General features: G+C 39.1%; 1 protein-coding gene and 1 long non-coding RNA gene across 2 annotated transcripts; one reads left to right on the forward strand and one right to left on the reverse strand.

Annotated features, from left to right (window-relative positions):
- Positions 1-16,664: 16,664 nt before the first annotated feature.
- On the reverse strand, positions 16,665-58,828 carry FAM241A (family with sequence similarity 241 member A). The gene is made up of 2 exons (XM_055435106.2): positions 58,525-58,828; positions 16,665-19,037 (listed from the first exon to the last, which is right to left on the reverse strand). Exons 1-2 carry the CDS (start codon positions 58,684-58,686, stop codon positions 18,792-18,794), a joined length of 408 nt encoding a protein of 135 aa, XP_055291081.1. The 5' UTR covers positions 58,687-58,828; the 3' UTR covers positions 16,665-18,791.
- On the forward strand, positions 20,412-47,581 carry LOC148777795 (uncharacterized). The gene is made up of 3 exons (XR_016037408.1): positions 20,412-20,538; positions 27,919-27,989; positions 47,471-47,581. It is a non-coding gene; the product is annotated as an uncharacterized LOC148777795 (long non-coding RNA).
- Positions 58,829-72,089: the final 13,261 nt, after the last annotated feature.

The raw sequence follows: 72,089 nt of genomic DNA on the forward strand, positions 1-72,089 counted from the left end.
CATGATGTACTCTGCATATAAGTTAAATAAGCAAGGTGACAATATACAGCCTTGATGCACTCCTTTTCCTATTTAGAACCAGTCTGTTGTTCCATGTCCAGTTCTGACTGTTGCTTCCTGACCTGCATACAGGTTTCTCAAGAGGCAGGTCAGGTGGTCTGGGATTCCCATCTCTTTCAGAATTTTCCACAGTTTATTGTGATCCACACAGTCAAAGGCTTTGGCATAGTCAATGAAGCAGAAATAGATGCTCTTCTGGAACTCTCTTGCTTTCTCCATGATCCAGCGGATGTTGGCAATTTGATCTCTGGTGCCTCTGCCTTTTCTAAAATCATTTAGTCTGTACATAACTGCAAGTCTTGCCATGTGTAAAACATTATTTATCTCAGATTTTAGCCTCCAAAGATTAGGAGTGTGCTTATTTAACTGAATTTTTTCTTCTTTCTTCCATGAATTATTTTTTAAGTTATGGATTTAACTTTAGGAAATATCAATTTGATAATGAATTTCACATAAAATCATGAACTTACTTTATCATTTCTCTTAATATCTGGATTTTTCTGAGCTTGAATTGCATTCATTAATTTTTCCTCAAAGCTTTTTTGCACTTCAAGCTATTTTTCTTTAAGTCTTACCCATTAGATCACAACTAAGTGAGGTTCAGTATGATGTTACATTGACTAGATTTAAATATTCCAGTATCATTTGTTTTTATTTGTTCTTGAAAGGTAATAGCTTACTTTCTAATAAGGATAAAAATAATTTACTTAGGACATAAAAATTGTACTTTAAAATATTTAACTCACATATTGGCAGTATGAATTAGTCACTTTATGCTTTGCTATGCTTAATTAATAGATTAATCCTCAGACTTTAGTGACAACACAATAAATATTTACTTTGCATTTACAACATAGTTCAATAACGACTGAGATATCTTCTTATAGATTTGGAACATGTACAATTCAAAGTTGCTTTGGGAGAGAAAAGAGGGCTTGAAAAGGCAACTCAACTTTTAACAATCTCATCTTAGCATGACTATTACATTCATCACTTCTACTCACGATGTATTGACTAGAACTTGATATATGGCCCCAACCTGACTGTAGGAAACGCTGTGACATGAGCAGAACTGCATGCATATTTGATGATGATGAATAGTCTCTGTCACATTGCTTTTGCCTTGAATTTCTTTTGATTCATGAAATAGAGAAAAAAAATTCAAAGAAAAGAATTAGAATCCTTATATAGAACTTCCAAAATTAGTCAAGTGAAATTTGGAGCCAAATTAATATAGCATGAGCTTTATTTATAATGCATTAACTACATACTCTCTTTGTGCAAAGATGAGCACAATAAAGGACAGAAATGGCAAGGACCCAACAGAGGCAAAGGAGATTAAGAAGAGGTAGCAAGAAAACACAGAAGAACTATACAAAAAAAGGTCTTAATGACCTGGATTACCATGGTGGTGTGATCGCTCACTTAGAGCCAGACATCCTGGAGTGTGAAGGCCTTAGGAAGCATTACTATGAACAAAGCTAGTGGAGGTAATGGAATTTCAGCTTAGCTTTTGAAAAATCCTAAAAGATGATGCTGTTAAAGTCAATATGCCAGCATATTGGAAAACTCAGCAGTGGCAACAGGACTGGAAAATGCCAGTTTTCTTTCCAATCCCAAAGAAAAGCAATGTTCAAACTACTGTACAATTGAACTCATTTCACATGCCAGCAAGGTAATGCTCAAAATCCTTCAAGCTAGGCTTCAACAGTGCATGAACCAACAACTTCCAGATGTACAAGCTGGGTTTAGAAAAGCAGAGGAACCAGAGGTCAAATTGCCAACATTCGTTGGACCATAGAAAAAACATGGGGATTCCAAGAAACTTCTGCTTCATTAATTATGCTGAAACCTTCGACTGTGTGGATCAAAACAATCTGTGGAAAATTCTTAAAGTGATGGGAATAGCAGATCACCTTACCTGTCTCCTGAGAAACCTGTATGTCAGTCAAGAAGCAACAGTTAGAACTGGACATGGAATAATGGACTGGTTCCAAATTGGGAAAGGGGTATGTCAAGACTGTATATTGTTACCCTTATTTAACTTATTTAACTTATATGCAGAGTACATCATGTGAAATGGTGGGCTGGATGAAGCACAAGCTGGAATCAAGGTTGTCGGGAGGAATATCAATAACCTCAGATATGCAGATGACACCACTTTAATGGCAGAAAGTGAAGAGGAACTAAAGAGCCTCTTGAAGGTGAAAGAGAAGAGTGAAAAAACTGGCTTAAAAGTCAACATTCAAAAAACTAAGATAATGACATCTGGTCCCATCACTTCATGGCGGATAGAAGGGGAAAAAGTGGAAACAGATATGGATTTCTTTTTCTTGGGCTCCAAAATCACTGCAGATGGTGACTGCAGCCATGAAATTAGAAGACCCTTGCTTTTTGAAAGAAGAACTATGACAAATCTGGACAGCATGTTATATTTTGCTGATAAAGGTCCATATAGTCAAAGCTATGGTTTTTCCAGTAGTCATGTATGGATGTGAGAGTTGGACCATAAAGAAAGCTGAGTGCCAAAGAATTGATGCTTTTGAACTGTGGTGCTGGAGAAGACTCTTGAGAGTCCCTTGCACTGCAAGGAGAGCAAACCAGCCAATCCTAAAGGAAATCAACCCTGAATGTTCATTGAAGGACTGATGCTGAAGCTGAAACTCCAAAATTTGGACACCTGATGAGAAAAGCTGACTCACTGGAAAAGACCCTGGGAAAGATTAAGGGCAAGAGGAGAATGGTGCAACAGAGGATGAGATGGTTGGAAGGCATCACTGACTCAACGGACATAAGTTTGAGCAAACTTCTGGAGATACTGAAGGACAGGAAGCCTGGTGTGTTGCAGTTGATGGGGCTGCAAAGAGTCGGACATGTCTTAGTGACTAAACAAAAACAATGCAAACAGTTGAACAAAATAACTGTATAAACATTATGTTCAAAGTACAGTGCTAAGAAGTTCTCAGTTCAGATGGTTTTCAGTGTTACAACTGACCTTTCTGGGACATTAAGCTCATTTCCCAACAACCAATTATGACGTTGGCTTTGGAGCACTTTGGGGCTGCTTGGACCAGGGCAGTGTAAAGCAAACAGCTCAGCCTATGGGTCTTATTATCCTTTTTGTTGTCTAAGCATCGCCAAATTTCCCCATTTGTGTTCAGGCCTGATCACTCATGCAATTTTTATAGTAGCAAGTGAAAACAGTTTGGAAATTTCCATCCTGAAGGCCAGTACCTCATGGAAAACTTTGAGAAGCATTTTTTTTAATGAGTAAAAACTCAGTTTATTAGCACTCTTGGTATGTATTTTTGCAGTTTTTCTGTTTCATTAAATAGATTATCCTTTAAAGAAATCACTTTTCTGTCAGCCAGGGAGCAGATAGAAGGTAGAAAAATTTAATGCAAGAAATGGATAAATTAGCACAGATTAAAAACAATAGCCTTTTGCTTTCCGTGGACATGGACTGCATTGTAGAAAATAAACTAAGCAAAAATGATTAAATAAAAACACATCTACCACTCAGAGGTCATCACTGTTAACACCTTACAATGTCTTCTGGAAAATGTATATAAAAATTAAATAAATATAATAAATATTCATAATAAATTATATATAGAATATATAACTATAACCCAATTAATTTAAATTTAATATTTAATTAGGGTCAAGATGTTTTTTAAACCTTATCTGATAATGTTTATCCCTTTGAGTGCTTAAACTGACAGTGACAAACAAGAAAATCCAGGCACAGCTGGCTTCCTTGAGGGCAGGAGTGAAGAACAGATTGCAAGCAAAATTCTTTTTTTCATCTGTTCAATGTACAGATCGTCTCCATAATCGCCAATGGATAGTTAGAGTTGCTGAGTCTATACTTCTCAAAGATTTTTCAGAAGCTGGTAGAAAGTATACTGAAGATATTCAGGCAGAAACAATTTCAAATTCTCATAAAGCACAGATAGCTTAATGAGAAGAACAGGTGTTGCTGTCACAAGCAGTTATCAAACCTGGTAAAGCCTTACACTACAGAGAGTACCCAGCACCTGTTATCCTCCCCTGGGAGGGCTTCTCGGTGCAGATATGTTGAGGATGCCCCCATGGGTAGGCATGAGTGCGAGAGGAGGTTGCCAGGCTGCAGGACCCATCCCTGCATCCTTCCTCTCCAGGTTCCTTCAGGCCACGGAGTCATATCAATATGAACCTGGGAGGTCTCTCTGGAAAGACTTTTAAAGATATTTCTAGTCTAGGAACTCTCTTCCGGGTACGCTCTGAGATTCAGGCTGTTCTTTGGGGGTTGGTGGGGGAAGGAGATGATGTTCCAGTTGGCTGTGTCCTGAACAGGTCAGAATTCTCAACAGGGGTGAGGCTCTTCAGGACCTCTGAGCCAGCAGACTCTGACACAGTCGCAATGTATCCACTTTCAGGGCCTTCTCGGGGTATATCCCACACCCAGCAGGAACCTCTCGAAGTACAGGAGTATATGTTAAACCCAAAGGCTCTCTTGGGCATGAGCTCATTGCTTTGTATTAGGACATTTAGATTCCTATTCCCTTCCCCTGGAAACTTATTAAACATTAATCAGATACATGGAAAGTAATGAATCAATAAATTTTCCAAGAAGAGTGAATTATTGTGAATTTTGTATTGCTGCTATAAAATAATACATAGAAGAGGATGAAAGAAGTCATTAGGAACTCATGTTGTCCAATAACACAGATTACGTTTATAGTAAAGAGGATAATACACAGTTACTGACATGACGAAGGATTTAGTAGAATGTGTTACATTGCTTTTTTTAAAACAAACTTTTAAAAAAAGCTTATTTTTAATTGGAGGATAATTGCTTTACAATGTTGGGTCAGTTTCTGCCATACAACAACATGAATCAGCCATAAGCGTACATATACACCCTCCCTCTTGAGCTTCCCTCCCAGCTTCCTGCATCCCACCCGAAAACAAACTTTTAATTTTAGAATAGTTTGAAATTTATGGAAAAGTTTCAAAGAGTATACATAGGGTTCCTATATATCCAGTATCCAGTCTCTCCTGTTAAAATCTTATATTTATAGTATAGTACATTTATCACAACTTAGCTTGAAGCTCAACATTCAGAAAACAAAGATCATGGCTTCTGGTCCCATCACTTCATGGGAAATGAAACAGTGGAAACAGTGTCAGACTTTATTTTTTTGGGCTCCAAAATCACTGCAGATGCTGATTGTAGCCATGAAATTAAAAGACGCTTACTCCTTGGAAGGAAAGTTATGACCAACTTGGATAGCATATTAAAAAGCAGAGACATTACTTTGCCAACCAAGGTCCGTCTAATCAAGGCTATGGTTTTTCCCGTGGTCATGTATGGATGTGAGAGTTGGACTGTGAAGAAAGCTGATTGCCGAAGAATTGATGCTTTTGAACTGTGGTGCTGCAGAAGACTTGAGAGGCCGTTGGACTGCAAGGAGATCCAACCAGTCCATTCTAGAGGAGATCAATCCTGGGTGTTCATTTGAAGGGCTGATGTTAAAGCTGAAACTCCAATACTTTGGTCACCTCATGCGAAGAGTTGACTCACTGGAAAAGACTCTGATGCTGGGAAGGATTGTGGGCGGGAGGAGAAGGGGACGACAGAGAATGAGATGGCTGGATGGCATCACTGACTCGATGGACATGAATTTGAGTGAACTCCGGGAGTTGGTGATGGATAGGGAGCCTGACGTGCTGTGATTCATGGGGTCGCAAAGAGTCGGACACGACTGAGCGACTGAACTGAACTGAATGAGCCAGTATTGATACTTATTATTAATTGAAGTACATATATTATTCAGAATTCCTTGGTTTTATTTACCCAATGTTCTTTTTCTTTCACAGTCCTTTCCAGGAAACCACATTATATTCAATAATCATGTCTCCTTAGCCTCCACTTGTCTGGAAGAGTTACTCAGAATTTCCTTGTTCTTGATGACCTTGACAGGTGTGAGGAGTACCAGTCAGATATGTTCTAGGTCGATCCTCAATCTGAATTTGTCAAATATTTTCCCCATGATTAGCACGGTTTCTTGAGAGGAAGACCTCAGAAACAAAGGTGTACTAGCGTCCTGGTTACCACCGGAGTGGTGTTGCTTCTGGGTGCTCTCAGTTTGGAAATGTGTGATTCTATGAAATAAACTGACAATAGGCAGACTAACAGGATAAAGGTATATAAATTCATTAAACTTTAATATTTCACACACAGAAAATAAAATTGAATACCCTTGCCCCCAAATCAGTGAGATTTGAGAACTTACATGCCATCTTAATTGGGGTTCCCTGATGGTTCAGCAGGTAAAGAATCCGCCTGCAAGGCAGGAGACACAGGAGATGTGGGCTTGATCTCTGGGTTGGGAAGATCCCCTGGAGGAGGAAATGGCAACCCACCCCAGTATTCTTGACTGAAAAATCCCATGGACAGAGGAGCCTGGCGGGCCACAATCCAGAGTCACAAAGAGTTGGACACGGCTGAATAGGACTGAGCAACGAAGCACGAACATGATGCATCTTAATAGGGGAAGGGGATGTAGGCAGTTTAGGAAATGATTTTCAGGGAAGGTGAATGGGCTTTTAGAAGAATAGATGGGACATATTGTATGGTAGTTTGTGAGAAAGTTCGTCTGGCTCTCGGGTCTACTAGTCTGATAGGAGTCAGTATTCCCTGGTTGATCAAACTCCTGTCAAGGGAATTTATGACAATTGAATTCCTTTTAGAGGATCTGTCTTTAGGCAGATAAGGGGAGTTCAGAGAAAACCTCCATAGCATTGGCTGCTTTTTAAGTGCTTTCAGCTCAAAATAATCAATGTACACAAGTGATATATTTTAGGGGTGGCATGACCTGAACTGTTTCAACAGTAACCCCTTGTATATATTAATATCTATACTTATTTCTTTATCTGTATTTATATTAGGCTAAACATGAGTTCATGCTGATGATGTTCCTTTTTCCAGAAAGAAAAGGTTGGCAGCAGATGGTGCCTCACAGAAAGTTTCCTTTTAGTCTTGCTCTGATGATATGTGCCAAATCTACTAAAAAAAATCATTGTCCATTCTCTAGGCCTCCTCTGAAGATTAATCTAATCTTGCAGTGCAGTCTGCATTGAAAAACATGGTTACAGGAGGCACAGAGCTCTGCATAGAACTGGAAGCACGGTCAGCATTAGAAGAAATAAAGTCGGGCAGGTGGAGCAACAAGCCTGCTCTTTGACCGGGTGGTAGTGAAGAGATTAAATATGAAGTTTAGATATACTTACAGAAGTTACTAGAATCACGTTTTTCCTGGTATGACCATTTCCGACAGGCCTTGATGAAGAGAAGTGACTCATGTGGTAAAGAGGTCATGTTAATAGCAGTTTGTCTTACTCTGGCAGAGACGAGACAGCAGCACCTGGCACTAGTAAATGGTATCAGTAAAGCATCTGAAATTTAAAACAAGGATTAATGTTCAGGTCTTTTTATGTCTAACTCTTTCTGTATTACAAAAATAATGTTTTCTTTGTTAGCATAGGTGTTTTGTCAAGTTGGTAGGAAAGAACCTGTGTCATTGACTTGGGTGTCAGTGATACGGCAGGAGAGGAAAAGCTCAGTATCTTTCCATTACAGAGGGAGAAGACCGTGGTGGTCAGGTAGCTAGACATGCAGCTCTCAAGAAATGTTTCTTGCAAGTTGAAAAAGGAAGAAATGCCTGAGGAGAGCTGTATTTTGCCAACATAAGCTCTATCTGAGCATCTTATAAAAATATTTGAAAGTATAAACTGACAGTTAAGGAAAATGTGGGAGAACCAGTTTTGAAATACACTAGGAGATGGCACTAAAGATATGCCATAATTTATTATAGAACATTCATAGCCATAAATGTCTGATTTGAGGAATGTTCACTTTTCAGGGAGGGAGGATGACTTAAAAGAAAAGGAAATAGGAAAGAGAAACCCAGGATGGAACAATGCAGTTGAAGATCTACTACAATAAAACAATTAAGATCATAATAAGCCTTTAGTGTGTTTTTACAGACTAAGAAGAGAAGACTTTATGAACAAATTAATAATACTCTTTTCAATATTATATAGTAATAATCTTTCCTGGCTTCTACTAGCCTGGGCACAGGATGTATCCATGTATATTGGCATGTACCAGTTTTAAGTGAGAGTGTGTTCAGCTGCCGAGTCATGTCCAGCTCTTTGTGACCCCATGTACTGTAGCCTGCCAAGCTCCTCTGTCCATGGGATTTTCCAGACAAGAATACTGGAACAGGCTTCCATCTCCTCCTCTAGCTGATCCTCTTGACTCAGGGATTGAACCTGCGTCAGCTATGTCTCCTGCATTGACAGGTGGATTCCTTATCACTGAGCCACCCGGGAAGCACGTGAGAGCACTAGGGTTCAGTTCTGTTTATCTTGGTGACAGCATTCCTGGTGCACGCTGAAAACATAATATAACATATAAACCCCAACAGATTAATCTGAAATTTCTTTGTAATCAAAGCAAGATACTGTGTGCGGTTCTATAAACTATAAAAAACTGCCTGCAGTGCGGGAGACCTGGGTTTGATCTCTGGGTTGGGACGATCCCCTGGAGAAGGAAATCGCTTCCCACACCCATATTATTGCCTGGAGAATTTCGTGGACAGGGGAGCATGGCAGGCTACAGTCCGTGGGGTTGCAGAAACGACTGAGGAACCAACACTTTCACTTCAGCTGGTCTATGCAATGGAGTAAAACTTAGAGAAGTATTGTTAGAACTGATTTCGTTTTGTAAACTCTTCAAATCCACAGCAGACCTGTGTCTGCATTGGCGAGTGTGTTTCTGTACCTAAGTTTGCTACGCAAAGGAGCACATAAAATGTATGGTACTGCAGTAAACAGGTGTTCAGAGAAAATGGCATCTCATTAAGGAAGGTGTGGTTGCACAGAGCATATTTTATTTCAAGTCTTTGCATTCTTTACTTTTTGTTTTTTTAAAAATTCCTTATTTTTATGATCATTCTGATTCATGAAGCCCTAATAGTTGACGTTAATGACAATTCGCAAAAGATTGTAATCATGAGGAATTGTGAATCATAGTAGTGTAACAGAATTCCCTTGTATTTAGCTACCTTTTGGCAACAATAAAATACTCATCTTTTATAGCTCCAAGTATATCCATGGATAGTGAAGAATGTCCTCTCTTACGTGTGGATGTTTATATTTAATGACTAGCATTTATTGAAAGCTTGCTATGTGTAAGGTACTAAAATAAGATATGCAATAATTTATTCAGTCTTACATAAAGTTACCCCATTTTACAGAGGAGAATCTTGGAGTTTAAAAAGATGTGGCTATGACTTACACTGATTGTACAGTTAGTAAATGCAGAACGAAGTTTTAAATTCAGGTCTAACATAAAGAGATCATTCTGAAAGTTTGTACATTGTTCTAAAATATTTTTCTATAACCAAAGGGGGAAATCATGCCTAAACAATGTTATAGTTTTAGTATATAACTGGCTTGGGGCCATTGCGTTGCCTGATCTTGCTCACTCCTACCAAAGTACCAGGGATTAAAAATAGTAAGTAAAATTAGTCTTCAGTTCAGTTCAGTTCAGTCGCTCAGTCGTGTCCGACTCTCCGCGACCCCATGAATCACAGCACGCCAGGCCTCCCTGTCCATCACCAACTCCCGGAGTTCACTCAAACTCATGTCCATCGAGTCGGAGATGCCATCCAGCCATCTCATTCTCTGTCGTCCCCTTCTCCTCCCGCCCCCAATCCCTCCTAGCATCAGACTCTTCCCCAAATATTCTGAGCCAAGACTGGAGAAAGTTCACGCCTACTGAATTACCAAATTTGGCTGCTGATACCTTTTGTGCTAAAAATAAATAGAAAAGCCATGATTAGGGCCAAATCTCCAAGTCATAAATCAGTTGCAGCAGTGTGCTGGGGGCAAGGGGAATATGGTTTCTTTATAAGTGAGTTCTGCTCTACCATTGGAAATCTTATTTTCAACTTGCTCCAAAAGTCTGAGGATTACAATTGCTTTAACTTGAGAAAGGGCCTGGAAAGCACAAAGCACTTACCTACATCTAGGCTTAAACTTACCCAGCTCCCAAGACACGCCCTGATGGTTTGTCCTGATGTCTTGTGAGGCACGACCTGAGGGACTTACTAGCATAAATTTTGGTGCAAGCGGTTACGTTTACAAAGTTTCATGGATTTCCTACTCCTGATTTTAAGTAATGAGCTTTTCTGTCAATCATCTGTTCACCTATTCGTAGCAGTCTCAAGCCTTTTCTGAATTCTGGGCATACTGTTTGGTCAACTAAAACTTTGCCAAATCTCATAACAGAAGTAGGCAACACAATAGACTAAAAAGGCTGTTGTTGTTTAGTTCCTATGTTGTGTTCGATTCTTGCAACCCCATGGACTGGAGCCCACCAGGCTCCTCTGTGCATGGGATTTCCCAGGCAAGAATAGTACTAGAATGGATTGCCATTTCTTTCTCCAAGGGATCTTCCTGACCTAGGGATTGAACCCATGTCTCCTGCTTTGGCAGGGAGATTCTTTACACTGAGCCACCTGGGAAGCCCCCTTTAAAAATTTTTAAAAGTATCTTGACCAGTGAGTTTGATTTAAATTAGTCATCTTCATACTGTACTCTGAAGAGTCTGGTTATGGAAGATGAAGTGGGAAAAGAAGGGAGTGCACGTGGATGATGTGTGTGCTGCTCAGACCCTTCCTTTAGAACCAAAGTTCCGAAGAACCAACCTTCTCTGATGACTGCTGGAATGCTGCTAGCTGACAACCCCCAGCTATCTGTCTTCTCTGGCAGTTACTTCTGGCTGAAGAGAGCTCCCCTGTCCCAACTGTAGGTCAATCCCGAAGGATCATTCCTGTTTGAGAACACCCAGTAGAGTCACCGAGGCCTTGCTATGACTGTACTGAACTGCCCCATCCTGCTTCTTTTACTCGCTTTTTAGGATCTTACTCCAGAGCACTCCTGAGTAAATTTCCTGCTTACTAACTTCCCAGGGAACTGGGGCCTACAGCGAAATTAGCTAAAACAGCTCTGTGTTTTTCATTTATGTTTATGTAGATAAAGCTCAGCTTTATCATAATCACTTATTTATAGTCCCCTTAAAGCAAAACAGACTAAAACCTTTGAAAGCCACTGGTCTAACAATGTTACATTAAACCTTATATGAAAAATCATCATCATGGTTTTGTGCAGGGTTAATTTAGGTTAATCTTTACAAACCCACATCTAAGTGTTTTCCTTTCATAAGTGTTTCTTCTTCACCTTTATTTGTATGGTGCATTTACACATATACTGTTGTGCCTTTTAAAGCTGAAAATACATTAAATGGTAGTCATGAATATTTTTGATATATATGTAAAACCAGGAGAATTTATTGACAGGCCAGAGAAGGGCATGCTGTAGATGGCACGTAGTGTCAAATATTGAGTTTTTATATATCTCATCCCCCCCCCACAAAAATAATATTGAAGATTTTGTTTTGAACCAACTATGGTATAAATAAGTATATGGTATATAGGATTTTCATTCATTCCTTAAAAAAAATCTCACATTAAAAAATATACCATTAGCTAGCCTCTTGTAATACAGGGGTAAACCCATAACAAAAAAGGTCGATGGTCTTGTGGTAAAAATCGCTGTATTGTAGCAAAGAAATTTCCAGCTGATGAAGTCAATGAAAGGTTAAGTGATTGAACTTTGCTGAAAAAGTAACAATTCAAATTTAATAAGCATTTGAATGACCAAGTTTTGGATCTTAGCTGGCTTCTGCTGAGTTCATTCAATAATTTTAAAGAAGAAATACAGTTTGGCTCATGTAGATCTGGATTTTCCCGGTACTCTATTGTCTGGGAAGATGTACATCCATCAGGCCTTGGCTTTCTGCTCCAGCAATAAGGATGAGGAAAACATGCTCTTGTGGCAGTAGTTAACTGACAAGCAGAAAACAATATAAGGAGTCAGAAGGGAGACTCAGAATGCAGGGCTGTGAAAGGGTAATAATATTTATTAGAAAGAATAACAAATGTTATTTAACATATATAATCTGGGCAGCTAGGTCACTCTAGTTGTGAGTTTATTCAGGGGCCTAAAATACCAAGCTTAGATACTTGAGAATTTCTGCTCACATTTCTGAGATTTTAAAAAATTACAGTTTAGAAAATAAAGATCTATTGAAAAATACTGGAAAAATATGAAATTTAGGTAGCATGAGTTACCATTTACATTCTGGAGAAATAGTGATTTCATCAAGCACAACATGAAAATACATTTTTCTTCTAAAAATGTAAGCATAGAGTAGCAATGCTGTGTATCTATGCAAAAAACAGCAATATCCTTCCATTGAAAGTGAATAAACTTTATAAGTGATAACATAAATCAATCCATGCTCTTTATGCAAATAGGGTATATTTTTGGAGTCAGAAAACTTTAAAGTACAACAACTCCAGGTCTTCTTTGTGAATACCCTCTAGGGAGAATATGAATACATGAAGCTGGTTTGTTTATTTGGCAAAGGTTTTGAGCACATACTGGATGCCAGTCCTTGTGTTGCTGCTGCTGCTGCTGCTAAGTCGCTTCAGTCGTGTCCGGTCCGACTGTGTGACCCCATAGACGGCAGCCCACCAGGCTTCCCCGTCCCTGGGATTCTCCAGGCAAGAACACTGGAGTGGGCTGCCATTTCCTTCTCCGATGCAAGAAAGTGAAAAGTGAAAGTGAAGTTGCTCAGTCGTGTCCGACCCTCAGAGACCCCACGGACTGCAGCCTACCAGGCTCCTCCGTCCATGGGATTTTCCAGGCAAGAGTACTGGAGTGGGGTGCCATTGCCTTCTCCAAGTCATTGTGTTAGGTGATGCAATTATGAACATGAGAGACATGTCTCTGCCTGTGAAGCTTATTGTTTAATGGAAGAAGCTGACCATAAACTTTTACAATATAACATGACAAACGTGGACAGGGGAAACACAGGGTTCTCTGAAAGCACATGAAATACCAAAGTGAAAAGTGAAAGTGAAAGTCGCTCAGTCTGTCTGACTCTTTGCGACCCCATGGACTATACAGTCTGTCGAATTCTATAGAATACTGGAGTGTGTAGCCATTCCCTTTTCCAGGGGATCTTCCTAAACCAGGTCTCCCACATTGCAGGTGGATTCTTTACCAGCTTAGCCACAAGGGAAGCCCAAAAACACCACAGTGGGTAGCCTGTCCCTTCTCCAGCAGATCTTCCCCAACCAGGAATCGAACAAGGGTCTCCTGCATTGCAGGCAGATTCTTTACCAACTGAGCTATCAGGGAAGCCCTATGAAATACCAAAACTGGATTTAAAAGAGGCAGAGAAATTTTCCTCAGGGGACACAATATCTAAATAAGCCTTAAAGCTGTGGATGTGCTGGTCAGTTTGGTGGGGAGGAGCTAAAGAAAGAAGGTAAAAGAGTTTTTGAAGAAAGAAAGTACAGCTTTCAGCTGAAAACACAATCAATATAGTGAGACCTGGGAAGGGAAGGTGGCTGCATAGAGAGGTAAGGTACGTAAGAACCAGTTCACGAAGGGATCATGAAACCTATACTAAGGACTAAGAATTTTATCATAATGGTAATAGGAGGTCATTGAAAAGATTTAGGCCAAGGGCATCAGTCATATTTTAGAAAAATTATTCTGATTATAACATGGGAAAATGAAGGCAGGAGATCAGTGAGTATTCTAAGATAGCAATTTATGGATGGCAGTATGGACTAGGTTAGTGGTACTGTGAATGGACAGAAGTGGGAAGATTTTTTAGGGGGTAAAAGAACAAGGTGAAAGAGTGATAGGTTACATGTGGGCTGTGTAGGAGGCAGTCGTGTCGTTTGCTAAGACTAGAAACACAGGAAGAAGAAAATATTTGGGAAAAAGGTGCTGAGTTCCTTTTCTGGACATGTTAAATGTTGGGTACTGAGGGAAAGCAAGAACAGATGTTGGGCAAGCAGTTGAATGTATGAATTTGATATTCTGCATAGAACTCTCTGAAATGGAGATGCAGACTGGAGAGCTGTTAGTATGAAATGGTAACTGAAGCCATGGGAGTAGTGGTATTGCCCAAGGTAATGTGTAGACCGATGAAAGAACAGTCTGGAACATCAAAAATTAAGGGTTGGGCAGAGAAACTGTTATTGTTCTGTCACTAAGTCATGTCCAACTCTTTTCATCACCATGGACTGCAGCACACCTGGCTTCCCTGTCCTTCACTATCTCCCTGAGTTTGCTTAAACTCATGTCCATTGTGTCAATGATGCCATCCAGCCATCTGTCACCCCTTTCTCCTCTTGCCTTCCATCTTTCCCAGTATGAGGGTCTTTTCCAATGAGTCAGCTCTTCCCATCAGGTGGCTGATGTATTGGAGTTTCATCTTCAGCATCAGTTCTTCCAATGAATATTCAGGGTTGATTTCCCTTAGGATTGACTGGTTTGATCTCCTTGCAGTCCAAGGGACTCTCAAGAGTCATCTCCAACCACAGTTCAAAAGCATCAATTCTTTGGCACTCAGCCTTCTTTATGGTTCAACTCTCACATCCGTATATGACTACTGGAAAAACCATAGCTTTGACTATACAGACCTTTGCTGGCAAAGTGATGTTTCTGCTTTTTCATACACTGTCTAGGTTTGTCTGCTTTCCTTCCAAGGAGAAAGCATATTCTAATTTCATGGCTGCAGTCACCATCTGCAGTGATTTTTTGGAGCCCAAGAAAATAAAATTAGTCTCTGTTTCCATTTTCCCCCCATCTATTTGCCATGAAATGATGAGACCAGATGTCATAATCTTAGTTTTCTGAATGCTGAGTTTTAAACCAGCCGTTTCACTCTCCTCTTTCACCCTCATCAAGAGGCTCTTTAGTTCCTCTTCACTTTCTGCCCTTAGAGTGGTATCATCTGCATATCTGAGGTTGTTGATATTTCTCCCTGCAATCTTGATTCCAGCTTGTGCTTCATCCAGCCCAGCATTTCACATGATGTACTCTGCATAGAAGTTAAATAAGCAGGGTGACGATATACAGCCTTGACATACTCCTTTCTCAATTTTTAACCAGTTCATTATTCCATGTCTGGTTCTAACTGTTGCTTCTTGAACTGCATACAGGTTTCTCAGGAGACAGCTAAGGTGGTCTGGTATTCAAATCTCTTGAAGAATTTTCCAATTTGTTGTGATCCACATTGTCAAAGGCTTTAGTGTAGTCAATGAAGTAAATGTTTTTCTGGAACTCCCTTGCTTTTTCTGTGATCCAGCGGATATTGGCGATTTGACCTCTGGTTCCTCTGCCTTTTCTAAATCCAGCTTGTACATCTGGAAGTTGTTGGTTCATATACTGCTGAAGCCAAGCTTGAAGGATTTTGAGTGTTAACCTTACTAGCATGTGAACACAACTGTACCGCAGAGAAATAGGACTTAGAAAATATTCAGTCCAGCAATAATCCTGAGGCCACAGTTTGTACATTAGTTTATATTCTCCTTGGCCAATTCTAGTACTAGAAGTACTAACAGGTATGAAAGTCTGATTTTTTAAATTCTTTCACCCTGTCAAGCCATTAATTCACAATGAAAACTTTTAAAATAAACTGAAATCAATAAACATTTGTAAAATAACTAAAATTATTAATAATTAAAATAATAACTAAATAACTAAAATATGTAATTATATTATAGAATCACAAACCAGACAAACAGCCCTTGATTGCTCAATCCCTAGCTTTATTTTGAGCTTGATACTTTACAACAGACCTTAAGCTGTAATTTGCCCTCTCTCAGTTCGTAACTGTTTCTTATTTCCTGATCATTTGGATAGTCTTTAATGGATTGGCAGCTTAGTGATAGCCCAGAAAGATTTTCTCTGATCAAAACATGTGATTAAATAGAGATACACTTTGGTCAGAAGACAACTATGGTCCATAGTTCCCACATGGAAAAGATTCAAATGCAATTTTGGATGGGTCTGTGGGGATTTGCCTTGATATGCTTCCTTTATGTTGTAAGAGTAGAAATGGAAATATGGCCTCTAGAATGGCTAATCAGTGATGCGCTGATGATGCATGTTTAACAACTGGCTTCCCACAAAAAAAGAGCCCTGATTTGCTGTGTTTGCCAGTTTTTATAGTGTAAATACTCCCTTCATATTCAATGTCAGGCTACCAACTTGATGTCACTGAAGGCAAAGAGGGATTAAATGTATACAGTTGGCTTTTGCAAGCCAGTGTAAGCTGGCTCCAGCACACTAGTGAACTAAGAATGATCTGACTGGTGGCCAGGAATGGAAAAATACCTTGTATATGACAGTTCAGTATATAAGACAACTAAATTCTACAAACCTTAGTTTTTCCTTTAGTGAAAATTGATTTATTCATCTACAGTCAGTTTACTTATAGGTCTTGACCTTTTCCTTTTGAATTGAGGTATGAGTGATATATACATACACAAATCTAATAATGTAGCACTATAATTTCTATCTCTTTATTCAAAGCAATAGTAGTTTCTAAAATTGGCTTTTATCTGAGATTGAAATGATTGAGAATGTTTTTGAATCAATTCCTTATACCATGAACCAAAGAAATGACCATTTTCTTTTTATTTTAAGATATCAGTATAATTTACATTCTAATATCTTTCATAGAAGAAAATATTTTATTTCCATCAAATGAGCAGTTTGTTTTTTCCCTATTAAAGCAAATGATTTGTTGGTATGCTCTTCTAATAATATATGCAGAAAGGATAGCAAAATATCTCATTTCTTTATAGAATTTAATATACATCCTATTAACAGCAGTGTACAGATGCATAGTATTTGACAATTAAAAATTACTCTTAAAAATATTTTCAATATTAGGCACTGGTGGAACCAGAGCTATTATTATGCATACTATTTCTTTTTTACATTTCAAAAGGAAATTAAAACTTCTAGTAGTATTACAAAGGAATACACTTTTGAATATTGAATGTAGATATACAAAATCTCATGACTTCTATTAAAAACCTTGCAATGCTACTGGACATGAATAATGACACCTTTTCAAATAACTTGCACTTATGCCAGGTTCATAAAGGTTACTATTAAAAATATTGCAAACCCAGTAAAAACACAATGATATAGTACAAAGTCTTTTTTCAAAGTCAAACTTTAAAATATCTGTATTTACACAAAGGAATAATATTTTTTAGTGCCCTCTGATTGGTACTGTTGTTCAGGATAATCTAATTTTAGAAATCTAAATTGAACATTTTCATCATTTTTCTGCTTCAGGATGGAAGACACTGAGGACATACAGAATAAATTTTAAAAACAGGATTGGGTAAAAACTTTATAAAGTAGAATAGTAAACATTTTACACACTAGTTATTGCCCTGCCAAAGATAAAAATAACCCATTGCTCCATCTTCCTCTATTTAACTGAAATTTCTAGATAATTATCTCAACTACGTATCTTTTGTCTACATAGAAAGTTTTTTTTTAGACCAAAGTATAAAGATTTTAGGTTTTTTTAACAAAATGCAAAATATCAGTAAGCCATTTTTCATTTTCTAAATATGTTTAAAGAAATGCTATTTTTCAATATAAAACCCCAAAGTATTGAATTAAGACACATTAATAACATGCCTGGCCGATTACTGACTTGACTTTAGCATTAGAGGAATGTGATACAATTGGCTGTTGAGTTCCAAATTTAAACATTTGGTTTTATATTGTAATACTGTACTTTCTAATACAGATATTAAAGAAAATGAGCTTTTTCTTTTAAAAAAAGGAATAATAAAGAATTTCAGCCATAATACAAATCAATTTTGGGGGGAAAATCCATATCAAGATAAATAGGTTTCTAAAACCTTAGACTAACTGCTATAAAAGAATTATAAAAATGTAAATTTCTGAAAAAAAAACACACTGAAAATGTTTATCTAGGAAAAAACACAAGAAAATATTCATTACTATGGGGTATAGTCAACTATGGACCTGGCTTATGAGACTTTAAAAATTCACAAAAACTAATTAGCACCAAAATTGTCTAAAACTCCAAATGATATACTGAAGTGATTCCAAGCCCAAGTATTACATTATAAAAAAGTTATATTTAACTTGGGAAGTTTCCCCAGTTATAATAAATATATTTCTTTTCAATCTTTAGAAAATGTGCTAGCTTTACTGATTTTCATCAAAATATTAAGGTAGTGTATAGAAGTTGTCATTTATATTAGTTTTGGCTGAGCAGGGACAATGGAAATTCAAGTTATTTCCCAGAAAATAAGGATTTATTTGGTTGGGTAAGTGAGGAGCAATTCTCCAGTTAAAATTTTTCACTCCTTGTTTCACTCTTTTTCTTCTCAAATGTTTTATTAGAGCTTTTACAAGATCTGTATCATCTGATTTGAATTTTGTATCCTATTTTCCCTGGCTCACTTTTTGGTGTTATTTAAGGTTTGGCATGGGAATAGGAGTATTTAAAAGTGGGCACAGATCACAGTAGTTAAACGAGAGTTATGAATAAGCTACTATATATATTCAACCCTCTTAAAATCGAGTTGAATTTAATTTTAAACATCAACTTACAAATTTAATTGCAAAACAACAACACACAATTTGAAACAAGGCAAACTTTTCAGTCTTTATGTAGTGAAATATATAACTTCACTAATTATATATCTGGCTACCAAATGTCAAACAATAGTTCATTTGGCCATATTTTACTGCTGCACATAAATAATGACAAGGCAAAGAATAGTAACTAGTCCAAAGGCTGATAGGCCAAGGAACCACAGCATAACCCAAAAGAAAATGACTATTACTGGTTCTACAATTTGTTCTCCAAAATACATCCTTGTGAAGCCCATGTTGATGAGGCTTTTGTTCAGTTCACCAAAAAGTGTTCCCATCTTTTTGTAGTCATCTCCCACAGGCTCGCCAGTGTGGTTTTGTGATTCTTCAATATCCTTTGAAAAACAAAAACAAGACAAAATATAAACATAGAATGAGAAACAGGTGAAGGTCTTTTAAGAGTAATGATCATTTCATAGTTCTTTATCTTCCAGAGTATGTACTGGGCATACTTGTGATAACTATTCGATAATATCTGGGAATGTTCCCTTTGATCGTCACCCAGAACAGCTGTGTGATCACCTTTCAAGAATATGGAAAGCACTGATTCATTGATTTGTGTGGCCTTTTACATTGACTGGACACTCAACTACTAGAACACTGATTTACAAGGTGAAGGAAGTAGCTGTTCATTTCCATTCATTTTCTAGCTCCCTGGAATTGCACAAAACAACTTATTAAGTGAAAAATCATGTTCGTATTGTTCTTATCAATGACTCTGATTACAGAACAACCTTTTTATACCAATCTCCTGTTCTGAGGCACGCTCTGGATTGCTCTGTCCTGCTAAGTAAGCTTCTTTTTAGTCCATTCCTTTGACACTAAGACTTCAAGGACCCAGCCTCATCTCTCTGGAGCAGAGCTTGCTGCTGCTGTTGAGCAATTCTCAGCTATTTCTATTTTGGCTGTGATCTTTCGATTTTAGCTGGGAAGCTAAGAAGAATTCCGTGTAGGTCCTTGATGTCCTAAATGCTTATTAATCTCATCAGGGGAAACATATAGTTTCCACATGGGAATAATTTTGTATAATAAGCCTAAAGTTTACCTAGATATCAGTTCTCCAGAAAATGTCCGTGTGTACCCAATTATACATACCAAAAATTCTGTACTATTTCTATTACCTCTCAGTCTTATTACAGTTAGGGTCTTTATACTACTATCTCTAGTAGATAGATATTAAGTTACTATCTCTCAGCTTCAACCCCACTCTGAAATTCTACAAACTGTATCTGGTTCCCTGTCAGGCTCTGCCGGTAGAGGAACTAGAGAGACACTGCGCAGCGAGAGAAGGAGGAAGGGACTTGCTCTTTCTTGTTTGCCTCTCATGGGTTTCTCGATCTTCTCGGACTCACTCCAGTGACAGGTCACTCTGGCAGTAGTAGGTCCTTCTGGTAGCAGCCACTGATTTCAGCTTAGTGACTTCCCAACACCTGCAGAAACTATCTCAATGTGCCTTCCTGAGACAGCAGATCAAACCTGTGGGTTCCTTTCCCTCAGAGCTCTGGTTCCCGGGGTCTTTGAGCTCAGAAACACCAGTCCCAGATGAGCAGCGATTGGTTCTTCGAAGTCTGAGTCTCCGCTGCGTGTGATGGGGCCTTCCCCAGTTTTCTCAGGTTTAGTAATTCTCTCTCTCTTCTCTGCTCCCTCAGGCCCAGGAGTGGTGGCTGCTTCCTGTGTTACTCAGTGGCACTCTAGCCTACTTTAGTGCAGTGGTTTTTAACTTTATACGTTAGACTCCCTTGGAGGGCTTTGAAAGCCCACTGCCAGGGTTTCTGATTCAGTAAGCCACAACTGGGGCTTGGGGTCTGAGAATTTGCACTTCTAACAAGTTTCCAGGTAATGCTCATGATGCTGGTATTTTTTTACATCTTTTGACTATCACTGCCTTCATGTTTTTGCCTTTCCTGTTCTTCAATGCCTGCTTAACAATTCTTTGTATTAACTTATCTATGTTAAAATAATTGGTACAGTTTCTCTCTTTTCACTAGCCCCTAATTTGGTCACAGAAGAAAAACTATGTCACAGTGACACGGTTGTAATTATAATTTATTAAACCTAATCTCTTTTAGGCTTGGTGATTCAAATCAGTAATTATTGAACATATACTTGCTCATAGTAGGTGCAAGATAGAAAATTACTCATGTTTAAAAATATGACTTTTAGTATAGCGTTTCATATAACAAGTAAGTATTAAAAGCTACTAAGTAGGCTGTCTAGGCCAGAAAATAGTTAATTAACTTAACTTCAGACACAGTTCAAATACATGAATCAAACTTAGATTCCTTTAGTAGAAACCAAAACTTAATCATTTCAGTAATCAATAAGTAAATAACTAAAAATAATTTTTCTTTTAAAAATGCATTATTTTTTATTCTACATAATAGTTTACATATATAAGGAAAAAATGCAAAAATATAACTTTTATGTGCAATAGTCAGACAAAATGATTTTCAGTGTTTCACTGAAGTGTTTCACTTTAAGGCAGTGTTTTCCCATATAACAGTAATTTATGTTGAGTACAGAGTATAATTGATGTAATGAAAAAATGAGACTCAATGGGGGCATCATTGTTAAATGTATTTAAGTTTAAGTCAGAATTATTTTTGAGTTAATATATACATATAATTTAATAAATTACTTTTGGATTTTAATTTCTACCAAAAAAAGAATGAGAAAAACAAAATGTTGTTGAGATATTTGGAGAGTTCAAATCTAGGCTCCCAACACTTAAACTGAATGACCTTGATCAAACTACTTCAGTTTCCTGAGCTTCAGTTTTCTAATCCATAAAATGGGATTTATATGAATCCTTTTTGATATTGATAATATACTCATGAATTATAATTTGTTAACCTTTCCTTATTTTTTGTATTTTGACTTCTAAATTATATTTTCCTTCACTGATGTACTGTGATCAATTTTATGTTTCTTAGCTTCTCATACTTTTTAATGTGTTCCATGATAATACACTATATTAAAAAAGAAAAACAAAAATCTTGGTCTTACTTGAGATTAAGGGTTTTCTTTTCTTTAGGACAGAACTCAAAGAGGTCTTGACTTTGTAATTCTGGTCCCTCAACTTTTCTTCTACTTCAGTGTCTATCATTGCTGGTATCATTTTTAGCCTCTTTATTTCTTTTTTTTTAGATTTATTTTTTCTTTTTTACCACCTCTAATTTCTTTTAATCTATGAACTTATTGTACTTTGGGGTTTTCTGCTGTTACTGAAGCTTTTTAAAACTTTTTTAGTATATTTGTGGTTCTAGTACAAAGTAAGTACCCTGATCTAAAACGGTTCTTTCTGAAGATTCACTTTAAATTCTTCTACAAACTGTTTGTGGGTTTTTCATGGGAAGAAGTAGGTGTTGCAATGCTCAGTTAACTCCTCGAGGCCAGGTGGAGAGGCAGCAGTCTGAGATCCGGGGAGCAGCTAGGGGGACGGGGACTAGAGATGGGAGGCCAAAAAGATTGGCCTGGGGGTGCTGTGGCTGCGGCAGCTTTCTTCTTTTTGTTTTTAATATGAAAAATTTCAAACACAAAATTAGAGAAAATAGCACAATGAACCCCTAAGTACCTATCAACCAGATAAAATAATTACTAAAAATCTGCCACCTTACTGAAGCATTTCTTAATCTGGGCAATCTGAAGGAGAAGAAAAAAAGCAAAGTCACTAGAAAAATGCCTAAAAGTGGCATATCTTCATAAATAAAGTTTTGTGGAAACATCAACGATATTCAGCAAAGAACTGGATAAAGGTTCAAATAACCCTAGAGGAAAGACACTTAAAAGACATGGAAAAGAAAACAGGCAGCATTCTTAAATCACTGACATTACAGTCAATCTCACTACAGTGTTTTCTGTATCAGTAAATATTCGTTGAATAAATGGGGAGAATTTATCCTGTGGCTGGCAAGCATTAGAGCAATATCTTGATAGACTTTGTACCTGCTCCACTTCTTGCCAAACAAAAAGATGGCCTATTTTTTCCAAAGTATTATTTATAATTGTAATCTCAAAGCAATGATAGATTTTTATGGAATTATCAGTATGTTTTGTTGTGGATATTATTAAAATCCACTTTCTCTTTCCTTAATCCAGTCCAAGCCTTAACCCAGTCCATATTCTTTACCTGAGGAAAACCCCATCTATAGCTTCAGAGATGACAAGTCTAAGAGTAATCCCCTGCCCTTTTTGAGGTGATCTACTTTGGAATGATGACTTTTGAGTGTCTTCTGAGGAAAATTCTTTCAAGCTCTTCTGATACAACTTTGGAAAGTGATTCTTAACACTTTAGGAGAAATAGAAGAACTATTCCTCCACAGATAGGCCTTAAGTAAAGAGAATTTATTTGAATTAGCTTTCTATTGCTGCCAAATGAAATTAGTACAAACTTAGTGACTTAAAATGACACAAATGTATCACTTTTTTCTAACCGGTTTTGCAGGTGAGAAGTCAAAACTGGCAGGCTTGTTTCTTTCTGGAGGCTCAAGTAGAGAATCCATTTCTCTATTTTTTCTAGCTGCTAGAGGGTGTCCATATTGCTTGGCTCCTAGTCCCCTTCCTCCACCTTCAAATCCAGAAACATTATAACTCTCAGACCATCCTTCTGTAGTTAACTTTTTCCTCTAACCATAATAGGGGAAGGTTTTGTTTTTAAGGACCCGTGTGATTAAGTTTAGTCCACTTAGATAATCTAGGTTCATTTTCCCATCTCAAAGCCCTTAAATTTGATCATATCTACAAAATCTTTTTTGCCATGTAAGATATCATATTCATAGGTACTAAGGATTAAGATGTGGATATCTTTGAGGGGGAAGAAGCCATTATTCTACCCACCTCAATATTTAATTTTAAAATTATTTCTTTATATATCTACTTCCTGTCACTATCTATGATAGGAAGGGTAAGGTCATTGAAGACAAGAACCATATAAGTTCCAACAAGAGTACTTATTATACTGCATTGTTCCTGGCCCTTAGCAGGCTCATAATAAATATTTGTTGAATGAACAATAGAAATATTCTATAATAATGACACATTAGGCAAAAAACTACTCAAAAATAAAAAAAATTTACAAATAACATCAATTATTTCCCCATGAATACATCTGTGAATTTGTTCAAATATGTATAAATATATTCTAGAGAGATTGTAAGATATGGTAGCTGTTAGCTAAAATTTACATGCTTAGTTCAATTCCTAAACAACTGTATTTTAGGAGCAGAGGCTAATATGAACAGATCAGTTCTTAAGTCCCTGACTTACTCAGAGGTCTATAATTTTCAGAGTAATGCAGTAGTGGTAGTATTATTAGTGGCACAGTAGAACAGCTAACGCTCAGTGCCTACTATGTGGCAGGCACTGTGTTGGACGTGCATTTTCTTGTTTCGTCTTTCCAACAGGCTGTGAGGGAGGCACTATTATTTTCCCCATTTGCAGATAAGGAAACTAAGTTTCAGAGGAGTTAAATGTCGGCCATTGACTTGTATTTAGTAATTGAAGGCAGATATGCAGATGACACCACCCTTATGGCAGAAAGTGAAGAGGAACTAAAAAGCCTCTTGATGAAAGTGAAAGAGGAGAGTGAACAGGTTGGCTTGAAGCTCAACATTCAGAAAACAAAGATAACGGCATCTGGTCCTATCACTTCATGGGAAATAGATAGGGAAACAGTGGAAACAGTGTCAGACTTTATTTTTTGGGGCTCCAAAATCACTGCAGATGCTGATTGCAGCCAGGAAATGAAAAGACGCTTACTCCTTGGAAGGAAAGTTATGACCAACCTAGATAGCATATTAAAAAGCAGAGATATTACTTTGCCAACAAAGGTCCGTCTAGTCAAGGCTATGGTTTTTCCCGTGGTCATGTATGGATGTGAGAGTTGGACTGTGAAGAATTGATGCTTTTGAACTGTGGTGCTGGAGAAGACTCTTGAGAGTCCCTTGGACTGCAAGGAGATCCAATCAGTCCATTCTAAAGGAGATCAATCCTGGGTGTTCATTGGAAGGACTGATGCTAAAGCTGAAACTCCAATACTTTGGCCACCTCATGCGACGAGTTGACTCACTGGAAAAGAGTCTGATGCTGGGAGGGATTGGGGGTGGGAGGAGAAGGGACGACAGAGAATGAGATGGCTGGATGGCATCACTGACTCGATAGACATGAGTTTGAGTGAACTCCGGGAGTTGGTGATGGACAGGGAGGCCTCGCGTGCTGTGATTCATCGGGTTGCAAAGAGTCGGACACGACTGAGCCACTGAACTGAACTGATGATATGAACTCAGACATTCTTACTCCAGATACCACACCAGTAATCCCTATGTTATACTCTCTCCAGGTATCATATTATTAATAGCTAACATCTGTGTCGGAGAAGAAAATGGCGCCCCACTCCAATACTCTTGCCTGGAGAATCCCATGGACGGAGGAGCCTGGTGGGCTACAGTCCTTGGGGTCGCTAAGAGTCGGACACGACTGAGCGACTTCACTTTCACTTTTCACTTTCATGCCTTGGAGAAGGAAATGGCAACCCACTCCAATGTTCTTGCCTGGAGAATCCCAGGGACGGAGGAGCCTGTTGGGCTGCCGTCTATGGGGTCGCACAGAGTTGGACACGATTGACGTGACTTAGCAGCAGCAGCAGCAGCAGTAGCAACATCTGTGTAATGCTGCTAAGCTTTCAGAGAAATTTTACATATTTGATTTCTGAAAAAAGAAAAACTATGTAAACACGTTTTCATTTTTTACAGAAAGAGTATATTTAACACAGTGAAATGAACATCAATATCTTTCTGTGCTTTACATCAGTTTATAGCATACCTGAAGGTGAGTTTTATCAAGCATAAAATTGCTCAAATTTTAATTTCTGTCTTATATAAAAATTGAAACAAGGTAAAGCTATTTGCAGCAGTTTAGTAAATCTTTTTATAGTCCATTCAGTATTGACTAGAATTCAGATTCAAATATGAAAAAAAGAGACTCCAAGCAAGAATGAGGAGATATGCTTGGCAGAGTTGCAATAAGGCAAAAACCCAACCCAACCAACCAAATACACACGCACACACACAAAACACTTCACACATAAAACACACCAATACAAAAATGTAGATGGCATTTCCCCCCCGTTCTAACATTAATTACTTTGTGTCTTTGCCAAATTTTATTTTTTGTATGTGAGGTCCCAATGGAAGAACATTTATCAAATGAAAGTTTACTTCATTAAATAATAGTTTAATAATATATAAAACTATATTTTATATGATCTATATTTTATATAGATCATATAATAGTACAAACCATGACATGCACATTAAATAGTGATGTTATTATTTTGTCCATAATTAACGACATAGGAGTGTTATAATTGACTGAAAATCTCTTTAAAATATGTGGAATTAGTGATGAGAAATTAAAGGCAAGCCCTGAAATAATCATAGGATTTTTGAGAGCAAAGGATCTTTAAAGGTAATTAAAGTCTCTTACTTCAGAAACAATAAATAAGAGGTTAAATCACACAGCTTTATTAACCAAAAACACAGACTTTGGAAGTGAGCAGGACGGATTCAAATCTTTCTCTGTCATGTTTACGAGGCAAATTATTTAACCACTGACTCTCAGTTTCCCCAGGTATAAAAGGAGAATATCATTATCCACCTCATACAGTGTGATAATAAAATGAGGAAACAGATAAACTAGAATACACACAATCATCACTCAATGTATGGTAACTAATAGTATTACTACATTTTTGGTAGAAATTATGTCTTATGATTTTTTTTACTTCTCTATCTACTGAAACATGCTACCTAACACCTTAGTGATCATCTTTCTTGTGATAATTAAATCAGCTGTATTTTTCTTCATGTGTTTTGACTATTTAATTACATAGAAGTTGAGGTGGGATGTTTTCTATGGCACATCCTTATCTATGGAACAATCTGTGCACGTTAGAATGGCAGAATCTGCTTATTCACTTTAAGAAGAGTACAAGCTACATTCTGTAAACAGGTTTTCACTGAGTGGGTAACAATTCAAGATTCACTTTCAGCTGTTTCTTTCCGAGTGTAATACTGGAAGTCTGCTGGTTTTGCCTGTCTGGTTTTTATTCTACTTTCTTCTATTGATATCATCTTGATTTAACTTCGGGAAAACCCTCTCCCACCCACTCTTGGTTCCTGAGTTCTGGTGGAGTGTGTGCCCACTCCCAAGTTCCAGGCCTGGTCACTCAGAACATTTCATTTCCTTGAGCACATGATTAGTTAAGGAATGAGCATATAACCCAAGACAGGCCAATGAAAGTTCTACCTAAGACGTTTGCTGCAACTACTGATAAACGCATTCCCCACTCCCCAACTGATAACGGTTAGCTGCTAAGGTGTAGAGCATCTTATTACAATGAGGCGGAAGCTTGCTATGAATGAAATCAATATAAAATAAAGCCAAGAAATGACACAGTGGATATTGTTTGAATACTTGAATCCAGCTAGGGTATCAACATCTGTTTTTTGTTTGTTTTTTAAAAATAACATGAGCCAATAAATTACTATTTTGCAAAATCTAGTAAAAGTTGAATTTTTGTCACTTGGAACTAAGAGTTCTGACTACAGATGATGATGATGATAAAAGTAGCAATAGCTGCCATTAGAGACTTCCCTGGTGATCCTGGGAAAACCTGGATCCTGATTAAACCTCCACCCTTCCAATGCAGGGAGCACGGGTTCAATCCCTGGTTGGGGAACTAAGATCAGGCATGCCTCATGGCATTGCTAAAAAAAAAAAAAGTAGTAATAGCTTCCATTAACTGAATGTTTACTACATGCTAGATATTGTGTTAAGTGCTTTATATTCATTATGCAATTTAATTATTATTTATTATAATAAGTATTATTAGCTAATTTCAAAGCCCTGTGTTCTTAATTATAGTGCTCAAGAACTTCCTCATTAATTTGGTTCTATTGTTACTAGCAATAATTAACATGAAGAATATATTAATAATATTAAAAAATAATAATGGGTTAGGCAAGTAGAAAATTTTAGATATAACTTCCTGAAAGTTTTAAAAAACTACATAAGAAAAAAACCAACAAAACACTGTAAAGCAATTTTCCTCCAATTAAAAAATAAATAAATAAAAATGGGTAAACGGTGACTGTATTCAGATAATACAAAAGAATAAAGAGTAAAGACTAAAATGCTGATTTCTTCTTGCTACTTTAGGTTAAACTTCCTGAGCTGTCAAGCAGAGCCAGCCTCAATAACCCAAGTCCATGGAAATCATAACTGAGAAGGTAAACTTATAAATGCACAGTGAGCAAAAGGGGAATGATTTTTGGATGAAGTGAAGTGAAAGTTGCTCATTCGTGTCCGACTCTTTGCGACCAAGTCAGAATACTGGAGTGGGTAGTTATTCCCTTTTCCAGGGTATCTTCCCAGCCCAGGGATTGAACCCAGGTCTCCCTCACTGCAGGCAGATTCTTTACCAGCTGAGCCAGTAGGGAGACCCAGAAGAAGGTCTTCCCTAATTGGGAATTGAACCCGGGCCACGGTGGTGAGAGCGCCGAAGCCTAACCACTAGACCGAGAGCACATGGTAACCTGTGAACTGAGGCTCATGAAATGAGTGAAGCAGTGAACGAAGGAACGAACAACTTGTGTGTCTCACTGCAGCCTCTTCTCCTTCAACTGCTTTTTCAACTCTAGGTCTCCCTGCTCTCCAAAAGAAGAGTGTTCCTATGAAACCTTTGGTAAACTGAAGCGGTGTAAAGCAAAGAGGCAGTTATCTTAGGGCACATCTTTATATTAATAATAGAAACACAAAGCAAACTGAGAAAAAGCACAGATATTCACAGACACAATTCAAAGCGCTGGTGGCCTGACGCTGAGTGTAGTTCCTGAGGAAGGAGCTTAGTGGGGTCACTCGAGCTACTTGGGATGGGTGCTGCCTCTCTGAGAGTTCGCTACAAACAAAAACTGAATGCTGTTTTTGTTTTACTTTTTTTTCTTATAAGAAAAAATCCTCTTTGGATTTCTTTGCTCATCAAAAACAGGTACCAACTTTCACAAAAGTGAAGTGGTACAAAGCAAATTTTTGAAAAAGTGAAGAGGAACTCAAAAGCCTCTTGATGAAAGTGAAACAGGAGAGTGAAAAGGTTGGCTTGAAGCTCAACATTCAGAAAACAAAGATCATGGCATCTGGTCCCATCACTTCGTGGGAAATAGATGGAAAACCAGTGGAAACAGTGTCAGACTTTATTTTTTTGGGCTCCAAAATCACTGCAGATGCTGATTGCAGCCATGAAATTAAAAGACGCTTGCTCCTTGGAAGGAAAGTTATGACCAACCTTGATAGTATATTAAAAAGCAGAGACATTACTTTGCCAACCAAGGTCCGTCTAGTCAAGGCAATGGTTTTTCCCGTGGTCATGTATGGATGTGAGAGTTGGACTGTGAAGAAAGCTGATCGCAGAAGAATCGATGCTTTTGAACTGTGGTGTTGGAGAAGACTCTTGAGAGTCCCTTATACTGCAAGGAGATCCAACCACTCCATTCAAAAGGAGATCAATCCTGGGTGTTCATTGGAGGGACTGATGCTAAAGCTGAAACTGCAATACTTTGGCCACCTCATGCGACGAGTTGACTCACTGGAAAAGACTTTGATGCTGGGAAAGGTTGGGGGCGGAAGGAGAAGGGGACAACGGAGAATGAGATGGCTGGATGGCATCACCGACTCTGTGGACATGAGTTTGAGTGTACTCTGGGAGTTGGTGATGGACAGGGAGGCCTGGCGTGCTGTGATTCATGGGGTCACTGAGAGTCGGACACGACTGAGCGACTGAACTGAACTGAAACTGATCTTCAAGTACATTCCTATTTCTTTTCTCTGCTCAATATTTTTTTTTTCTGTCTACACAGAGCTATTTCAGATCTCTCTTAAAAATCTTCAACTGCCTCCTACTCCTCTTTTTCCCTCTCCTCCAGCAAATTACTTGACCTCCTATTTCTCAGGAAAAAGAGAAGTCAGAAGGATTTCCTTAACTTTGTGATACTAAATGTATCAGCTACCAAAGTTTATGTCCATCTTTTCTTCTCTTTAATTACAAATAAATAAGGAAGTATGGGCTTCCCTGGTGGCTCAGAGGTTAAAGCGTCTGCCTCCAATGCGGGAGACCCGGGTTCGATCCCTGGGTCGGGAAGATCCCCTGGAGAAGGAAATGGTAACCCACTCCAGTACTCTTGCCTGGAGAATCCCATGGGCAGAGAAGCCTGGTAGGCTACAGTTCACGGGGTCGCAAAGAGTTGGACACGACTGAGCGACTGAACGGAACGGAACGGATTCCTTCTCCATTACCCCTGTCTCATATATATTCAGTCTTTCCCTCTGTTGGCTCCTTCTCATCAGTATTTATACATGCTTAGAGTTTCCTCCATTAATGCCACTAGCTCTGGCTTGCCTTTTCTTCTTCATAACCAAACTGTTTGAAACAATTCACTCTTGGTTCCATTTTGTTTATCTTTGTCAGGAACTGTGAAGGGACTGATGTTTTTTCCCAGCAGTGCCCAACCTTTTTGGCACCAGGGACTGGTTTCATGGAAGACAGTTTTTCCATGGACCAGGGCTGGGGTGGGGGAAGGGATGGTCCAGGATGATTCACGCACACTGTGTTATTGTGTGCTTTATTTCTAGTTTGTGGCAATCTCAGGATATTCTGCCTTGACTTTAGGGTTAGGGTTCAAGCTCCTATGGAATCTAATGCCACTGCTGATCTGATAGGGGGCAGTGCTCAGGTGATAATGCAGGAGATGGGGAGCAGCTGTAAACACAGATGAAGCTTCACTCACTTGGCCACCGCTCACCTCCTGTTTTGAGGCCTGGGACTGTGGACTCCTGTTTTATCTTACAAGTTAGGGGCCCTGTCTTGGTGTCAGGGATACTGGTACCAGACACAAGTCTCCTGGGTCAGAGACAAATGACTTCACTACTCATGCCACAAGCAGCAGCCTGAGTTTCATGTTGACGTTGGTTCTCTTTAAGCCCCACAGGGTGACAAGAGTGGCCAAGCAGATGCTGCATGCAGTGTGTTTCTGTCACAGAGGGACTTTGAGCTTAGGGAACTCTCATCTTTTATAATGGGCTGTAAGCGAATCTGCCTGACGTTTGTCCCAGAGGAGACATCATCTTTATTACACTGGGTGGCAAACAATCTGTCCTCTACTCTGAAAGGAGACACTATTCCTATCTTCCAAGTCTGTTCATTTAGCAAACATCTTTGAAAAACAGTCCATAACAAAAGTTCTCAATGCAAGAGACCCATGGAGAATTGTTCCTAACAATCTTCCAATCAGACCTCAACTTCTGTGGCTTCTGTTCTTTTACATGACCAAAACAGCTCTTGTAAAGATTACCAATAAACTCCCATATCAATAAATCAAGAGATTTTTTAGGGGGCATTCCCTGACTGTCCAGTGGTTAGGATTGTGTGCTTTCACTGCTGGGGGCTCAGGTTCAGTCCCTGGTCAGGCAACTAGGATCTGACAAGTTGTGCAGCATGGCCAAAAAAAAAAGTTTTTCAGTTCTCATTTGATTCAACTTCTAAGCAGAATTACATCTACTTCTGCTTCAAAGACTATGCTAAAGCCTTTGACTCTGTGCATCACAACAAACTGGAAAATTCTTCAAGACAAGGGAATACCAGACCACCTTACCTGTCTCCTGAGAAATCTGTATGCAGGTCAAGAAACAACAGTTAGAACTGGACATGGAACAACAGACTGGTTCAAAATTGGGAAAGGAGTTATGTTAAGGCTGTGTATTGTCACCCTGCTTATTTAATTTATATGCAGAGTACATTATGCAAAATGCTGGACTGGATGAAGCATAAGCTGTAATCAAGATTGCTGGGAGAAATATCAATAACCTCAGATATGCAGATGACACCACCCTTATGGCAGAAAAAGAAGAGGAACTAAAGAGCCTCTTGGTGAAGGTGAAAGAGGAGAGTGAAAAAGCTGGCTCAAAACTCAACATTTACAAACCTAAGATCATGGCATCTGGTCCCATCACCTCATGGCAAATTGATGGGGAAACAATGGAAGCAGTGACAGACTTTATTTTCTTGGGCTCCAAAATCACTGCAGATGCTGATTGCAGCCATGAAATTAAGATGCTTGCTCCTTGGAAGAAAAGCTATGACTAACCTTGATAGTATATTAAAAAGCAGAGACATTACTTTGCCAACAAAGGTCCTTCTATTCAAAGCTATGGTTTTTCCAGTAGTCATGTATGGATCTGAGAGCTGTACTATAAAGAAAGCTGAGCGCCAAAGAATTGATGCTTTTGAACTGTGGTGTTGGAGAAGACTCTTGAGAGTTCCTTGCACAGCAAGGAGATCAGGTCAGTCAATTCTAAGTGAAATCAATCCTGAATATTCATTGGAAGGACTGAAGCTACAATACTTTGGCCACCTGATGCGAAGAGCCAACTCATTAGAAAAGACTCTGATGCTGGGAAAGACTGAAGGCAAGAGGAAAAGGGGATAACAGAGGACGAGATGGTTGGATGGCATTATTGTCTCAATTGACTTGAATTTGAGCAAACTCCGGAAAACAGTGAAGGACAGGGAAGCCTGTTATGTTGCAGTCTGCAGGGTCGAAAAGAGTCGGGTATGACTGAGTGACTGAAAAGCAACAATTTTTTCTTTTCTTCTGAATTATATGGTATTATATTCTCCTGGTTCTATTTTTATCTCTCTGGCCATGCGTTTCTCAGTCTGCTTTGTGAGTTCACCATCCTCAACCTAGCTATTAAATATCGATCCTCAACATCTGGTCTTAAGTTTTCATCTCTTTTCTCTCCATATTTTCTTCCCAGATAAGCTCATTCAAATTTTACAGTTTCAATTACCACCAGTACATCAGCTATTTAAACATTATATCCAGCTCGGACCTTTCTTCTGCACTCTAAAACCATATATTCAACTGCCTTCTCAACATTTACACTTGGATATCTTGAATATGGCTTCCCAGGTGGCACTAGTGGTAAAGAACCCACCTGCCAATGTAGGAGACCTAAGAGATGCAGGTTTGATCCCTAGGTTGGGAAGATCCTCTGGAGGAGGGCATGGCAATCCACTCCAGTATTCTTGTCTAGAGAATCCCCGTAGACAGAGGAGCCTGGCGGGCTACAGTCCACATGGTCACAAAGAGTGACTGACACAACTTGTAGCACAGCAGCACTCATCTTGAATATATTCAATATTCAACACATCCAAGGCCAAACCTGATTTTCTTCCTCAAAACTGGTCTTCATTCAATGAACAGATCCTCAGGAATAAAATCTGTCCTTAATTTCTACAAGTCAGAAACTCAAGAATGATCTGCAAAGCCTTCTTTTTTAATTTCCTGAATCCAATTTATCAATGGGTTCTGTTGATTTTAAATCCTAAATATTTCAGGCATTTATAGTTTTCTAATCTTTCTTCTTTGTTGGCTGGTATACAGTCTGCCTTCTTAACACCTCCCTTTCTGGTTCTTTTTATTCCTTCCTGTGGATGTGAGCTAATAGTTGGTGTCATTTCCTTACTCCAATACAACTTTTTTTCCACTTTTGTATTTTGTGCTGATATTGTCAAATATATTTCAGTATGTGATAGGCTCAACAAATATATATATTTTATGCAATTGCTTTTTAAAATCAGTCAAGAGAAGGTGTGCTATTATACTGTCTTTTGTAATTATCTACATAATTGCCTTTACCAATCCTTTTTTTTTCTGTGTGCGTAGATTCAAAGCACTGTCACTATCAACTGCTTTCATCCTTAAAATTTCCTTTAAATGTTCCTGTAAGATAGATGTTTTGGGGAAAAAATTCTGTTTTTATCTGGGAATGTGTTTCACTTTTATTTTTGAAAAATAATTTTGCTGGATATAGGATTGTGAACAGGTTTTTACTCTCAGCACTTTTAATGTGTTGTCCTATTGCCTTCTGTCCTCCAAGTTTCTGATGAGCAATCGACTTGATCTTACTCGGGTTTCCTTGTATGTGATGAGTTGTTCTCCCTTTGCTGCTTTCAAGACTTTCTCATGCTCTTTCAACATTTTGACCATAATGTGTCTGGATTTCATTGTTATTTCTTGTATGTGTAGCTTAATGCTTTTCATTAAGTTAAAAAAATTTTAAGCCATTATATCTTAGAATATTTCTTATATTCTTTTTTAAAAATTATTCTTCTTATTTATTTTTTGGCCATGTCACACAGCATGTAGGATCTCAGTTCCCCGACCAGGGATCAAACCTGCTCCCCCTGCTTTGGGAGCATGGAGTCTTAACCACTTGACCACCAGGGAAGTCCCAAATATTTCTTATATTCTATAGAATATTTCTGTCTCTTCTAATATTCCTATTATTTGTATACTGATGTGTTTAATCATGTTCCACAATTCTCTGAGGCTCTGTTCATTTTTTTCTATTCTTTTCTCTCTCCATTCTTCATGTTGCATAATTTCTGTTGCTCTACTTCAAATTCACTGATTTTTATCTTCTGCCTACTCAATTTTCATTTGGGCTACCGTACTTTCAACTCCAGAATTTCCATTTAATTAAAAACAATTTCTTTTAATATTCTCTATTTGATGAGACGCTATCATCATACTTTAGTTCTTTAAGCATGTTTCCTTTAGTTTATTGCATATCTTTATAATAGCTGTTTTGAAGTCTTTGTCTGCTAAGTATATCATTGGGCCCCATCAAAGACATTTTCTATTGTCTGATTTTCCCTATTGATGGATCATATTTTCCTGTTTTTTACCATGTTTCATCATCTTTTTTCAATAATTGGACATTTCTGACATATTGTTGCAGCACTAGACACTGACCCCTACCACCGCTCTGGAGGTGGTGGTGGTTGGTATTCGCTTAGAGACTTGGCTGAGCTAATTCAGCAGTCTAGTCCTTTGCAGTGTATAGCCTCTGATGGTCCTATTCATGTTTTCTCCCTTGTTTTCATCTTTTGCTCTCACTACCTAGAGGCTGTCCCTGGGGTAGTATAGCCGTTTATTGGTTAGACGTTGTGCTTAGGGTTCCTCAGCCATTGTTTTTATTCTTCACCACTGGCTGTATTGGAAACTGCTATTAATAGTTCAGAGACTTGACTTCTCTGCCCTACATTCAGCCAGGGACTGGTAGCATGGCGGTGCCTACACTTACTACTCATGAGAGGGTACAGCCTTGGGCATGTATACAATTTTCCAGACTGCCGCAGGTGATTGTGAAATTTCTGAGCCTTGCTTCCTGGTTGTCATCCCTGGGTCAGCGTAGCGTACCGTTCAGTGAGTGTTTGATCACAGGTTGTAATTAAGCCCTTGTTCTTACTGAGGCTTCTGCCCTATGTCGGTGGGTCTGTGTGCAGTTTAGGGAATGCTTTCAAGTCTGCCCCACATCCTGCTGTAACGCTCCCAAGTAGATGCAGCCTCATGCCTGCACACTTGCCTTCCTGATCCTCACAGCTGACTATGAGCCCAAGAGGGTTCTTCATGGCCGACTCTGCCTGGTTCTTTCTGTAAAACTTCTGGCTGCTCTGTTGTTTTCATGTATCACAGGGCTACCTGACTCCTTTTAATTGCACTTCAGCAAGATCTGTACTGTTTTCAACACCACCATTAGGCATGGAGTTCTCCACTCTTTCTTCCCAACAAAGTCAGTCCTCTTAGGCAGGTCCAAAGACCTCTTTATTTGTATTACCTGCCTTTCCCCTGGGCAGAACACCTGCACCACTGCACTGGAGCTGGGGGCAGAGACTCTGTTTTCCTAGAGTGACAATCCTGCTCTGTAAGTAGGCACTGAGGGTGGGGAGCAGCTCTGGGTCGTGGCTCGCTTCTCTTGGTGTGGAACCTCTGGCTCTGTAGTGATGTGGGGCAGGGGAACTGGGCCTCAGTGTTCTCAGCTGCTGCGCTTAGGGTGGGGGTTGCTTGGGGGAAGGGAGACTTGGAACAGACTTCCTGTAACATGGAAGTGAGAGGGGAAGTGGGGAAGGGATGAGAAGCCCTACCCTTCTAGGGTGAAACTATAGCCCTAGACTGAGAGTCAAGGGGACAGGGGAACCTCATCTTCTTGGCTATACATGCTGGGGATGGAGCTTCTATGATGGGGAGGTAATGGATTAGGTTGTGGCTCCAATGTCACAAATACTTACTGTTCTTACCTAGATTTGGTAGATTTTTTTAAATGAATGTTTTTCACTTGCTGTATGCTCTTAGGGCGATTCCCAAAGATTTTAAATGATATTTTATTTTTACTTTTCTCCTCTTAAATTGTTGTTTTGATGGGACAAAGTCTGCTGAGTTCGTTACTCCTTTTTTCTGGAAGTCCAGCCACGGTTGTTTCTGGACATTAATACTTTTGATGGTGTATTGAAGGATAATTCCTGTAAGGATAAGCCAGGGGATCCTGGGTAGTACTCAGCAAGTTTTCTGGAATTAGCTGTAGGATGTTAAGCACTTTGAAGAGTGTTTATTTTTCATATATGCTGTGATAGTCAAATTCTGGGTATAAAAGTTCAACTTTTGAAGTTCCCATTTAATCATATGGTCCCACTAACACTTTTTTTTTTTAAAAAAAGGACTTAAAAAAAAAACTTTAAATATTTACTTATACATAAAGCCTAAATGAATAAAAAACAATGGCTTTCTTGTTCTTTCTCATTTCCTCTCATATTAACCATTAAAGAGGCATGGAGTGGACTGCCATTTCCTTCTCCAATTAGTTTATAACACTAATGTACTATAAACTGACTCCATGGTTAAAACATCTTTACCTCAGCATTTAGTTACCTGAAGAGACTCATTTTTCCCCTCTTTATCCCTTTTCATCTCAAAGGCTGGCCCTCTGTGGAGATGCTCTGACATATATGCCTTGCTGCTGCTGCTGCTAAGTCACTTCAGTCGTGTCCGACTCTGTGTGACCCCACAGACGGCAGTCCACCAGGCACCCCCGTCCCTGGGATTCTCCAGGCATGAACACTGGAGTGGGTTGCCATTTCCTTCTCCAATGTGTGAAAGTGAAAGTGAAGTCGCTCAGTCATGTCTGACTTGTAGCGACTCCATGGACTGCAGCCCACCAGGCTCCTCCGTCCATGGGATTTTCTAGGCAAGAGTACTGGAGTGGCTTGCCATTGCCTTCTCCTTAAACACAATAAATAATGCTTAAATGAAGTTTATAATGAATTTCACAACATATTATTAATTTTTAAAGCCCTAATATTTATTGAATATCTATTATGTGTTGGGTAGTGTTTTAAGTACTTCAATCTTCAAAATATAAAGAAAACTGAAGAAAGATTATGTAATTTAGTCAAGATCACCTAATAACTGGTAGAGTGAACACACATGTTCAGACAGTCTGCCCTAAAGCCCATGTTCTAAAGCCCTACAGTGTAAGTTCTCTTATAAATAAAGATAAAATCACTCTTGTAATCACTCACATTTTATTTGTTTTAATGCATCAGGTTTAACAGCAGTTCAAAGTTATACTTGTCTTGGTTAATTTATATTCAATAAAAATAATGTCATTTAAAAATAGCTTTGAGTAGTTTACATTTGACTCACTGTACACTATAGCAATTGTGATAAAATTTGACTAAGATTTAAAATTTTTCTTTAAAACTAAAAACCAAACCAACATCGAATTCTTAATTCCACCACTTGAGAGAAACATTTATTTTATTTGAACAGAAAATAAACACCTTTTCTTTCCCCTTGAAATGTTCTTGTCCTCACAGTATGAACAATGAATTTCTAATACAGTAGAATGTGTTCCAATGATCACAGAAAGGCTGCGTTTCTAAATAAAATGATTTTTGATTGATTATAATTAAGAAGAGGCAAAATGAAGGAGCAAGAACAACAGAAACAAGCTGGAAGTCAGTTTCAGAAGGATTTTAGACTGAAAGGGCTTCCCTGTGGCTCAGCTGGTAAAGAATCTGCCTGCAATGCAGGAGACCTAGGTTCGATCCCTGGGTGGGGATGACCCCTGGAGAAGGGAAAGGCTACCCACTCCAGTATTCTGGCCTGGAGAGTTCCATGGACTGTGTAGTCCATGGGGTCACAAAGAGTCAGACACGACTGAGCGACCTTCACTTTCACTTAGCCTGAAAAGTCTCCCCATCCAAAATATCAGAATTTTGTTTCTCTCAATCCACCTCACCATCTTACTAGACCTCTCAAAAGAAAGACCGGTTTTGAAAAATATCTTGTAGCTTTCTTTTAAATGGGCAGGAGTCTCACATGTGCAAAACCTCAAGAGACAGTGATATACTGTGATAAACAAATAGTAAAAAAGTAGCTATAAAACTTAAATCCTCTGGATTAGTTCTAGATTTAGCCATTTACTTTCTCTGTGCAGAACCCACAGTCTACATTCAACCACAAATTCATAGCTACACGTTCTCCCGCACTCTCGGATTCCCAGCAACCTGCAGTCTCCCTGCTCCTTCTAAACTGCTATGTGGTGGTGGTGGTGGTAAAAACTGTGCTCAGATGCCTCCTTACAAAATCATGCTGCCTCAGCATCTTGGTACTCCTACACAAGTGGAGGGCGTCACCTCTTGGTAACTATCCGTCTAATTCCAAATATTTATTGTTCCAAATCTTTCCTACTCTATCATTCCTTCTTAGAGATGTTGCTATTTATTTTTAAGGTTAAACAAGATTCATAATTCCAAATGTTTGCATCCATAAATTTAAATACAGAAATGGATTTATACTGTAACATACTTTAATTCCTAAAGCAAAAGAAGCAATATGGAGATCCCAATTGAAACTGGAACATTTGTGCGTCAGGCAAGTCACACTTCCTTCCAAGACAAAATCAATAAAGGCAAAGACATTACAAAATCAAAGACACTTGTCAGAATCTGAAGCACTAAGTAGGTGAGGACCGATTCTTGAAACCACTGGGTCCATTGTTGTTGTCCCAGTTGCTTGACCATACCTACTGAAAGAATCATCAACATTTATGACTTTGGGAGTGCCCCCTTTTAAAATTAAATTTTATCATAGGAGTTTTAAGTTTGTTCCTAGGCTTAAGGAAGTATATAGCTTCATGAAAGTTTGAAAATTCTACTTGCTTGTGCTATTATGTATCTTTTCCATATTATATTTAAAGAGTTAAAGATAAACATGGCTGCTATATATACTAAAACTAGGCAAAAATATGGACCATCCTTCTTAGAATTAAGTTCCCTCTTTCCTCTACGGTTAGCTTTTTATCATTAATTTCTTACTAACATCTATAATGGGATTTCTGTCTCACAGAAAATCTAAGAGTACTTATGAATGGGACAATTTTTTAAAAAGCTATGAAAATGCCACTCACATAACAATGTTTGTGAGTGGTTTATTGTATTCTGTATAATAACAGCTTCTTGTTTTATGTACTGCACTTTTGCCTGATTCAGTGACTTGGCTTATATTTTTTCCTTGCATTCTGAAATAACCACTTCTGTGCAGTTTCTTATGAAATGAAATAAATGTCTATTGTGTTATCAATCAACCATTTGGACTAATGGTGAAAAATTTAACTGTTTCTCCTTATTTATGACACTAAAGAATTTGTAGGAATCTATTCTTGTAAATAAAAGTATGTGGGTTTACAAAATTTCTTATGCAAAACATTTTTTAAAAAAAGTACTATATCTACATAAGCTACCTTATTTTATAATGAAGTGTATTACTTATTTTAATTTTGGGTAAATGAAGCTCAACATTCAGAAAACAAAGATCATGGCATCTAGTCCCATCACTTCATGGGAAATAGATGGGAAAACAGTGGAAACGGTGTCAGACTTTATTTTTTTGGGCTCCAAAATCACTGCGGATGCTGATTGCAGCCATGAAATTAAAAGATGCTAACTCTTTAGAAGGAAAGTTATGACCAACCTAGACAGTATATTAAAAAGCAGAGACATTACTTTGCCAACCAAGGTCCGTCTAGTCAAGGCTATGGTTTTTCCAGTGGTCATGTATGGATGTGAGAGTTGGGCTGTGAAGAAAGCTGATCGCCGAAGAATTGATGCTTTTGAACTGTGGTGCTGGAGAAGACTCTTTAGAGTCTCTTGGACTGCAAGGAGATCCAACCAGTCCATTCTAAAGGAGATCAATCCTGGGTGTTCATTGGAAGGACTGATGCTAAAGCTGAAACTCCAATACTTTGGCCACCTCATGCGACAAGTTGACTCACTGGAAAAAGACTCTGATGCTGGGAAGGATTGGGGGCGGGAGGAGAAGGGGATGACAGAGAATGAGATGGCTGGATGGCATCACCGACTCGATGGCATCACCGACTCGATGGACATGAGTTTGAGTGAACTCCGGGAGTTGGTGATGGACAGGGAGGCCTCGCGTGCTGTGATTCATCGGGTCGCAAAGAGTCTGACACGACTGAGTGACTGAACTGAACTGAACTGAAATAGTAATATAATGAAAATGACAGGTTTTCTGCCTACTGTAATAAAGCCTGTAGTCATGTTCTAAAGTTACAATCTTCTCCTCTCAGCCTGTTTTGTACCTGCGTTTTAAAATGCAAGATGTGCTGTGCCCTACTTGTGGCAAGCCTGAACAGACCTGAAAGATCTGCCAGACCAACAGCTGCTTACTTTCAGGAAACCACACTCTTGTTCTTGGTGTGTGTCACGTCCTCCCTGAGTACCACTAATCTTTGATTACTAAACTCCAACTCTCATAATTCACAGTCCTTGACTCGCAGAATAATCTGGCTTGCAAAATAAATCCTTTAGTCTATTCAGTGTAATTCAATAAATAATAACTGGATGTGTACCACAAGCAGGTGAGTGCTGTGAGGTACAGAAAGCAAATAATCTACACTCCTTGCTATTAAGCTGCTTAATATATAAGGAAAGATATGTACTCAAATCACCATATTCAAACACGGCTGCAGCTGCCCCTAACAATTAAAATGACCTGTACGTTTTATAAAGCATTCATAGTTTTCTTATTTTTCTCAGTTAAGGCAACTTTTCAAATTATTAGACTTACACGCTCAGTTGCATATTCAACATTTCTATGTAGATATCTGAAGCAGAAGATATTAAGAAGAGGTGGCAAGAATATATAGAAGAACTATTCAAAAAAGACCCAGATAACCACAATGGTGTGATCACTCACCTAAACTCAGACATGCTGGAATGTGAAGTCAAGTAAGTCTCAGGAAGTATCACTACGAACAAAGCTAGTGGAGGTGATGGAATTCCAGTTGAGCTATTTCAAATCCTAAAAGATGATGCTATGAAAGTGCTGCACTCAATATGCCAGCAAATTTGGAAAACTCAGCAGTGGCCACAGGACTGGAAAGGGTCAGTTTTCATTCCAATCCCAAAGAAAGGCAATGCCACAGAATGTTCAAACAATGGCACAGTTGCACTCATCTCACACGCTAGTAGAGTAATGATTAACATTCTCCAAGCCAGGCTTCAACAGTATGTGAACCGTGAACTTCTAGATGTTCAAGCTGGATTTAGAAATGGCAGAGTAACCAGAGATCAAATTGCCAACATCCATTGGATCATCGAAAAAGCAAGAGATTTTCGGAAAAACATCTACTTCAGCTTTATGGACTAAGCCAAAGCCTTTGTGTGGATCACAGCAAACTGTGGAAAATTCTTAAAGAGATGGGAATACCAGACCACCTTACCTGTCTTCTGAGAAATCTGTATACAGGTCAAGAAGCAACAGTTAGAACCGGATGTGGGACAATGGACTGGTTCCAAATTGAAAAAGGAATATGTCAAGGCTGTATATTGTTACCCTTGTTATATTGTTATTTAACTTATATGCAGAGTACATCATGTGAAATGCTGGACTGGATGAAGCATAAGCAGGAGTCAAGACTGCTGGGAGAAATATCAACAACCTCAGATATGTAGATGGCACCTTTATGGCAAAAAGCGAAGAACTAAACAGCCTCTTGATGAAAATAAAAGAGGAGAGTGAAAAAGCTGGCTTAAAACTCAGCATTCAAAAAACTAAGATCATGGCATCTGGTCCCATCACCTCATGGTAAATAGGTGGGGAAACAATGGAAACAGTGACAGACTGTCATGGGCTCCAAAATCACTGCAGATGGTGACTGCAGCCATGAAATTAAAAGACGCTTGCTCCTTGGAAGAAAAGCTATGTATGACAAACCCAGACAGCATATTATAAAGCAGAGACATTACTTTGCCAATAAAAGTCCCTCTAGTCCAAGCTATGGTTTTTCCAGTAGTCATGTATGGATGTGAGAGTTGGACTATAAACAAAGCTGAGCGCGAAGAATTGATGCTTTTGACCTGTGGTGTTGGAGAAGACTCTTGAGAGTCCCTTTGACTGCAAGGAGATCAAACCATTCAATCCTAAAGGAGTCAGTCCTGTAAATTCATTGGAAGGACTGATGCTGAAGCTGAAGCTCCAATACTTTGGCCACCTGATGTGAAGAACTGATTCACTGGAAAAGACCCTGATGCTGGGAAAGATTGAAGGCAGGAGGATAAGGGGATGACAGAGGGTGAGATGGTTGGATGGCATCACCGACTCAATGGACATGAGTTTGAGTAGGCTCCATGAGTTGGCGATGGACAGGGAAGTCTGGCCTGCTGCAGTTGCAAAGAGTTGGATGTGACTGAGCGACTGAACTGAACTGATCTTGTTTCAGTCGCTAAGTTGTGTCTGACTCTCTGCGACCTCGTGGACTTTAGCACGCCAGGCTCCTCTGTCCTCCACTATCTCCCGGAGTTTACTCAAAGTCATGTCCATTGAATCAGTGATACTGTCTAACTGTCTCATCCCCTGCCATTTCCTCCTCTTTTTGCCTTCAATCTTTCCCAGCAGGGTCTTTTCCAGTGAGTCAGCTCTCACATGAGGTGGCCAAAGTATTGGAGTTTCAGCCTCAGTATCAGTCCTTCCAATGAATGTTCAGGGTTGATCCTTTAGGATTGGCTGGTTTGATGCCGCTGAAGTCCAAGAAACTCTCAAAAGTCTTCTCTAGCACCAAAATTTGAAATCATCAATTCTTTAGTGCTCAGCCTTTATGGTCCAACTCTCACATCTGTACATGACTACTGGAAAAACCACAGCTTTGACTACACAGACCTTTGTCAGCAAAATGATGTCTCTGCTTTTTAATACATTATTTAGGTGTGTCATAGCTGCCCTTCCAAGGAGCAAGCATCTTTAATTTCATGGCTGCAGTCACTGTCTGCAGGGACTTTTTGGAGATCAAGAAAATAAAATCTGTCACTGCTTCCACTTTTTTTTTTTCCGTCTCTTTGCCATGAAGTGATGGAAACTAATGCCATAATCTTAGCTATTTTAATGTTGAGCTTCAGGCCAGTTTTGTCACTCCTGTTCCACCCTCATCAAGAGGCTCTTTAGTTCCTCTTCACTGAGGACCTGAAACTCAGCATCCCCTGTCCCAAACTCATAACCATCTGCCATCCACAGGTCCACTACCTCAGTATATTGCACAACCCAGAAGACTGCTAGTCATCCTAGACGTCTTCATCACCTTTGTCCTTTTTGGTCTGCTTCTGCCGGCTCATTCCCCTCTTGAGTCTGTGCTGGATCTTCTCAGGAACTGAGGAGTAGTCTGTCTTCTCTTCTTACCCTGTAGTCTTTCCTGATGGAGGTTTCATGTACTCTTAATGATTTTATTAGTTCTTATGTAGTTTATATGCTGAAGACTCTTTCCTTTTAAATCATACCCTTGCTAAGAGAAAATTACTAGTGAAATATTTTTAATTTCTTCAGGAAAAAATTGCTGTAGTTTTGATCCTCCCCCATTTAAAAATAAAATCCTATCCCCATTTTATTCCTTATTAGCCATTTGTCCAATAAACTTATTAAATACACATATTCCGAGTGTTTGTTCCACACAAAAATACCATATAGTGGGTATTATTAGACTCTAGAGGTCGAGTGACTTTTTCAGAAGTAGACAACTAGCCAGAATTTGAGTTTTGGAAAAATAGGAATTTTCTGACTATAAATTCTGAGCTCTTCTCAAACTGTACTGCAAATCTCTCAAGACCTTGGTACAAAGGAATCAGGTATTAAGAAGAAAGCAAAATATTTAAACAAATGCATTATAAGGTATGATTATATAATACTTAAGAAAGGTACTATTTTTTATTAATTTATTTATTATAATTGGAGGCTAATTACTTTACAATATTGTATTGCTTTTGCCACACATTGACATGAATCTGCCCCGGGTGTACATGTGTTCCCCATCTTGAACCCCCCTCCCACCTCCCTCCCCATCCCATCCCTCTAGTTCATCTCAGTACACCAGCCCTGAGCATCCTGTATCATGCATCGAACTTGGACTGGCGATTCGTTTCACATATGATAATGTACATGTTTTAATACCATTCTCCCAAATCATCCCACCCTCGCCCTCTCCCACAGAGTCCAAAAGACTGTTCTATACATCTGGGTCTCTTTTGCTGTCTCGTATACAGGGTTATTGTTATCATCTTTCTAAATTCCATATATATGCGTTAGTATACTGTATTGGTGTTTTTCTTTCTGGCTGACTTCACTCTGTATAATAGGCTCCAGTTTCGTCCACCTCATAAAAGATAGAGTCTTTAATTAATTTCCTTAAGCCCACAATTAATTTACTTTTTCCTCTCATCGTTCTACAAGGGAGTTGAATCTGCTTATAGTAGGAACAAATGAATAGAACAGTAATGAAACACAGAAGCCTGGAAGCGGGGATGGATAAGAAACAACTGAGAGTCTAGACTGGGGAAAGATGTGACCCTGATTACCAACGCTGATCCTCAGATATGGTTCTATCCTCCAGGGACTCGAAGCAAGCGTGGTGCAGCCAGAAATTCTTACTTCCTGGAAGCGTCTGCTCAGACATTACCTTAGTGAGCCCTTCCGTGACCGTTTCACTTACGCAGCAGCCCCGTCCCATACACATACTCTCTACTCACCGTCCCTTTATTTCCCCAAAGCACTGTAACTCACTCATGTACCTGCTCACTGATTCACTGTCCTTGTCTCCCTCCTACAATGGAAGGTTAAAGAGAGCAGAGATTTGGGCCTATTTCTGTTTCTTTGTATTCTGGGTGCCTACAGCTCTGCCCAGGAAAGAATAGGAGCTCATTAAATGTTTTAAATGAATGCATTAAAAGCTACCAAGAAAATAAGGAACAAATAATAAATAATAAGGAATACAAACAAATAATACAGAAAACTGTCTATAATACAATGACTATTACCAGTTGCTAAAGCAATTGATGTTCCATATGGTACAAATGAATAATGGAACTGTCTTTAGTATATGGCCAGGTTGTTGGAGCAACTGAAGTTTTAAATTAGCAGACTAATATAGAGTGCTCAAAGACTGATTTCCAAATACTTAATCACTTAAATTCCAAAGGGAAAATGCTGTCACCCACAAATGGTAGAATCATAATGCCGTTTTCATGATGTTACTGTTAAATAAACTTCACATACTGAATAACGAAGAAGGAGTTTAGTGTCTTCTTTTAATTTATTCATATATTATTTTCATGTGTTTTCTACTGAGTATTTTTATGGATACCAGAAATGATTATAATTAACTGGCTAATGCTCTATGAAAAATCACTTCACTCTTGCCCTTCTTTAAATTTAAAAGCTTAAACTAAATGAACATCTACACTCCCATGAAACTCTTGAGAAGACATAATTGTCTGTGAAACCAATAATCATTCAACATGGAGAAAGCATGCTAGAATGATAGGAACAAGCAATTGGGATTCGTGTGCTGAATAAAAACTAGACGTGAATATGGAATCCTTGAAGCAGCCATCTTGTTCTTATCAAAATTTGTTTTTGGTAGTTATCTTGTGCTGTGCTTAGTTATATCAGTTTTATCCAACTCTGTGACTCCATCAGGCTCCTCTGTCCTTGGGGATTCTCCAGGCAAGAATACTGGAGTGTGTTGCCATATCCTCTTCCAGGGGATCTTCCCAACCCAGGGATCGAACCCAGGTCTTCCGCTTTGCAGGCGGATTCTTTACCAGCTGAGCTACTAGGAAAGCCCCAGTATTAGCTTAGTATCAGGTTCAGTTCAGTTATGTAACTCAGCAGAAAGAACTTCAAATTTAAATCAATCCTTGCTTTTCACATGCATATAAATCATGCATTTCCACATGTACTCTGAATGTATATTACACAGTACTACCATGGAAGACTAGAATAGAATTAATCTTTTATAGCAGCACAAGAACATGAGACATTGTAAAAGAAAAGTTCAAGTGCCCTCACAATACACAAATTAATCTACTCTGTGTAGCACATTTTAGAAATGACTTTCTACTGTAAGAAAATTAAGAATAAGTAAAAAAATTATGGGTATCTCCATGGAAAACTGCATCGTTTAAAATAATGTTTAGCCTTTATGACTTTCAAGATATTTTACAAGTTGGTAAATTATAAATAACTAGCAGCAACGCAAATAATTCTTATTAATAGACAGACAAATTCTGTTCCATTAGAAGTTCAACTGTCTTCCCACCCCACCAATGGAAAAAGCTAGTCTCTCGACCATTTGTAAATTCATTTCAACATACGTTGTTTCCATATACATTTCTGACTGATTTCTCCACTGAAGCAGTTTTCACATTTGTCTGGTTCCCTCACTACTGATGAGCTAAATAAACCCCTTCAGTTCAGTTCAGTTCAGTCGCTCAGTCGTGTCCGACTCTCCGCGACCCCATGAATCACAGCACGCCAGGCCTCCCTGTCCATCACCAACTCCCGGAGTTCACTCAAACTCATGTCCACAGAGTCCGTGATGCCATCCAGCCATCTCATTCTCCGTCGTCCCCTTCTCCTCCCGCCCCCAACCTTTCCCAGCATCAGAGTCTTTTCCAGTGAGTCAACTCGTCGCATGAGGTGGCCAAAGTATTGCAGTTTCAGCTTTAGCATCAGTCCCTCCAATGAACATCCAGGATTGATCTCCTCCAGAATGGACTGGTTGGATCTCCTTGCAGTATAAGGGACTCTCAAGAGTCTTCTCCAACACCACAGTTCAAAAGCATCGATTCTTCGGCGGTCAGCCTTCTTCACAGTCCAACTCTCACATCCATACATGACCACGGGAAAAACCATTGCCTTGACTAGACGGACCTTGGTTGGCAAAGTAATGTCTCTGCTTTTTAATATACTATCAAGGTTGGTCATAACTTTCCTTCCAAGGAGCAAGCGTCTTTTAATTTCATGGCTGCAATCAGCATCTGTAGTGATTTTGGAGCCCAAAAAAATAAAGTCTGACACTGTTTCCACTGTTTTTCCATCTATTTCCCATGAAGTGATGGGACCAGATGCCATGATCTTTGTTTTCTGAATGTTGAGCTTCAAGCCAACCTTTTCACTCTCCTCTTTCACTTTCATCAAGAGGCTTTTAACCATGTGTCAATTTTATATTTAATGAGCATTATAATTTTACCTCTTTTTGAAAATTATCCTTTAACTTTGCTATTACTGAAATGGCTGATCTGAATTTTAACCTGTGTTAGTTATGCATTTCATTTACTGTCTTTCCTCTGTTTAGTTCAAGAAAAAATAAAAACAAAATAGCAAGTTCTGACAACTTACATAAATTAATGCTAGTTAGTATTCCAAGATCCTGTTTGTTAACCTTTTACCTTCTTGATACTGTGGTTTTTAAATACAGAACATCAAGGAACATAATCTTTGCCTAAATTCTTACAAATGTTTTACAGGGATCTTTAGCTCAATGCGCCAAAGAACTGATGCTTTTAAACTGTGGTGCTGGAGAAGACTTTTAAGAGTCCCGTGGACAGCAAGGAGATCCAACCATTCCATCCCAAAGGAAATCAGTCCTGAATACTCACTGTAAGGACTGATGCTGAAGCTGAAACTCCAATACTTTGGCCACCTGATGCGAAGAACTGACTTATTGGAAAAGACCCTGATGCTGGGAAAGATTGAAGGTGGGAAGAGAAGGAGACGACAGAGGATGAGATGGTTGGATGGCATCACCGACTCAATGGACATGAGTTTGAGTAAACTCTGGGAGTTGGTGATGGACAGGGAGGCCTGGCGTGCTGCAATCCACGGGGTTGCAAAGAGTTGGACACGATTGAGTGACTGAACTGAACTTAGCTCAATGCACAGTTAACATCATTCATTTCCTTTCTGTTGATTCTGACAATAGAGTATGTTCCTGTTATACAAAAAGTTCTCTCTCTCTTCAAAACTAATTTTTGTTATGAAAGTTTCTCCTGGGAAGCAACACTGCTTCAACAAAAACATCAGTTGCGTTTATACCAGCAGTGTCATTTTAGATAGAAAATTTTATAGACTCTATACTACCTCACAGATGCCAAAATAATTGTCTGAAGCATTTGCCATATGCAATTTCTGCTCTCATGGAGATGATGTTTCCTGTGTGAGCCTGTGAAGGGGAGAGTGGGAAGCTGCAGAGAATAAATATATTAACAAATAAAATAATCTCAAGTAGTATGAAAGCAATGGGTAAAATAAAACAGAGTAATGGCAGAGAGGAAGATGGATTGGACTGGAGGTTCTTTCTATACATTAGACAGAGCTGAGATCTCAAAGAGGTTATAGTTAAGCCAATGATATGAAGATTTGGAAAAGGAATATCTAGGGAAAAGAACCCAGGCAAGAGGCTTTGAGACAGAACTGAGCTGTCTGGGCTAGTGCAGTGATTTTGACTGTGATCCACAATAAGAGATACATTTCTTGACCCAATACACATAAACTAAAGTTCCACAAAATGACATTCATACCACATGTAAAACATTCTAATGATTCTGTCCTATCCTAGCCTAGTCACAATTCACTAAATTAACTTCATGAACCAACACTAGCTTGATAGTTACTTAGCATGGGTTTGAATTTTAACTCTGCAGTGTACTAGCTGTGATACTCTCACAATATTACTTAGCCTCCCTGTTCTGCAGTGTTTACACCTTTAAAGTGGGAGGCAACAGCAGTAGATCAAACCCGTGAGGTTTCATACCAGATTTCCTTCCAGAAAGACCAAATCAATTTTACTTCTAACTTCAGTGTATTGTTACTTCATAAACTATTTCTTTAAATCTACATTATGCATTTTTAAAATTATCAACTTGATAGGTGAAACATTGTTCCTAATAGTTTTAATTTGCATTTCTTTTATTTCCAGTGAGGCTGGACATGTTTTCCTCCTTACTGGATACTAAATGTCGCTGCAGGTTTTATTGCCTACAAACTGTACAAAAACAACATGTTAAATATAAAATTTTACTAAGTATATAAAGCTTCACCTAGCTGCAGCATATATAATTTATAACATGTTTATTATTATATTTATAATTTGTCACTTTTAAATTAAATGCAAAATTTTAACATTTATTTACACTTATCTTACACTAAACTACATATAACCAATAAAGGAGAAAAACGTTTTTTTTTGTATCCATTTGGGAGGATGGATACAAATCATTGAGAATATCAGCTAGTTCTTGAATTAGTTTTTGAAATTATTATAAATGGAGAAATACTAAAATTTGCTTTGTCATTTTAACCAATAGAATTCAGTATTTAAAATCATAGTTACAAACTTAGACAAATGAAACCAAGTATTAAAAAATATACACACAATTTCAGCCATACCTACCAAGCATATTAGAAGAGTTGCCTACTGCAGTGGAAGAGAACAAACAGTTTTGCAATGAAGAAGTAAATTAAATAAAAAATAAATCAATTAAAGTTAATGTTGTGAATGAACTAATGATAGATAATAACAGGCCATGAACTGAAGAGTATGACTGATTCAAGCTGCAGGTTAAAAATTTCTACCTTTTGCACTTTCCCTGAAATCAATTTTTTTTAAAGAAATGAAGTTTCTGGTGACATTATTGAGCACCTTGTACATATAGGGAAGTATGCTGGCTGCTACCTCAGATGGAATAGTTTGCTTATTTAAAGAAGCCAAAATCAAACATTTTTCCTTAAAAATGACTTTTTTCTTAATTCTCAATTTGTGGCATGACAACAGCTTCTGTTAGATTTGATTATCTCTGAAAACCATGGAATAAGGAATTCTGAATTCAATCAAACTGATGAAATTTTCCAGTCATGGGAAATGAAACTTAAATTCCCTGCCTCTGTAGGTGGTCTGCACACATCCCAGTAAAAGAGGATAAAAGACAAAAATCAAATTTTTTGGATTAATTGGAAGAGGGAATTAAAAAAACTCACCAATGTTAGAAAAAATTATATCAAATGAATATAGTAAAAACCACAAATGGAAACTTAATTTGCTTAACACTGTGTTTAGATATAAAGTATTAATAATACTTTTATCCTTCGTTTTCCATAAAGTTCAAAACATTTGGACCATGCTTTCCCTTTGATCAGATAAGCTCTAGTTCTTGCCATAAGAAAACAGCAGCAATAAATAAAGCCAACCATTTCCTCTTCCTAAGCCAAGACAAGGCATAGCTGCCAATGATGTTAAATAGAAAAACAAAAAACAAAAATCCCCCTGGATGAGGGAAAAATTAGATCAGAAGACACAAAGTATCTTTTGCATTAACTTAATTAGAAATTCAGTTTCTCTGTCCAAATGAAACTACCCTTTGATTATCTTGTTAATTCCCCTAAACACACACACCACACTCTTAAGGAACCAAAACCTGACTAGTAGAGACTCAAAAGTTTTTTGAAGATATGTGGCTGTTACTGCAAGATAAGACTATGACTCTGGAGATCACAGAAATTAAAGACAGTGTGGCTAAGGCTTAAAGGAAATATGAAAAAAAGATATAGTTTCTACTTAGGTCTCAGTGCAAGGTTAATATCATAGCACTACTTTTGGCTTTTCCTTTTAGCCTTGTTTTGCCACTTTTCCTGATCAGTAAATTGAGAATAACATGAACAGTGGAGGGTGGGCATTTTTCCCATCAAGGATCAGACATCCACAACAAGAAAAAAAAAAAAAAATCAAACTAGAGATCTATACAAAAAGCAACATAATCTGCTTTTTAAAAAAGAAATATGAAATACTTCTCTGATTTTCAGATTAGGAAATCTTAATACTTTATTCAATAAATAATACTTATTATATAAATCTGAGAATCGCAGAGACTAAAAATACAGTTCTATGATATGGTTAAATAAGAAGAAAAAGAAGAGAACCAGAGAAAGAAGATGAGAGAGAAGATGAGGGTAAAACAGGTAGCTAGTATTCATTGAGGGCCTACTATACGGTAGGTCTTTCATAACACAAAATGTTCCTGAACCCTCGTAAGAACTTTAAGTGCACAGAATTATACCAATCACATGAGGAAACTGAGTCTCTGAGGGATTAAGTTATTAGGATGATAAATCCAATAAAGCAGTAAAGCCAAGACTCAAACTGACAACAGTCACACTCCAATACCTTTTCCACTGCTCTGTAATGTCAGCTTCTATAGAAGAGAGGAGGCAGTAGGTGGAGAAAGGGTATGGAAATGAAGAGAAAGTGGCTAAGATGGGAGGTGAGGAAGCATAAGACAATGGGAGAATGTGAACTCCATAAGGAGAGACAAAAAAGAGATGGGTAGATGGAGAAGGAAATGGCAGCCCGCTCCAGTGTTCTTGCCTGGAGAATCCCAGAGATGGGGGAGCCCGGTGGGCTGCCGTCTATGGGGTCGCACAGAGTCGGACATGACTGAAGCGACTTAGCAGCAGCAGCAGCAGCAGTAGCAGAGAAGGGCAGAAAAAGAACATGAGAGTATGTGGCTGCTGGCATAACTGACTCCATTTTGGGCCCACAGGGTTCCTCCTGTTGTGCTGACCCCACCCAGGACTGTACTGTGCAGTAAGTCATTTCTCTGTTGTCAAGGGCTTTGGAGCTAATCAGCATTGTTTAATAATCATTAGGGCCAGGCTGCCCTTTTGCTCTGCAGTCCCCAAACAATGATGAAAACCTTCACTGACTTATTCCCTGTGTCCACAAGACTAGTTATCTATTCATAAATACTGACTTAGGAAGGCACTTCCTGCTTCCAAGCATGGACCCCCATACCCTAGGTTAACTGTAAAATTGTCTCAATGGCCCCGTGGCAGTGTGGCGTGCAGCTGCAAATGCTCCCATAACTGTCTCCTCAATCCCACCCTGGGAGCAAGTTACCCTATAATATAGTGATCCACTGATGACATGGAACTGCCTGCCTTGTTTTTTTCAGTCTCTATAGATACCTTCTTAGTTTGGTGGGCACGTTTTGTTCCCTTCATCCTCCAACAGAGAGGGAAAGAAAACTGGAGAAAGTTGCATATAAGGAGTTGCTTGAAGAAAAGATGCAAGAAAAGATCTGTTGGGAGACTACCTGTTTGGAATGTAGGTGTCAAGAAAATATATTATGTATCCACTGGAGTATCTTATCAGTAGAGTATTCTCGACAACTCAAATCACTGTAACCCTAATTCATTTTGAGCAGAGTTTCTCAATTTGAGCACCAGTGACATTTTGGGTCAGACAATGCTTTGCTGTAGGCGACTGTTCTGTGCATTACAGGCTGTTCAGCAGGATCCCTGGACCCTTCTTATTAGACGCCAATGGTACTACACCTCTTCAGTCTTAACATTCAAACGTGTCTTGAGACATTGCCAAGTGTCCCTTGTGAGTCTAACTGCCCTAAGAGCCATTGATTTAGAGGTTCCATTCTTGAATACTGACAAAAATGAACAAAATATCTACCATATACAAAATTATTCTGGGAGTTACTGTAGTGACTAGATGCCCATTGTAAAGAGATTACAGTTAGGGCCAAATTCATCTAAACTCAAGAACTTGCTACAGTATTGTTTGCAGACTGCTTTTAAAAGATGTGAAAGGAAGTGGGTACAAACAGATATCTATTTTTGAACTATACACTCTAAAGGGGGGCAGCAGATTTATCAGACTGTTCTTCCATCATGGGTGAAGGCTCTTATTTCTGAAAACAAAACCAAAACCGGCTCTGGAGTTTGGAGACCTGGGTTCTGGTGTGCTCTAGTATGAGACAGTTTTAAGACTGAGAGCAGATCACTTGGCCTGGGGAACCAAGGCTTGTGGGCTTCTTATACTTTGCCTAGAGTTCAAATATACCCTTCTAGGGAAATAGTAAAATAACTTCCATACATTTCTATTACTGATACTATGTTGAAGGGAAAGTATGGCGGGTTGGCATGCTTATTATTCCTGCCACTCAAAGTGTGGTCCATGGGCATAGCATCAGCCTCACTTTAAGAGCTTGTGAGAGATGCAAAGTCTTAGGCCTCACCCCAGAACAACGAAATTGTAACCTGTATTTAACAAGAGATGCTTTGTCTGCACATTAAAGCTGAGGACCACTGTTCTATTCCTCCTACTTCCTAGGGTTGCTTTCTAACCGTGGAGTGTGCAAAACTTACAAATAACATTTCTCAGATTTCTTTTTAGTAAGGGTTCTAGTTGAAAATTAGGTCTAAAAGCTAACCCTTACATGCTTATTATATGCTAGATACTACTCTAACATTCTACATGTATTACGTATATACATGCATATATATATATACATATAACAATTTTGTGAGGTTGATACAACTATGTTCCCCTTTAGACAGATGAAGAAACTGAGGGCCAAAGAGGTCAATTAACTTGCCCAAAGTTACAGTTAGTAAGTAGCAGAGTAAGGATTCAAACCGAGGTATTCTGGATCTAGAATATGTACTGCAAATCAAACTTTAATGACAGATCAAAGAGCAGGTATAAGGCTTTCTGCTGCTGCCACTTTTTTTTTTAAACAGATGATGTTGTGCAACATTCTTTGATAAATGCTATTATGCACGTTCCTTCCTTTATTTATTTAAATATCTATAAGCCAACACTTATCTGAAAGTTCCAGGAGTGCAAAAGGCAAGAAGCAGAAATAAAGCATTACCATCTGAAAGAAAGCAAAATCAACCTTATCTATAGAATGGATGATTATATACCCAGAAGTCTAAGAGATATTAGTATACATTAGTGTTAGAATTAATAGGAACTTCTCTGATGATCCCATGGCCAAGACTCCACACTCTGAACGTATGGGGCCCAGGTTTGACTCTTTGTCAGATGCCACACGCTGCAACTCAGAGCTGACCTGCCACAACTGAAGAGCCCACGTGCCGCAACGAAGACAGAAGATCCCACACGCCACAGCTGAGACCCAGAGCAGCCGAATAAATAAATAATATAAAAAATGCTCATCCCCCGAACACTCTCTTAAAACGTGAATTAATAAAAGAATTCAGAAAGGTAGCTAGTTTAAAACTAAATATATAAAAACCAATAGCTAAAACCAGCAGCAAAAATATGATGTGGACAAAGAAATCCCTTTCAGAATGCCAACAGAAAAATGTAAAAGCTTATTTCAGTATTTATAACTACTATAAAGGATTGTGAACTCAAAGAGAAAGTGGATTACTCAGTGATTAGGGGGAAAAAAAGATTAGCTCCATACCTCTCACAATACATGAAGTCATTGTAAAGAGATTAAATATAGAGAATAAAAAAATAAAATTAAACTATAAACATACACATAAAGGAAACATTGGTGGATATTTTAATTAACTGTAGGATTAGAAAGAATGTCCTAAAGAAATATATATAAATATATGTGTGTGTATGTGTGCATGTGTGAGGGTGTAAGATGTGTGTATTAAATTACCAAAAGTATTCCTTTGGTGAATAAAAATTTAAAGCATTTCTAAACCAAAAACATCACAAAATTATAAAGCAAATAGCAAGCAGGGAAAATAATTATAAGCAATGTGAAATATGGCATTAATATCTTATAATAATGCCAGAAGAAAAAAATGGTCAAAGAGAATGATTAAAAAGAAATACAGAACTTCCCTGGTGGTCCAGTGGTTATGCATCTGCCTGCCGAAGCAGGGGACTACGAATTCAGTCCCTGGTGGGGTAGGAGGGCACCTGCTGCAGGGCAGCTGAGCCTGGGGGCCACAACTGCTGAAGCTGGTGTGCAGCTCTGAAGACCCCGCGCAGCCAAAAATAAATGAATAGCACTTTTAAAATCGAGGGAAAAAATGCAGATGCTCAGTAAATGTATGAATGGTTTAGTAAACCTCTCTAGCAATATCTTATGACAATAAGATAATTTTTGCCTACTAAACTGGCAAAGAGTAATCTACCAATTAAACTATTGCTGACACGGATGGCTTCTAACTGACACTCTTACATACTAATGCCAGAAGTGTACACTGGTGCAGGCTTTCCTGAATGTAATTCTTTAGGATGTTTCAAGACACTTCAAAGAGTCTGACTTACTGACCTAGGCCTTCCACTTCCAGAAATGTATTCTAATAGAACTGTGAGGAACTGTGACAACAAGGTAGAACTTTATAAGTTTTTTTACTACAGTATTGTCTACAAAAGAAAGTTGGAAGCAAATTAAATATGTAGTATTAAGGGAATGACAATTAAGCAGCCCTAAAAATAATTTTTGCAAAGAATTTTTGATAAAACTGGAAAATGGCACAACAAGCCTAAGTAGATAAAACAAGATACCACATTCAAATATTACATTAAAACCTGTTAGAAAATGTGTGTATATACACACATACACACAGATATATGAACGCAGTAACACCAAATATTTCATATTTTATAGCACAATGTTACTGAGATTTCAAATGCTCTTCTTCTCTTTATATTGTTCTATATTTCTATATTTTCCAAAGTACATAACACATAATCATAAAGACTTTAAAGCTAGAAATAATGATTCTAAAGTCAATCCAAGAATAAGCAGTACCTTTCTATACTCTAAGATGGCAGGGACATCTTAGGTGATTCAGGTGCTGAATGCCACGTCTGAGTGGATGCCACTCACGTTACATACATAAATGTAATAAAAGGACTGGAGACTTTAACCTTCTAGGCATACAGCAGGGCAGAGACTCTAAGGGACCTGGCATTCAGAGTCAGAACATATTTTGATCATCTCTCATGCACACAGTTACCAACACACATTCGGGATAGCTATGTCCTGTCCCTTCAGTTCCTTGGGCATTTTGCCTGTCTCCTGGCTTTTCTCTCTGAGGCCAAACTCCTACTTCAGACTTGACACAGTTCCTTCATCTGGGGAACCTCGTCCAGTCTTTCAAGTCCTCCTTTCCTAGGACACAGGCTGCCTTGTCAACCATCCTACCTGGAAAGATTCAGGTCAGAAAGACAGAGGGACCTTAGTTTTTCTCTCAGATGGAGTAGGATTTAAGGATAAATTGAAAAAAAAAATGCTGACAAGATCTTAGTTATTGAGAAAACACCTATATAAATACCAGTATTTTGGTACTACATGAAATAAATACCATTTTTATCTGGTATCATAATAACAATGGGCCAAAGATACATTTGGTATAATCAAAGCTGATGTCAGAGCCCTCCAGGCTGAAGGAAGGGCAAGAGCTTCTGAGTCAACAATGTAAAGAAAAAGTGACGGGAAAGATGTTATGTGGAGGAGACTTTGGCCTGGGAAACAGCCAAAGGAAGAAACCTGCCTCATCAAATTATCAGGTAAGGGCAAACTGTGAAAGAACTAGAGATAGAAAGGGATTTAATACAGAAAATTAGGGGCTGACAAAAATCTTTGACAGAGCTGGAGGAGCAAAAGTCAAGTGCCTTCTGGAGCTACTGCATTCAAGAACACACCACCCAAACCCTGGTCCAAATATAAGGGAGCCTCCGCTATTACTGCAGCCGCTGCTACCAAGTCTTGTGCATATAAATTTTAAATTTCATTTTCAGCACTTGAAAAAAGCTACATTTATTGTTTCCCTGATAGCGCAGATGGCAAAAAATCCACCTGCAATGTAGGAGACCAGGAGACTTCCGTCCTTAGGTTGGGAAGATCCTCTGGAGAAGGGAATGGCAACCCACTCTAGTATTCTTGCCTGGAGAATTCCATGGACAGAGGAGCCCGTCAGGATACAGCCCATGGGGTTGCAAAGAGCTGGACACGACTGAGACTAACACTTTTCATTACCAAGAAGCGATTTATCACAAAAGCTTGTTTCTTATATCAACGGGTTGGGTTGTATCAATTTCTTGTTTATTTTTGACTGACTTATGAGAAGTTCTTCAGTGCATATATATTATTAGGAGGGAATGCATATCTCAGGTGTAATTTTCAAGTATTGTGTATGTGGGTTTAGAGTACATAAATAAATCATGATAAAAATAAAATGATAACGTTTTCACAGGAGTATAGGGAAATAAATCTCCATGATACACAATGATAGAGGCAGGTATGCAAAGTATATCTGTTTTCTAGGGTATATGTTTCATTCTTTTTCTCTTTCATCCCTTCTTGTGTACCATAAGCAATTCTGTTAAGACCAGAGCTGCTGCTGCTGAAAAATCCACAAAAGTTTAGATGAAGTATTTTACATACTCCCTTACAACCACTTGAAAATTACTTCTGGACCTTCAGTTCAAATATATTTCCCCCGCCCCAGGGAATTTCTGTTGCTGTTTTCTTCACTTTGCCAGTTGAACAACTAAAGTAAGAGAAGACATTCCTTTAGCTACTGAGTCATGCTACAGTTAATGGGGGAAAACCATTAGGAAACTAGTCAGGAAAATCTCATAGCTACCAATTACATGCTTCAGTTACCATCTATATTGTCAAAAGAATGAAAAATTACACTTCCACATAGTGAGCAAACCTAATGCTAAGGCATATTCTGTGCCCGCCACACGGTTATTTCTGTTTCCTAAACACAAGGCACAGAAATTACCTATTAATGCATTTAGTGATGTTGGAGTTTGTGAAATGTGACAAAAAGATGCTGAAGGATAATGAGAGGAGACAGGTATCAACTGATCTCAACAGTATACCCTGTAATAAAGGCAAACGATAATTTTATTTCTTGCGCTTTAATGGGATTCTGAGGGTAAGCTAATCTCGGGTATTTCTGAAGGTCTACTGTATTTGATGGTGAAAATTTCATCCCACTATGTGGGGTAATTCAATTTCTTTCATTAAACGTCTTGCCTAATTGTCAAGATACATGCTATAATGCCTATTATCACCATATTTTATTTAGCAAATTCAGAGTTTCAAAAATTGCCCAACTTCTCTTTCCTTTATTACGGCTGGACGCATGCTTTTTCCCCCTTTGGTAACAACTGAAAGCAATTTTCTGGCTTTTTCAGTTTTTCAATGAAGTTCAGATCTTTCTGTTCCTGTGAAAAACTTGCTCTGGGAGAGTCCCCGTCAAGACATCCATCGTAATACTCGCTCCCAACATGCCTTCAGACACTGACGGCAGGCTACAGAAATACAGCCCCGCCGTACAGAGGCGCGAGGTGTGCTCAGAAACGCCAAGATGGAAGGCGGGAGGGGACTCGCTGGCCCCTAAGGCACAGCCCCGGGGAACCGACTCCAAGTGGAAGAGTGCGTACACGGAAGGCTTTCGGAGAAGTGGCCGTTATGGAGGGCGCTTCCGAGAGCCCTGGGCTCTGGCCTGAGAATCCTCTCCGCCAGACGGGTGGGAAAGGGCGGCGCTCACCCAGGCACGCGACTCCGGGCCGGCCCTCGGCTCGCGACCCCGCGGCCCGCGCCGGCCGCGCCGGCAACCGCTCTCGGGGCCAGCTGGTCGGCGCCCCCGAGCGCCGCGGAGCCCCGCTCCCCGAGCCGCCCGCCGCCCGGGCGCCGCCCTCCCGCGGGGCCGCCTCCCCGCGCCGCCGCGTGGGGCTCGGGAAACCGGCCGGACCGCGCCGCCGCGCCCGGCTCACCTGCTCCCGCTCCTCCTGCGGCCGCCTCCCGCGCCGCCGCGGGCTCGCCCCGGACGCCGGCTCGGTCCCCGCCGCCGCTCGCTCCGCCGGCGCGTCTCGGTCTTCGTCGCGCTCCCCGCCGCCGCCGCCGCCGCCGCCTAGCAGCTGCCCGGCCGAGCACATCCCGCCGCCGACTTCTGCCGCCCGGGACGCCTGCCAAGCTGGAGGCAGCGCCCGAATGCCCGAGGGCCGCCGTACGAGCGTCCGCGCTCGCCACTGACAGGCGCCTCGAGAGCGCGCCCCGCCGGCCGGGGCGCCACCAGCACCAGCCAGGCTCGGCCCCTAGATTCGCGGGCTCGCCCCGCCCTCAGCCGCCGGGGCGGAGCCCGCCCGGGGGCGGGGCCGCGGAGGGCGGGGCCAAGCGGCGCGAGCGCGCGTGCCAGTGTGACAGGCAGTTTGTGTGAGACTCTGTACGTTAAAAGCCTCTCTGTGTGTGTGACACTGTGTGCGAGAGAGAGGAGCTGTATATGAGAGACTGTGAGAGACCATGCGAGAGAAATTTTGTGTATGAGTGCAGTACAACAACCGTGAGAGACTGTGTAAATCAGTGTGTGTGCATAGGAGAGACCGTGTGAGAGCCTCCTAGACACGGACTGTGTGAGAGAAGTGTGAAAGACGGGATGTATGCGTTTGTGAGGGGGGAGGACAGCGTGTGTTGCGGTGTGTGTGTGAGAGAAAGGGAAACACACACAGACACTCCAACGAGACCCCTCTGGGTTGGCCTGGCACTACTGGTCCCATCACTTCATGGAAAATAGATGGGGAAACAGTGGAAACAGTGTCAGACGTTATTTTTTTGGGCTCCAAAGTCACTGCAGATGGTGATTGCAGCCAGGAAATTAAAAGACACTTGCTGCTTGAAGAAAAGTTATGACCAACCTAGATAGTATATTAAAAAGCAGTGACATTACTTTGCCAACAAAGATCCATCTAGTCAAGGCTATGGTTTTTCCCGTGGTCATGTATGGATGTGAGAGCTGGACTGTGAAGAAAGCTGATCGCTGAAGAATTGATGCTTTTGAACTGTGGTGTTGGAGAAGACTCTTGAGAGTCCCTTGGACTGCAAGGAGATCCAACCAGTCCATTCTAAAGGAGATCAATCCTGGGTGTTCATTGGAATGACTGATGTAAAGCTGAAACTCCAATACTTTGGCCACCTCATGAGAAGAGTTGACTCACTGGAAAAGACTCTGATGCTGGGAGGGATGGGGGGCAAGAGGAGAAGGGGACAACAGAGGATGAGATGGCTGGATGGCATCACCGACTCGATAAACTTGAGTTTGGGTAAACTCTGGGAGTTGGTGATGGACAGGGAGGCCTGGCGTGTTGCAGTTCATGGGGTCGCAAAGAATTGGACATGACTGAGCGACTGAACTGAACTGAACTGACTGGTGTGCCTGGGTACGCTGCTGGCTGTCTGTCCTGAGTAGTTGTCCATTCTCGCAAGTAATACACATTCTATGTCTATTTTGTACCTTTTGCCTCCTTTCTGTGTCTCTCCAAAGGTCTGAAGGTTTCTCTCTGTTGAGTGCTTCCCTGTTGGTTGTAAAAGCCTTGGGAGAATAGGTAGTGTATGTGCTTTTGTGTATGTTTCTATAAATGGGGAAGAATATGTCACTCTCAGTGTGGGGGATACATTTAGTTTACAATTCTTTTTCTTTCTACTTGTGGTGGTATGATTTATAATAAGAATTATATATATATATATATATTTGCCTTTGTCCTGGCACAGAGCTCCTAAAACCTTGAAGCTTCCCAAGTGGTGAGAAGGATAAAGATGTCTTTTGCTATGTTAATGAGGTAACTTTTTGGTAGCCCCTATGTAACTTAAGGATGAGTCCTATTACCAGAAGAACCAACCTTGTGATTAGAGAATTGGAACTTTCAGTCCGACCCCATGATTTCCTGGGAGGACAGCGGAACTGAGGTTGAGTCTATCACCAAAACTCAAGAGTTCAATCAGCCTTGCCTACATACTGAAACCTCTGTAGAAACACAAAGGACAGGGGTGTGGAGAACTTCTGAGTTGGTGAAGAGGTAGAAATGGGGGGAGAGGAGGAGCTTAGAGTGGTCATGAAAGCTCTGCATCCTGTCCCACACACCTTGCCCTGGGTACCTCTTCATTTAACTGTTTACCCATATCATTTGTACTATCTTTTGTAATAAAATGGTTAAGTAAATGCTTCCCTGCGTTCTGTGAGCAGCTCTAGCAAACTAATGGAACCCAAAGAGGGTGATCAAGGGAACCTTCACTATATAGCTGGCTGGTATTAATAGAAGCACAAGTTACAACCTGGACTTGCAATTGGCCTCTGAAGTGTGTGGGGTGGGGTTGGACGGAGGGGAAGAGGCGGGCAGCAGTTTTGTGGAACTGAGTCCTTGGCCTCTGAGACCTGTGATCTTGTCTCCAGATAGGTAGTTTCAGAACTGAGTTAATTGCTTAGTGCAGTTGAAAAATACACATTAGACTCCCCTATCCACTTTGTTAAAGAGAAGCCAGGGCACTTAAATCCCATATCAAATTTTGTATATCTCTTTTCTGAACTTTGAGAAAATACAGACTATTGTATAGATATAATAGCAGACTATCTTTCAATGGAAAGTAAATATGCCTAGGTATGGAGAAGAATGATTTATTTGATATCTTCTGTTAAAATGTCTTTAGGCCCAGAGAAGGGAATTAAAATAGGCAGGAACCTAAAGGCTTATTTTAAAGACCTGTTTCCTGGCTTTGGTAGTCAGGACTGCAGAAACCAGGAAGTATGCCTTTGGATATCACAAATTAGAAAGAAAATGAATCTGATTTAATTCCTTTCTTAAAAGCCTTTAGACTCCAGGAGGAAAGTATTTAATGTTATATATATATAATCAGAAACAAATGTCACCATGGGAACCCAAGAGCATTCCCTGATGGCCCTCATTGCTTTCCTCTAATGCCATTCTGTTCTGAAAATTTTGCTTTGGCTCTTAGTAGTGTTTCTTATATTAAAAAAATGACTTTATATATTTTAAGAAAACTTTAGGATTATGTGTAGTGGTACAGAGAATGTCAGCTTTTACTACCAACTCTGTGGAGCTTAAGGCACATTTTGATGTTCACCCTATTTTGGCTTTTATCTCTTCAGTTCAGTTCAGTTCAGTTGCTCAGTCATGTCCGACTCTTTGGGACCCCATGAATCACAGCACACCAGGCCTTCCTGTCCATCACCAACTCCTGGAGTTCACTCAAACTCATGTCTATCAAGTCGGTTATGCCATCCAGCCATCTCATTCTCTGTCGTCCCCGTCTCCTCCCGCCCCCAATCCCTCCCAGCATCAGAGTCTTTTCCAGTGAGTCAACTCGTCGCATGAGGTGGCCAAAGTATTGGAGTTTCAGCTTTAGCATCAGTCCTTCCAATGAACACCCAGGATTGATCTCCTTTAGAATGGACTGGTTGGATCTCCTTGCAGTCCAAGGGACTCTCAAGAGTCTTCTCCAACACCACAGTTCAAAAGCATCAATTCTTCGGCGATCAGCTTTCTTCACAGTCCAACTCTCACATCCATACATGACCATAGCCTTGACTAGACGGACCTTGGTTGGCAAAGTAATGTCTCTAGCGCTATGCACACTTCACTCAGGTCACAGAGTGAACAGAAACTCCTTGTATACATGAGGGCTCAGAAGGCACAGGGTGTGTATATGGCCAGGAAAAAAGAATAATACCGTTTAACTTCGTTCAACTTAGGGGACAAGTCTTATTAAAGTGCTTTAGAATAGATGTCTGATCTTTTGAAGAGTCAGGCTTCTTGATTCTTTGAGAAGTGTATTCTTTCAGTTATTTCACAGATATTCATTGAACACCTCTAGGCATTAGACTCTGGTCTAGGTTCCTCCATTTATTGAATACCTCTTAGGTACTAGACTCAGGTCTAGGTTCCTCCCCTCATGAAGCTTCAATTTTATTTCTTTTGAATTCTATTCTGCTTTTCCTGGCAAACACCAAGAATTTTCAGCAAAAGTTGGGCAGAATTCTCTGATTCGTGCTAGAACTAATGTCAGAACCTTCTTTCTTAGTAGCTATCCTTTATTTAGTGCATGAGTTTCCTATTTGAACTGTTATTCATTTGTTTATAAAGACTTTGATCTTTCTTAAAGATTTAGAGGCTCATCTCTTTTCCAAAAACCCAGTAGTAGCGTTTTATACAAAAGACATTATTCAGATTGCATCACAGATCACATACTTTCAAGTGCATCTTATTGGGGGGGACCTTTTTACTCTGTTGCATAATATGAATAAAAAATACATACAGCTATTACTGCCAGTTTCCCATGGGAAATATAAGATTTTTTTTATTACCTAGGCAACTATAACCTGTTGGTCTCAAATTGTAACATACTTTAGTTGTGATTTTATAGTGTATTTACTTTGTGTTTTCCTAGGGATTCAGTTCAGTTCAGTCACTCAATCGTGTCCGACTCTTTGCGACCCATGAATCACAGCACGCCAGGCCTCCCTGTCCATCACCAACTCCCGGAGTTCACTCAAGCTCATGTCCATCGAGTCGGTGATGCCATCCGGCCATCTTATTCTCTGTCGTCCCCATCTCCTCCTGCCCCCAATCCCTCCCAGCATCAGATTTTTTTCCACTGAGTCCATTCATCGCATGAGGTGGCCAAAGTATTGGAGTTTCAGCATTAGCATCAGTCCTCCCAATGAACACCCAGGATTGATCTCCTTTAGAATGGACTGATTGGATCTCCTTGAAGTCCAAGGGACTCTCAAGAGTCTTCTCCAGCACCACAGTTCAAAAGCATCAATTCTTCGGTGATCAGCTTTCTTCACAGTCCAACTCTTACATCCATACATGACCATTGGAAAAACTATAGCCTTGACTAGATGGACCTTTGTTGGCAAAGTAATGTCTCTGCTTTTTAATATGCTATCTAGGCTGGTCATAACTTTCCTTCCAAGGAGCAAGTGTCTTTTAATTTCATGGCTGCAATCAGCATCTGCAGTGATTTTGGAGCCCCAAAAAATAAAGTCTGACACTGTTTCCACTGTTTTTCCATCTATTTCCCATGAAGTGATGGGACCAGATGCCATGATCTTTGTTTTCTGAATGTTGAGCTTCAAGCCAACCTTTTCACTCTCCTCTTTCACTTTCATCAAGAGGCCTTTGAGTTCCTCTTCACTTTCTGCCATAAGGGTGGTGTCATCTGCACATCTGAGGTTAGTGATATTTCTCCCGGCAATCTTGATTCCAGCTTGTGCTTCTTTCAGCCTAGCGTTCCTCATGATGTACTCTGCATATAAGTTAAATAAGCAGGGTGACAATATACAGCCTTGATGTACTCCTTTTCCTATTTGGAACCAGTCTGTTGTTCCATGTCCAGTTCTAACTGTTGCTTCCTGACCTGCATATAGGTTTCTCAAGAGGCAGGTCCGGTGGTCTGGTATTCCCATCTCTTTCAGAATTTTCCACAGTTTATTGTGATCCACACAGTCAAAGGCTTTGGCATAGTCAATGAAGCAGAAATAGATGTTTTTCTGGAACTCTCTTGCTGTCTCCATGATCCAGCGGATGTTGGCAATTTGATCTCTGGTGCCTCTGCCTTTTCTAAAACCTGCTTGAACATCTGGGAGTTCACGGTTCACATATTGCTGAAGCCTGGCTTGGAGAATTTTGAGCATGACTTTACTAGCGTGTGAGATGAGTGCAATTGTGCGGTAGTTTGAGCATTCTTTGGTATTGCCTTTCTTTGGGATTGGAATGAAGACTGACCTCTTCCAGTCCTGTGGCCACTGCTGAGTTTTCCAAATTTGCTGGCATATTGAGTGCAGTACTTTCACAGCATCATCTTTCAGGATTTGAAATAGTTCAATTGGAATTCCATCACCTCCACTAGGTTTGTTCGTAGTGATGCTTCCTAAGGCCCACTTGACTTCACATTCCAAGATGTCTGGCTCCAGGTGAGTGATCTCGCCATCGTGATTATCTTGGTTGTGAAGATCTTTTCTGTACAGTTCTACTGTGTATTCTTGCCACCTCTTCTTAATATCTTCTGCTTCTGTTAGGTCCATACCATTTCTGTCCTTTATCGAGCCCATCTTTGCATAAATGTTCCCTTGATATCTCTAATTTTCTTGAAGAGATCTCTTGTTTTTCCTATTCTATTGTTTTCCTCTATTTCTTCCTAGGGATTAGTAAGTGGCAAAAACCAGATTCTTTTCTCAGGAGTGGCCTGTGTAGTGCAAATGTGTCTTGTGCAGTTGCTGTGGGAACAAGGACTTTGAATCTCTCACTTTCACACGTTTAATATCTTATTTTAAATCTTCTTCCACTCATATGTACATCTTTCTAGGAAGAAAAAAATGAATCAGAGTGATCTGTTCTCATTTAGTAATATGGTGGTAGAAGCAAGCGCAGTTATTTGTAGAAACTGAGCCAAACTTCATTTTCTCAGTTTAATTTTGACATACTATGATGTTATTATACGCTTTCTATACTTTAATTTTGGCCTCTCATTTTTGAAATTTGTTTTCTTTCCTGTTTAGCAGAGCCTTCAGTATAAGGAATACTTTTTGAGATGTTTGGAATCTTAAAATCTCAGGAAAAACTATGGTTTCTGGATAACATGTGAGTTTAAAGGAAAAGGAACTTAATAGAGAATACTCATTTCGTTTATTGTTCCTTTATTTTAAGGAAGCTATATCAGAAATATGTGGAACCGACGGTTTCTCAATATTCTCTAGCCATCCCAGAGAAGACGTTCTGATTGGGAGAAGGAAAAGTTTGCCCTTCTTCTTGTAATTAATTTCTAATTTTTCTTTTGTTAAAGAATGTCAATTGAGTACACCTTACTGGCTTTATTCCCTGGTAGCTCAGTGGTAAAGAATATGCCTGCCAGTACAGGAGACACAGTTTCTATCCTTGGGTTGGTAAGAGCCCCTGGAATAGAAAATGACAAACCATCCAGTATCCTTGACTGGGAAATCCCATGGATAGAAGAGCATGGCGGGCTACAGTCCATGGGGTCACGAAAGAGTCACAAACAACCTAGTGACTAAACAAAAACAATAATAACATTGGCTTTATTCAGCCATTCATGAGTCAGGCAGTGTCCAATCTAGAAGATAGAAAGGAGCTTCAAATAATTGTATAATTCAATGGGGTTTTATAGACCATAGTGAGCAGAAACAGGAAAGTTATACTGGCCATTTGCTGATTGGTTGAAAGTGAAAGTGAAGTCACTCAGTCATGTCCGACTCTTTGCGACCCCATAGATTGTAGCATACCAGGCTCCTCAGTCCATGCAATTTTCCAGGCAAGAGTACTAGAGTGGGTTGCCATTTAATGCAGGGTTATTCCCTTACATGGAGCAAAGGGAGGTCTTGGAGCCTGGTGAGGTAACTTGTGCTGGACAAGTAAGCACTGATCAGTTGACCTAGGCCTTCCTTTTCCAAGAATCAAAGCAGTTTAGTTTTGGTTTGCCAAGGTAGGGTTTAGCGTGAGTGATTCCATCTTGGGCCTAATCTGTTACATTGACTGTTTTACTCCCCTTTTCTGATGTGGCTTCTTTGCATCCACATGTACTATGAGTTTCCTTCTACCAGTAGCAATGTAGATTAAGAATTGTGTTTTCATTAAAAAAAATAAGAGTTGAGAAGGTTATTCAAACTCGTTAGAGAAAAAATCGAAATGTAAACAATTATAAAGTGCTACTTAATAAGTGATAGCAGTTTTTAAAATGTTGAATAAAGCCTAATGTGGACAATGTCTTGGAGAAATGGTTAAATCAATTACTGCTAGTTCACCGCAAACTGATGGTATTCTTTTTAATGATTCTGAATATGGATTCAGAATCATAAAAATATCTATACCCTTTTGCCCAACTGAAGACCTAGGAAAAAAAATGAAAAGAGGTTAAAAAAACCTGTTTGATGTTCAAGGCAAAACTATAGTGAAAAATTGAGAGAAGCCTGTCCTCCAGTAGGGACATGACTGAGAAAACTATGGGATGCTGCTGCTGCTGCTGCTAAGTCGCTTCAGTCGTGCCCAACTCTGTGCGACCCCACAGACGGCAGCCCACCAGGCTCCTCTGTCCCTGGGGTTCTCCAGGCAAGAATATTCGAGTGGGTTACCATTTCCTTCTCCAATAATATGGTATACCAACAATTAAATGTATGAGGCCTTAGAACAGTAATGATGAAGATTTTATATCATTGTGGTAAACATATTTAATATAATGTTAAATGAAAAAGCACAGCCTGATAGTAACAAAGCCACTTAGCTATCCTATATCTCAGGAGTTGGGAAGGTAAAAAGAGTAATATGGAACTTAACTCTGTTCAATTTAGGGGATTGATCTGAGAAGTGAAATTATGTGAACATATAGATAAAGTTAATAAGAGAAATTTTTAAAATGCTTTCTGGATTTTGTGTTTCCTTGTAAAATTTATTTTAATGTTGTAATTTAAAAATAATCATTTTTATAGATCTGTTTCTTTTTTCTTTGTAAAATTGGATGGCTGGCACGAAAAGTCTGGTTGACTTGACTTCATAGCTGAAAGTTCTATTACCTTTTGTTGAATAATTTAGTTCTTGAATGGACTTTTAGATCTTTTATTCATGCTGTTCTCAATAATTTAGAATCTTAGAGTTGGAAGGAATCTAAGAGGCAGTTTAGAACAACCTCCCACCCAGTATAGGGATCCCTTCTATAACATTCCTAACAGATGGTCACCCTCCTTCTGTTTGAAGGCTTCCAACTATGGGAAACTCATTACTTCATGATGCCACCTGTTCAATTACTGGATCTCTCTAGTTGTTAGAAAGATCTTTACATCTACTGAATCGAATCTGTATTCTTGTCTCTGCCTACTGGTTCAGTTCTTTCTTGAAATACGAGAGAACTGATTAATCTTTTTTCCCCCTCAAGACAATCTTTTGGATGTTTTTAAAAAGGCAATTTTTGTCCTCTTTTAGCCTTTATTATTTCAACTATTATTTATGGATAGATGCAGACAGAGTTTGTAGATTTTTCCATTTGTTGTCTGTACCTACTTCTTATGTTAACAGTACCTCAACTTTATTTTTAATATTGATTAAACTTTCTTTCACTCTCAGTCTGTGATTTCAGAGAAGATGAATCTATTCGTGGGTCCAGGAGTGGAGAATATGAACTTCACTAAGTAATTCAAATGCATCTTACTCTTCCTAGCTCCCATGGCCACAGTGACCTGGTTTAAGGATATGCACATGGCCCCAGTCAGGTCTGTCACGGCCAGTGAAACTCAATTTGGGGATTTTTGTACTGTAGAAAAAGCAGATCTTGTCTACAGGATTGGTGTGTGGTGATATGAGCTTGAAACTACAAGCGAACCACTGTATAGGGCCTGAGAATGAAGTCTGTCCTGCAGAATTCATGACTGAGAGATGAGGTTCTTAAGGCCAGCTTTTAAATGACTCCAAAAGTTTAGCTATTCCTGTATGCCTTTTTCAAATATGCTAGCCAATAAATCTATCACAATAATGCCACTTCTCCACAATCTTTTTTTCATACACCACGTTGGGTTGGCTTTTTGTCACTTACTGAAAAAGTTAGAATGATACAAGCTGGGATACAAAGGAAATTAGTAGTTCTGCTACTCTCATACTGCAGAAATGTGGACAGTTCATTTAAAGTGTCTGATACTGGATTTCATCATCAGTAAAATGAGCAAGTTTAACTAGGCAATTTGAAAAACCCCTTCCTGCTTTAAAACTCTATGATTTCTATATGACTTTGCCTCCAGATTTAACCTGAGTGTCTTGACTGCTGTCCTCTGCTTTTATCCCAATTGGTCAAGTTGTACTTGTTGGAGAGGTTAATTCTCCAAAGCAAAATGTTAGAAGGAATTGCCTAACTTTCAATCCTGGCTCTTTTTAATCCTCAGTTATCATATTTGTAAAATATTGGTATTATTAGCAGCTATTACGTAGTATTAATATTAAACATATTAGTATTATTATATGAGTAAAGCTCACATGAGATATGTTTGATTTTTCATGGCTCGTAGGAAACCATAGTTATCTGTGCTCTCCAAATAACACTGGACCTTGAGATTCCTCACATGGGAAATAAATTTGTGGTTGGTCCAAAAGGGAATGCAAAAAGCTGAAACAGAAATGAAAAAGTATGTATTTTTGGCTGGGCAAGATATTAGACCCCGTGCCGAAAGTTTCAAATAGCTCCTCCCAACAGGGTACTAGTGGAAGTAAAACTAGATAAGGGGAGCAGATGGGTTGCATCTCATGTGCCAATTACTCTTCATGGCTGCCCCTGGTACACTGTATAAGATAGCTTGTGAGGACTTTTGGGGAAAGAGTAACTGCGATGACATGGGAGATATGAGTGATGGCACAAGTGCTGTGCATTTTCCTCTCTGATCTAGGTCTGAAAGACAAACAGCGAGTTTCAGGAATGGGAATGATGTTGACAACTGGACAGTAAATACATTTAAGGCTGAGAGAGAAAAATTAGTCGATTTAAATGAAATATTCCATTAAGCCTGTTAGCAAACCAGTATTATGTGCATATGTCTATCTTAGCATTACCCACATTATAACAACTCCTCTATTTATGAGTTTGTCTCTCTAATTGGAATGGAAGTTTCCAGAAGGAAGATCCACTATTACCCTTTGTGCATTATAAAGTGTTATGTTTGTAGTGGGAACATAATCAATGTTTGAGCTGATTCAGCTGTATCTAAATTTTGATTAGATTTGAGTTGAAAGTCCTTACCCTATAAAACTCATTCCATTTCTGTGCTTCTTTTGAAGGATTCTTCCCTGTTTAGTTTCCTATTAAAAATACATTTGGAAAATTCTCATCTTAGAGCAAGTAAGCTAAGAGCAAAAAGATGTTTGCTTGGGCATACACCCTGAGTAACCATAATTCAAAGGGACACATGTACCGCAGTGTTCCATGCAGCACTATTTACAATAGCCAGAACATGAAAGCAATCTAAGTATCCACTGACAGATGAATGGATAAAGATGATATGGTACAGATATACAATGGAGTATTACTCAGGCCTAGAAAGGAATGGAACTGGGTCATTTGTAGAGGTGTGGATTGACCCAGAGTCTGTCACTGAGAGTGAAGTAAGTCAAAAAGGGAAAAACAAGTGTCATATGTTAATGTATATATGTAGAAACCAGAAAAATAGCACAGAAGAACCTATCTGCAGTGCAGGAGTAGAGACACAGATATAGAGAACAGACGTGTGGTCTCCGAGGGAAGGGGAGGGTGGGATGAACAGGGAGATTAGGGTTGACATATATACACTACTGTGTGTAGAATAGCTAGCTAGAGGGAACCTGCTGTATAGCGCAGGAGCTCAGCATGCGAGCTCGGTTCAGTGGTGACCTAGATGGGTGGGGTGGGGGTGGGGTGGTCTAAGTGGAGGTCTAAGTGGAAGGGGATATATGTATACACATAGCTGTTTCACTTCGTTTACAGCAGAAACTAACACAACATGGTAAAGCAATTAAACTCCAATTAAAAAAAAGAATAGAGAAAGAGCAGTAAACCCCTGATGGCTAAACCCTTTTACAGAGTTCGTGTAGGACGGAATTCAGGTAGGAAATAGAGGTATGGAAGACCCTGGAGATGCAAAAATTTTAGATCTTTTGTACATACTAAATGGCTCTTTTCTGTCTCTTAGACACATTATACATTAAATACTAAAAAGCAAAGTCAAAATTCTATGATCACGTCTTCTCAAATATTCAAATTATAGGTAGTCCTTAAGTCATAACTTCTGAAATTGTGTCAAACCTATAATTTCCATGTCATTAATTGACACTTCACAGATAAAACAGGTGGGGTGATATTCAGCAGCTGGAAAAAAAGATTGTTTTGAGTCATTACAGGAAGAGGGCCAGTCACTCGGTTTTGGCCACATTGCTTTCTTTTTCTGAACAATAGTGAAAATTTAACTATTCAGTTGAATTTTGATATAAAATTTTTATACATATGAAGCTGTGTGCTAGAAAAATTAAAGTTCTTTTGAAACATAAGCAGTATAGGCCTCATAAGCTTAGTTGTGATTTAACAAAAGTAAAATTTTTGCACAATTTTGGCCTTAACAATACACTATCTAGTTTTAGCTTGTTATCTGTGAGGTTTATTTATCAGGAAAGTAAAAATAAATAATTGATACATATTGCTAGACATATTTTTCAAATTATACCAATAAGATGTACCTAAAGATTTTTTTGTAGTTTTTAGCTTTCTGAGAATGTACACAGGTAACCCTCTTATAGATTTTCAGAACTGCATTACATGCAAAAACAGAGGACCATATATATATTTTATTTGATAGTTGCCTCTTTTCTCAAGTTGTACTTTAATATGTTTGATTTTTCTTGCTTTAATGATGTCTTGCTGTTTTCTATCTCTGCCTCTTAACAATCCTATCTATCCAGAACCCAACTGAGAACAAAGAACTAAGCAAAACATCTTCTGAAAGACTGTTAAGCCTCTTGAGCACTATATTATAGTTCCTCTACTCAGAAAAAAATGCCTCTTGGGTCCTTACTCACAGGCTATTTATTCACAGTCTATTCACATTCTAACAATCCTGGTGCAAAAAGATACCTATATATTGTCTAAACTTTGTATGCAAGGTGGTTGTGTATAGAATGATTTATGTGAAGGGGTGCAAAGAATATTGAGACTCTTCATATTCTCAGGTGCTTAAATAAGCCATATAAAGAATTTACACAACTAAGAATAAAGCAGTGTAGAATGAGGAAAGTGTCATAAGGAATCACACATGAAGTGCTATGTAATTCAGAAGAAAGGAAGATTACTTATTTACCTAACTTCCATACCTACGGTGTACATCTAGAATAGCAAATTTAGAAGAGGGAAGAGCTGCTTTAGGCAGGTATGCTGTCAACCACTACTTTTATAGCTGATAATTTAGCATTAAGAAATAGATTGGCAATATTCTAGAAAGCAGGCATATGAACTTAAAATATCCAGGAGCCACTTAGTGTAAAGCCAACTTTAAGAGGCTTTGTGGACATCATTGAATAATTCAATAATCAGTGTTGTAAAATGATACATAGATTTCTAGACTTAGAAGTTCTCTTAAAGCCCATCCAGGCTCCATATTTTATTAATGACATTTAGAAAGGGTAAGTCACTCACTTCAATCTGGTAGCGATGGGGGTGGGCTCATCCTTGACTCCTTTTTACTTTTTCTTCACCTTTTCCATCCTTCCCACTTGCCATCTCCATCTAAGCTATCATTTTGTTTTTTTGCCTCCGTTTTCCTGAAATTTGTATTCCCTTTTCCATCTCAGTTTTCACTGCCTTATATCAGACCCTTAGTATCTCTTGTCTGGAATTCTTCCATGGGTTCCTAATTCACCTTTCTCTTTCCATTTCTTATCCTTCTTAAATTTGCGTACCACTTGTACAGCCAGAGACATCTGGTTGAAATGAAAATCTGACGGTGACATTCACTGATTGTATTGCGGTAGCCTCC

Source organism: Moschus berezovskii, chromosome 5 (assembly GCF_049115385.1).
Source record: "Moschus berezovskii isolate FMDL1 chromosome 5, NW_MosBer_1.0, whole genome shotgun sequence".
Classification (NCBI taxonomy): domain Eukaryota; kingdom Metazoa; phylum Chordata; class Mammalia; order Artiodactyla; family Moschidae; genus Moschus; species Moschus berezovskii.

What these genes read in the sequence shown, in the direction of transcription:
- FAM241A (XM_055435106.2), bottom strand. Translation starts at nt 58,686, where the DNA reads ATGTGCTCGGCCGGGCAGCTGCTAGGCGGCGGCGGCGGCGGCGGCGGG. An exon ending in CGCAGGAGGAGCGGGAGCAG is followed by an intron (nt 19,038 to 58,524) that starts GTGAGCCGGGCG and finishes TGTTTTTCAAAG; the next exon opens with GATATTGAAGAATCACAAAA.